This window comes from Pistacia vera, unplaced genomic scaffold (assembly GCF_008641045.1).
Source record: "Pistacia vera cultivar Batoury unplaced genomic scaffold, PisVer_v2 Contig495, whole genome shotgun sequence".
Taxonomy (NCBI): Eukaryota; Viridiplantae; Streptophyta; class Magnoliopsida; order Sapindales; family Anacardiaceae; genus Pistacia; species Pistacia vera.
Genome location: NW_022196329.1, coordinates 843,953 through 916,041, shown reverse-complemented (window position 1 = coordinate 916,041; position 72,089 = coordinate 843,953). Strand labels below are relative to the sequence as shown.

The 72,089-nt window shown below is 36.0% G+C and overlaps 1 protein-coding gene and 1 long non-coding RNA gene across 2 annotated transcripts; one reads left to right on the top strand and one right to left on the bottom strand.

The window, feature by feature from the left end:
• Positions 1-2,247: 2,247 nt before the first annotated feature.
• Positions 2,248-3,386, top strand: LOC116105163. The gene is made up of 3 exons (XR_004124038.1): positions 2,248-2,293; positions 2,376-2,510; positions 3,337-3,386. It is a non-coding gene; the product is annotated as an uncharacterized LOC116105163 (long non-coding RNA).
• A 42,909-nt stretch (positions 3,387-46,295) lies between these two features.
• On the bottom strand, positions 46,296-48,723 carry LOC116105216 (alpha-farnesene synthase-like; the record flags this gene model as incomplete). Its single annotated transcript, XM_031391650.1, has 7 exons — positions 46,296-46,583; positions 46,687-46,935; positions 47,144-47,285; positions 47,390-47,608; positions 47,711-48,086; positions 48,190-48,454; positions 48,562-48,723. Coding segments are annotated over 7 exons (1,701 nt in total), but the record flags the coding sequence as incomplete, so codon positions are not given.
• Between the last annotated feature and the right edge of the window lie 23,366 nt (positions 48,724-72,089).

Genomic DNA, 72,089 nt, shown 5'->3' with positions numbered 1-72,089 from the left:
TATATATTAGGCCTTTAATTAAATTAGTAAACCTAAGCTTTTTCATAAATTTTTAAAGTTTACCTCTAGTACTCCCCTATCCAACAACCCATATTATTCCCAAAATCCTATCCAAAATAATGAACCAATGCACTCATTATTATCCAATGATGTTATATCTTTTCCAGTGTTTTATTACTTCACCAAACAATTGAATTGTAACATGTAAAAACAATTTAGTTCAATATCTAATCATGCGTTATTTTGTACTCAAGATATCTTGATTGGATTAGGAATTCCTTGTGTTGGATCAATCTCTTATTCATTCTGTTTTATTGCATAGATGACCACTATGTAATAGATTTTCTTCTTGAGTTATAGCACAAATAAATATATAATATTATTTTGGTTGTAAGGAAGGTCAAAAGTGTAGCTAATATATGATGTTTCACCTTTAATCATCTTAGAATCTAGGGCCCAAAGGCCACACCAAAGAGAATTTTGTTCAGTTTAAATGGGTTTCAGATTTATGGGTTTAGTAGTATCATATCTTCCTGATAGCATATTAGTCAGTTTGGATGTCTGGTTGTTACAATTTGAATTCTAATATTGATGTAATACTAAATTGTATCTCTCTCATGACCCTTTCTGTTTTTATTTTTAAAATTCTTTTTTACGGCTTCCTTTTTGGAGTAACTATTGTAGAACTATAATGAACTGAGAAGTGAAACTCTCTTCTGCTTTCTTCACCCTTCTGTATTTTCAGTTCTACACATATTCTTTATGTTACCATTCTATTACAATTGATGCTTGCATCTTTGTTGTCACTTTCTGGAATTCTTTTCATCTTTTCTTTCTTTTTTTTCTTTTTCAGTTAAGAAATCAGTAATTGGTCAAGATTTGCAGGCTCATGCTCAGGCACTGTGGCGACTTCTACCTGCCTTCTGTCAGTATCCAACTGACACTCGCCAATGTTTGGACCTTTGGCCAAACTTTAATTACCTTTCTTGAGGACTCATCTATGCATGAAATATATGCTGTTGCCTTACAGGTAATCTTTCTTAGTCTTCATAGTGATTCCACTCATCAGTTTCTTTTTTTTTTTTTTTTTTTGTTTTTTTTTTTTTTTCATTATTATCATGTTTCTGCTTATTTAGCCTGTTTACCTTTTCATTTCTCTCATAGGTTCTAGTAAATCAAAACCGAAGCGTTCTTAACTCAAAAAATGATATTGGTGAGTCAAGCATCATGAAGATCAGAAGGATACCTTCATTCGAGCAAAGGTTCTATATTAGAGATCAGAAGATACCTTCATATACTAAAAACTGCAACAAAAAATATTAAGGCTTTGGCATCATGTTCTACACGACTTGCTCCAGGCTTTGGTCAACTTATTTATTGACTCCAGCAGGAGAAGTGCTCGTATTTAAAGGTTTCCATCTTTTATTCTTAATACACATTTTAGGGTCTGAATATATCTCAAGAGTTAGAACTTTTTTCATATCAGATCATTGCCTTCAGCTTTTCTTGAATATGCTTCGCATTGATTATTAAAAAACTGATCTTTTAAATTTGTGAATTTGTTGTATTATTCATCACTATTTTTCTGGTCTCTTTTGTAGGATGCCATTGGTTGCTTGCTTCTATAACATTCTTCCACAGTAAAAGATATTTTTATGACATTGCTGAAGAGGTTTCTTTGGTAAATGGCAAAGGTGATTTGGGGGATGGAAAGTCATATCAATAATGCCCTTGATAAAGAGCAAGGCGATCTTAGTGCTTCAGAGAAAGATCTACAGAGGTAACTGAATGGAATTTTAAGTTCTGTTTTATTGGAATAAACAAAAAAGATATAAAATGAATGGATTAGTGTGAAGTTTGTTTTTTTTGCATTTCTGTATGCTGATCTTTTTTTTTTTCATTCTTAAATATTTATATAACCTTTGTTTCTTTAATTAATCATATCCGTACTTGATTTTTTTTTTTTCAACTTATATTTTTTTTGTAATAGATTAGATTGATGAAATTTGTGTCATGCATCTTTTTGACTTTCTTAACAGGTCTGTGATAATGGAGCTAGCAGCTTCTTTTGTCGAAGGAGGCAATAGAGATCTTGTGGATTTAATTTACAACTTCATTAGGCATACTTTTCAGGTATCTTAAAATAAAACCTGCCCTGTAAAGAAATCTTTTTTTTTTTTTTTTTTTTTTTTGTGTGTTGAGTTTATTCTAATTTCATTTATGGCCCTGTGGTATTTAGGCTATGATGACAGGTCATCTTGAAGCCTATCACACTTTGGGCAAAGTTTTAAAGGTTGTGTTAACTCTTTGTACTTTTGAATTGTTGTTAGTAATGCTTGTTGGTTTATGGACTTCATTGTTAGTGTATGGTACAGGAACATGCTTGGTTTTGTACATCCAGATATGAAGAGCTGATTGATTTATTACTTGGCCTGAAATCTCCAGCTGATGTTGCAACTCTTATGCGCCGTTTAGCATGTTTTCATATTCTTCTGGTTCATACATTGAAGGTCATATATTTTGTTTTAGTATATTTATTTTTAGTATTTATTTACTTGGAGTTAATATATTTTTTATTAGAGTAGGTTTTCTTTAAATTATTTGAGGTATATGGTATTTGCTTATGTGAGTTTGATGTACTCTCTAGTTAGGATTTTGCCAGTTGAAGAAATATTAGCTTCGATTCGACTTAGTATTGAAGAAGATAATGGAAATTTAGCTTCTCCTCAACTCTCTCTGTTTCCTCCCTTTTCTTTTGGTTCTCCTACGTTCTTCTTCTCTTTATCTTCTACCTGCCTGTCCTTCATGACATGCAGACTGAGATGAGGATTCATAGTGCTCTTGTTCAGCTCCCCTTCATCTTTCCTTCCTCTACATTTTTTGGCCTCAAGGCCTTTTGCGTGGCTAGGTTGGCAAATTTTCTCTAGGAAGAGTGTAGGTTGACTTGACAGAAACCAGCTAAGGAAAAATTCTGTGAAGTTGGGATTGTATCAGGATCACCATTCTTATGTCCCTTGTTTTAAAAAACCATGCACTGGATAATAATCCTTTTGTAAGGTTTACTGTGATGCATCTGGCAATCACTTTGCGCTATACATGACAGAAATCTATGATCTTGTTATGCTCCCCTCTCCACCCAAAAAAAAAAAAAAAAAAAAAAAAGAAGAAGAAGAAAATTTAAGCCTCTGTAATTTTGCTGTGTTGGCACATAAATTGCATTTCCATTTATATATCATATTGATTGCCTCCTTGATGTAGATTTGAAAGTTACAACTTAGTTTGCAGACTTAGATGGTGATTGATTACCTATTTAATTCTTTCATGTTCTTTTTGCAGGAAAGCTTGGAAGAAGAGAATACGAAAGCTTTTCTTATCCTCAATGAGATATACTCACACTAAAAGATGTAAGAGTGGCTTAAAGAAGTTTGATATATTAAAATGCTTTATATCTAATTTTCGTGTAGAAGCCTGTGGATTTGTTCTGTGTTTGCCCCTCCCCTCCTTTCTTTATAGTATGATGAAGTAAATGTTCAATAGGATGACCAAAAGTTGCTTTCTTTGTATCAAGGGTGAGGTTGAATTTGACTATTTATGGTTTTTAAATGCCACAGTTTAGAAGTTTTCAGAGTTTTAGTAACGTTTTATTGTGCATTTAATTAATTTATGTTTTCCCAGGTAGTGTGAAGGATGGTTCTCATTGTATATGGTTACGGAAATAGGTTTTAGTTGAGAAAGATTGGAAATTATATGACTGCTGTTTGAATATTATTAAAAATAGAAGACCAAGTGAAATCTCAGATCACTTCTTTAAAACCTCAAAAAAAGTCATAAAGAAGTGCAGGAGGGACATGTAATGAGAACTAGCCATGCAATTTTAGTGTATTGGAGATGTTTTCCTGATACTTACCCCAAAAAAAAAAAAAAAAAGATGTTTTCCTGATGATAGAAATTAAAAGATAATAATAAATTGAAAAGGGATTTAGAAGACAGCAAAAATAAGCGGGGACAGGAAGTTTTAAGAATAGGAGGAAGACTTACCATGCTTGTGGAAAAAATCTGCAACTGCATGCTCCACGGTTCTACTGGATGAAATCCATTACCGGATTATTCTTCCAGGATTCTTATGTCCTGTTTGCTTGGTGCAAGGCATTAGATTCACGATATACACCTTTCCTGTGCCGTATTTAGTAGATCCAGTGCTTTGGCTATAGCAAGGTAGCATCCTAGGAAGCCTCTTGTGGTACCCCTCCTTCACACAACTGAGAAAAAGGGGGCAATTTAGGAGTTGTTTGCTCCTTTTCTGTTGTTGCGGCTTTGTGATTCAGCCTCTTGAAGATCTTGTTAATTGGCATACATATGATCATTATTAGTGATGTGAATCATCTGTTAATCATTAGGTTTGATATCGCACGTTAATTGTCACCTTAATGATAAGTGATTGATTTGTTAATGATATGAATTTCTTTTTCAGGTAGCCTAACGCAGTTCTTTTCAGAGCTGTCAATACGGTGGTGATTGGCTGCATCAAGGAGTGTATCAAGACTATGGTGGATTGACAGAGGATTTATCACTCCCGGGTACGGGAGAAAGTTATCTCACGGCGCAATTCAGTATATGGCAATGACACTAAAACTGTGGCCACAGTGGGATTGAGTTGTTGCTCTATCCAGTTTATAATACGGGTCATTGGTCCAGAAACTGAATAAATAATATCGAGAGTAACCGAAGGTTGACACTATTTCTATGCCTTCGTCTCGTCGAGATAACGTATGATGAAAGGATCGAATTGCACGGTAACCATATCGTTGACAGGTAGCTACTTTGCTGAATCCGAATCTATCGGGTGGCCATGATGCCTTGCTAGGGGCCAATCTTGGTCTGTGTATTAGTGAGACGATTAATTGGTGTTAATCGCAATACTATACACTGCCGATATGATGAGGAGCTTAAGGGTCACACACATAGAAGACAATTTAAGATGCAAGAAGAAAGAAGGGCGTTTTCGTCTTTTAAGGCGAAAGGGTATTTTGGTAATTTCACAGTGCAATTAAATTTGCTGAGGTCGTAGCCTTTATTTAATTTGTTAGAAAAATTAAATAAGTAAAATTACGTTTAAATGTGTGTTCGCATATATTTAAATATATTATCATTATTGTTAAATGTTTATATATATATTTAAATATATATATTAATTGATTTTAATTGAGATAATGATGGAAAATAAAATAAATCAAATTGGGAGTGTTTGGCAACATGGGGCGTTTGGGTTGGAGCTCAAGCCTATTCCGTATGGGATTAGGGCAAATTGTTTTTACTATAAAAAGAAAAATGTGTGATTTTTCATTAAGAGATTTTTCTTAGAAAAACAAAAACACACAGCCCCCATTTGACACTCCCACAGCAGAATCCCATTTTTGCCCAAAATCAATTCATGTGATTTGTCTTCTTGATTCTTAAGGCTAAGGAGGATCTAGCAAATCTCTCCTTAGTTCTTTTGAGATTGTCTTCGTGTGGACTACGTGGGTTCGATCCTACACTTGGATCGGTAGCAAAACATTCGTCGACAAATTTGGAAGAGCCTCCAACGTGTGTTTGTTTTCTCTTAACTCATGATTAATATTTCTGCAGATTCTTATTATGATAGAATTGTAAAATTATACCCTTGATCTTGGCTCATGTAAACGATCCTTGAGTTATATTATTTTTGTTCCGCTACGTAGAAGGGACCGTTTACTAACACAGTCATCTCTCTCTTGATTGTTTCGGCATCATTTGGTATCAGAGCACAAGCTTGTTATCGAGGGCTAAATAGACTTGTGATCAAGGTTGGCAAATTCACGGCAAGGGTCGTAGGGTGGCTCCTAGGGGAGACGCTATTGATCAACGAGATGTAGAGATCGACGATCTGAGGAGACAAGTTCAAGAACTCCAACGGTGACTTGAGCAAATCAAGGTCCCAATGGAAGAACACGAGGAAGAAGAGTTTGAAGATACTTATGGTGATGACATTGAGGTTAGCCCTTGTGACCACTTTGATTATTTTGATGATCATGGTGAGCTGTTGAAATTTGATGAAGAAATTATTGAAGAATCAATGCTTGAAGAAGAAGATTCCTTTGAAGTACGCATGGATGGCTATGAAAGAAATTCTTTTGTCATCAATTTTTGTGAAGACATGCATGATCATACCAACAAGAAATGGTTGAAGGAAATTTTGCTTTGTGACTTTATTTTAAACAATAGGAGTGATTGGATGGATGTTATTACACAGATTGGGAAATTTAAAGTTCTTTGTGCATATTACCGAGAGATGAACTTAAAGAAGTTTCCATTAATGCAAGTTGAAGATTAAGATATTTGTGCTAGAAATTTGAGGGCGAATTTCCAACTAGTGGGGGAGAATGATGCAGGGAATATATTATTAAAATTCTTTAGGAAAGAAATTTTATTATTTCCTTATATTTACGTTTTCTTATTTTATTATAATAGTCCTAATTAAATTCAATTTCTTGTTTTAGGTATTTTCCATATTAGAATAAGGTTTGTTTCCAATTTAGGTTTATTCCTTTCTTAGTTAGTTAAGGATAATTATAGTATAAATAAGAGTCTTTGTAACCTTGGAAAGGGAGTTGAATATATTTTTGAATGAATGATTGAGAACCTTTTGTGGTTATCTTAAACAATCCAACCTTTTGTGGTTGTTTTATCCAATCCAGTATCCGAACTTGATGCATTCGCTGGTGGTTTAGTGTATCCTTGTTTGCTTACGTTCAGTCATCTCTCTCATTATTATTTTGGCATCATATATCTTGCTAACAAATTTACTGAAAATGCTATATCTGGTCATGTATTGTTAACAAGATACATTAATGCACCTATTGCACTTAGGTATGACACTTCAGGACCAAGTACCTCTCTTCTTTATCTTCTACTGGCCGAAAATGATCTTTGTTCACATAAAGTGATCTTACAACCATTGGGGTACTCAATGGATGTGATTTATCCATAAAAAAATGTTTTAAGATTTTCTCGGTATAATTTGATTGGTGCACAAAAATTTCACTCATTAAGTGCTCAATTTGCAAACTAAGACAAAATTTTGTTTTTCCAAGGTCTTTCATCTCAAGTTCCATTTTTAGATAATCTATTGCCCTTCAAATCTCTTTAGGAGTTCCAATAATATTCAAGTCATCAACATATATAGCAATTATAACAAATTCAGATCCAAATTTTTTTATGAAAACACATGGGCAAATAGGGTTATTTTTTATAACCTTCTTTGAACAAATATTCACTAAGACAATTATACCACATACGACCTTATTGCTTTAATCCATAAAATGATTTATGCAATTTAATTGAATAAAATTCTCGAGAATTTGAGTTACATGCTTCAGGCACTTTAAATCCTTCAGGGATTTTCATATATATGTTGTTATCAAGTGATCTATATAAATAGGCTATAATTACATCCATTAGACGCATATCAAGGGTTTTATTTATTGCCAAACTAATAAGAAATCGAAATGTTATTGCATCCATCACAGGAGAATATGTTTCTTCATAATCAATGCTAGGTCTTTGCGAAAACCTTTTTGCTACAAGTCGTGCTTTTTATCTTACGACTGCATTTTTCTCATTTCGTTTTCACACAAATACCCATTTGTACCCCATTGGCATTACATCTTTAGGTGTTTGGACTACAAGTCCAAAAACACTATGTTTTTCTAATGAATTCAATTCTACCTTGATTGCGTCTTTCCATTTTGGCCAATCTTCTCTCTATCGACATTCCTCAACAAATTATGTCTCTATAAGAAAAATATGGAATTGAAAAGAAATAATTGTCGATAATATTTTTCATACAATATAGCACTTGATATTGTAAATAATAATGAGGATCTTTCTTTTTCCCTTGACAAGTTGATATGGTTAGAGACTCGTGCTGATAACGTATTATAAAATAAACTAAAAGAAGAGAGAAGATAATTGAGGGGAAATAAAACCATGTTGAGTGTTGGACATGCGATTTTATTGAGTGATTTTGGGGTGAAACTATAAGGAATTTAAGGTTTAATGTATGATTTATGATGTGATTTCTTGCATGTTTCATTATCTTCCATAATCACGGGTGTTATATGTGTTTTCAGGTATTCAGGTGCAAAAGAATGGATTATTTGTGCTTGTCCTAGTGTTCCGACGTCCTGAACTCGTTTGAGTGCGGATGAATCAAGGCAAGAAGAAGAGAGTGAAATTCTGACTTTGCGCCGTAGCACAATTTTCTGAGCCGCAACACAATGTCGACGAACTGTGTCATGGCTCAATTAAACTGAGTCGCAGTGTAAACAAGTCGAAGTGCAATTAAAACAAGCCAGGGCACAATTCAAATGAGTCGCAGTGCAAATTGTGCAGAATGTAAAAATGTCGCATTTCCAACCCTAATTTCAACGACCAGTATTTACAAGTTTGCCATTTTGTCTAAAAACTATATAAAGGCAGCTTTAGTCCATTTTTAAAGAGTTTTAGGTTTTACATACAAATTTTAGGGAGAAAATACATTTAGGGCTTCTTGGAAAGGTGGAGCTTGGAGAGGAGATAAGGTTATCTTCCTCTCCTCCTCTTTTGTTCTTCATGATTATAGTTACAGGTGTTGTTGTATCTTTTCCTTTATGTTGTATTTTGTTTTCTAGGGATTTGATGTAATCTAATTGAACGCTTGTGTTTTATTGTTATTCTATTTGTTTGATCAATTCTATTATGTTCTAGATTCATTCATTGCATTTAATTCAATCTTTAGTTGATGTTAGGGCCTGATCAACTTTGATGTTAGTTAATTGATTGTATGAGACAAGATTGGGTATGGAATGATTGATTTGTAGCCCTGTCCGGGTATAGATTGGTTATTGTCTTTAAGATCATCTTGCGCTTAATGGGTTTTTGTTACTAGACTAAGCTATACGCCACTAGTTAGTTTAGTTGATGGAAACACTAGGTTATTCCGAATGGCCGCGATAACACCTTAGAAACTAGAGATGATGAACAATTTTACTTCCTTGCAAGTGCACGAATCGCTATCGCAGTATAGTGTGCAAAAGCAAGGGTTGATCCCACAAAGATTTGTAAGTTATCAAGTAATCCCAATAACTATGCATTAATTAAACAAATAAATTCAAGCAAATTAAAGAACTAGTGATTAAAACTAAATGTAAAATGAAAATAAAAATTAACTACTACTAACTGAGCCAAAATAACACCAATAAAAACAAAGTTAAGAACCAATGAACTAACACCTAAGTATCCAATTTCACCAAAATGATCCAGTTTTATGCCAACTATTAAACTATTGTTATCACAATCCAATTTCTAGAGTTCGCGCTCACATAATTAAGGTATTACTGCAAGGCGTTCGTGTAACACCCCAACCCACTACTAGCCCAACACAGTCAAGATATTGTCCGCTTTAGCAATCTAGGTATTTCGACTCCGAAGCCCAACCCCTCACGGTTTTTTTTCAGGCCTAAGAACTTTTGCTCAAGCCCAAAGTGCGTCTTGACTATTGGGAGGTTCCCTTGGTATTTAACTAGCTTAGGCCCCTCATTCCCAAGCGATGTGGGATATCTCAATCTCCCCACCCCCCCCCCCCCCCCCCCCCCCCCCCCCCCCCCCCCCCCCCCCCCCCCCCCCCCCCCCCCCCCCCCCCCTCTCCCGGGATCAAGCGTCCTTGCTGCGATCTCTCTTAGGCTAGGTGAAATCTCTTGACTATCCACACACTTCCGGTTGGGATTGGCTCTGATACCAATTGTAACACCCCGGCCCACTATCGGCCGAACACAGTTAAGATATTGTCCGCTTTGGCAGCCTGGGTGGTCCGACTCCGAAGCCCAGCCCCTCACGGTTTTGTTTTTAGGCTCAAGAACCATTGTTCAAGCCCAAAACGTGTCTTGACTATTGGGGGGTTCCCCTGGTATTTAACTAGCTCAGACCCCTCTTTCCCAAGCAATGTGGGATATCTCAGTTCGGGATTAACCTAGTATCTTTAACACGAGACTAACTAGGGCATATAGTCTAGCCTAATGATTAAAAACCCATTAAACACAAGAGCACTCGAAATCATGAATAAAGGCGCATCTGTCAAGGCGTATGCACAAATACTAATCATTTAAGAAATCATGAACCAATTAGCATTTTATCAGGGCATATGTACAAAATACTAATCATTCATTCACACGAGCTATTCAAGATTAGCTAGGGTGTGTAGTCTAACCTTGTCTCACGCGATCAATTAATTAACATTAAAGGTGATCAAGCAATAACATCAATTAAAGATTGAATAAAAGATAATCAATAAAACTAGAATTGCAATTGATTGATAAGACATATAGAATTAATAAAGACATAAAACCTTCTTATTAGGCTACGTTGGATCCCTGGAAAATTATTTAGTTACACATGATCATAAGGAAATCAAACCTCAAAATCTTGAAAACCATGAAGCACAAGAAGAAGAAGATGAAACCCTAGGTAAGATCTCCTCTCCTTGCCTCTTCCTAATTATATTTGATATTATAAAACCTAGCCCCCTAAAATATTGCTGAGGACATCTATTTATAATATTAAAGTCGTGAGGGTATTATGGTAAAAAGTTGTACTTCAATTAAAAACGCATAATAACAAATCTGCACATCTCCAAGCACTAATGTAACTTTTGTCTCCATTTTCAACCATCTTCCAGGTTGAACTGGGCCATTATCAAAACATAAAAGTTGTAGCTCTGTCTCTTAGGTTTAAAACACCACCAGAACCAGGTCAACGGAGTTGTGTAGCTCAAGTTATGATCATTTTCGTGTAGCATGTTTTAGCAGAAAAATTTTCGAACATAAATTTCCCACATTGCGCCGCGACATGATTTTGTGGCGCCACAGCATGAAGTTTCTGTCCATTTTGCAATTTTATGTTTTGGCGTGGGAATAGTTCTGTTGCGACATGGGAATAGTTCTGCTACGGCAAACAATTTTAAAAAATCCATAACTTCTTCGTTTGAGCTCCGATTCTCGAACCGTTTGTTCCTACATGCTTATGATTCTTTCATCTTCAATGTCCATGCTTGAAATCCTCATTTTTCAGCAGCTAAACACCTAAAAATTCACAAAACATACATGTGATTCTAGCAAACAAAAGAGATACAAAAATTAAGTTAAATTAACCAATTAAACCTAATTCCGTCACAAAATACCCTTAAAATCACTAAGTATGAGTGCACTTCCAAGCACTCATCAAGAGACGTCGTGCCTGTCTTGATTACCTCTGTGAATTGATGATTTGTGTCTATGCAAATTGGTTCTTTCGTTGTTTAGACTAGGTTATACGCTACTAGCTAGTTTGAATGATGAAAGTACTAGGTTGAACCCGATGATATACGAACCCTAGAATGGAGTGGGGAGAATGATAGTTTGATGATGAACACATAGCCTGATGATTATGATGGAGTTAGAGCCCTAAGATCCTTTGTAGATAGTTAGATTTAGATTTATTTTAATGTTGTTTATGTGTTTTTCTTTATTTCAATTCTTGCTGTTTTCATCAAGGCATAGTTACTACAATCGTGAGAGTAGCTCTAGTCTTTGTGGGATTGACCCTTACTCATACACTATGCTGCGATTGCGACTCATGCACTTGCAAAGGATTAAACTTTGTATATCTGTCAAACCAACGGTTTTCTATTCCAAAGTTGAGTGTACATCATCTTTCACAATAAATCTATTTTTAGTCTCAAGATTATGAAATATCATAAATGAAATTAAAAGCTAATAAAATGCTTTGAAGTTGTAGAACTTGAAAGGTTTAAGAGTTAGAGAAGATGAAAGATTGAGAAGTTATAGAATTGCAAGGGACATCCACATTTATTCATAACAATAAAAACTAGTAGTTCAAAATTGTTTCAAATCTACCAAAGTAGAGTTTGAATAAGAAATATGAAAAATTAAGGTTTATATACAAATAACTGGGGTGTTAAAAGTGTTTATAAAGAGAATAAATTAAATGTAAATTTAGTAATTACTTTAAAGATAAATTTGTAACTATAAAAAATTTAAAAGTTGGGTTTCTTTAATTCATCAGTGGGATCAATAGATCCACTTCTCATAAAGAGTGGTTCTATTAGCCCCCCATTAATAGACTAAAGAAGCTTCATTCTTAAAGCGTCCAATTTATAAGTTTCAAATTTTTTTTTTTTTCTTATGGCATCCCATAAATTCCATCAATGCCATTCATTTCATTTTTATTTTTTTTTTATATGAGAGCAAACACATTTCATTCCCTTCATTTATGCTACATACCCTTTACCATATTATTTCTAGAACAAAATCTTAGGTATTCAAACTGATAGTTCAAAAAATAAATAAAGTTTAAAAAATAAAAAATCCTTAAAATTAATTAAATCAAGCACATAATACATCTATATAAATGATTAACGAATTTGGTAACATTATATATGCATAAGATACAATAAGAAGAAAAAAACAATTCTTACCATCATTATGTTAATAGAAAGATAATAAACAATTCTATTACAAAATTTATTAACATAAAACTATATTCAACATAACAAGAAATCTTCTTCAAAATGGAACGCTCGTTCAGTCCAGCCCGTTCCTACCTTGTTTAATTTCTTAGAAGGCCATTCAATATGGAACGACATCGTTCCTCATGCCCATTCACGGTTTTGCCAAGTTTTTGCCAAAGATGTTCAAGTAGTTCCAAATGGAACAACCAAATAGAGCGCTCGTTCCAAGCATACTTGAAGACTTAAGCAAAAAGGCTAAAGCACACATCTAGAGATAAAACAATAAGAGTGAATGATCATCCATCGATCAAGTCCATTCCATATGAACGACATCATTCCATTCATTGTTCACACTTTTGGAATCTTGACACAAATTTGTGATTAAAGAATCAACGCCCATTCCATATTTTGGAATGTCCGTTCTAGTCAAAGTCAAAATTTAGGTTTAGAAGTTTCAAGCTCAAATCAAGTTTTGAATTTCAAGTGTTAGAGTCAAACGACCTCGACGAACGCCCGTTCCAAAACTCATTGAATATCATTCCATAAAGGAACAACATCATTCTAGGAAGTTGTTCATGCTTCTGGAAATTTCTCGACTTTGAAGACCCAAAGTCGAACGATCGTTCCAAATGAAGAACGCCCATTTGCAATAAGGGAATGTCACATTCCATAAAGGGAGTGACCATTCCAAGACCTCAAAGTCAACGAGAAGTGTCTATTGGTGTCAAGAATGACCGTTCGCGATGATGGAAAGCTTGTTCCTCTGAATTCTACAGCTTTGCAGAATTGCATTAAATGCAATAACGACTCTATTTTTCAAAGGGGTTGGTGAGATATAAATTCAGGGATTTATTGCTCAAATCAAACGAGACAAGAGAGATAGAAGTGAAAAAACATCAAGAGCATTCTCACATAATACCTAGAGCTCAAAAATCCAAATCATAACTCTCATTTGTACTCATTCTTGAAAATCTTTGGAGAGTATCTTGAAACTGATATTGTGTGTATAAGCCTAGCTTGGAGGCAATCGTTCACAAACACTTTATTATTATTCTCTTTGGTGAAGTCTTGTAAATCTAAAGCATAAATCCTGTCAAATTATTATGGAGGTGAAATCTTGTAAAAACTAGTGTAAAGGTGAAATATGATTCTAGTGGGACTTCAAAGAGGTTGCCTTAAAGGAGTAGATGTAGGAGGTTTGTGGATATAGCTTTGAACCACTATAAATTTTTGAGTATTTCTCTTCCTCATCTCTCATATTTATTGCTTATTGAATGCTTATACTTGTCTCATGCATATAAGACATATTTATTGATTATAGTATATTGCTCATTAAGGGACTTCATTTATTGCTCTTCTATTGTTATCTCTTGTGTTGATTAAGTGTCCATAGCATTTGGGTAGTTGGAGATTTAACTATTCCGCATTATTTTTTTAATCTCCTATTCACCCCATTCTAGGAGCATTTGCCATATTAGGGTTTTACATATTTCACCAGTTGTCATTGGTGTCGAGACCAAAGACGGTGCTTCACTTGTTGAGCATCGAAATAGGGGAACGTAGACCATAGTAAGGGATTAGATATGAACGAAAATTCTATAATTATAAAAATATATCAAGGGCAATTAGGTAATTTATTGGATCTGGGGCTATTTTGTAATTATTAAAATATATGTAGGACAAAAAGGTCTTTAATCACAAGTTATTTAAATAAAGTTTTTGTTCTTTTTCTAATTACCATAATCTATTATTAATTAAGTCGAATGACTTAGAATATATATATATTAACAATTACAAGTTATTTGAATCAAAATTATGTTACTATCTATCAATAATCTAACATATATATTAACATTTACATATATATCAGGTACATATATATATATATATATATCAAAATAACATAGTATCATTTCTTTAAAAAAAAAAAATTAAATATAAGTTATTTTGTATGCAAATTTATCAATAATCACCACAAAATTAGAAAAAAAGAAGCAATTTATTTCTCATTTTAATTAGACGTCACTATAATAGCCCTACTTAAATATTTTAGTCAGGTTAAATCTTGTTTATCTTATATTTAATTGAATAGTTAAAAACCATTATGAAGCAAACTAAACAAATTAATTAGAATAAAGAAGAGAAACTTTATACAAGAACAAATTAATTACTTACAGCAACATTTAAAATCGTTGTAAATTAAAATTACCAGTTAATTAGAAGAAGGAAGAGTAACTTTATGTGATATTCAAAGGATTCATACATTGTATAATAAAGATGGAGAGACAAAATAAATTGTATCACATAACAATATACAAATATGTACCAATTAAAAATGAAAAATGAAAAAAAAATTCTTATCATTATATTTTTATTTTTAAATTAATGATTTTAGCTTTTACTATATTTACTAATTTTAAAATCTTTACCCAAACAATAATCTTCTCTAATATCTAATTTTATACAACACACATGGACATAAGTACCGTTCATTAATCATGGATTATATATAATAAGTTTTATTACATAATATAATTAATTTGTGAATTTTCATTTAAATAATAATCTGAAATTAAGAGTTGCTCGTACAATTGGTGTTTTCCGTAATTTTAGAAAATGGGTTCACATCTTTTAATGAGAAATTAAATTAACATAATAATAAATACATTAAAAGTGACACCTTTTTTAAGCATTTCTATTTTCAAATAAATATCCATATAATATAATTTCATTGAATGAGAAAATGGGTTCAGTACTCATAAATGTATTTTTTAAATATTAATTTATCAATAAAAACTTGTCTAGTAATTTTGCTTGAAATTCTCTTATACATTTTATTTTCTTAAAACACACACACACATTTGTGAAGAAATTACCACTTTAATAATTATTATTTTCACACTATTAATTGATCAGAGTAATAAGACCCTTCTCAACATCAAGTGTGATTATAATTATGAGAACATTAATTGAAATCATATACAAATGCGTAATAATAGTGAAATTGTTAACATTAAATATAAGCTAGAAGTTAATGTCTATGTAGTCTAATAATTGACAAATTAATACTAGCCCTTTGAAGAAGAGCAATAAATTAAAATAAATCAATTACTAATATAACTTGCGAGCCTTATATATAATATATGTTCAGTCATTGTAATTTATTTTGTAGTCAATAAGGGACACCATTTTTAAGCGTTTACATTCTTTTTCAAGTTCAAGAGTATCTCAAAACTAAAAAAATAAAAAGCTATTATGTCTGGCGGGGCGGGCCTACCCCCGTCCCTCCTTGGCCTCATCCCCGGGGTCCAAGAATTTCCTTGGCCCTGTCCTCGACCCCCTCCTCAACTGTTTCGAGGAATCCCTGCCTCGTCTAGGGTGGGGCGGGGCGAGTCGCCAATGGGGCGGGTCAAAGTCCCATCCCTATGTAAGAATTATGATTTATAATAGGGTATCAAAAGTATTTATATATAATAAGGAAATACAAATAAATTTAATAAATCAATATAGACTAAATCTGTAATTATAGAATTATTAAAAAAAAAAAAAGAGGTTTCTTTAGTCCAATAATGAGGTCAACAGACCCACTATTTGATTAATAGCGATTTTTAAAGACGCCCGTATCTCCTTCAAATGGACTCATGTTCTACTATGAAACAATTTAGCAAGCTTTTAGGTCTATGACACCTCAATCCAAGATTTTATGTCATGAATAATGAATATACAAAAACAATGTTCTCCCTTTCAAATGTAACAAATTATGTTGATAGACTCTCTTTAATAGGTTTACAAATCCACTCTCTTTTCTAGGTTTGCCATATCTTATAACTATAATGGTGCATAAGTTCAATTATTATTAGAATGAACGTGGGAGTAAGGATGAACCTAGTATTGCCAATCAAAGGGAGCAAGTGTAAGTATGTAGTTTAAATTTTTTTGCCAAAAATATAAAAGACAAAAGTTTTATATTCATAAATAATATTTATATTCAATTTATTTACCAATATTTAAAAAATTATAGGCTTATACTACTTGTTGATGCCCACTTTTGCTAAGGAAATTCAATTAGGGCCTAATGGGCTCAATTGAAGAAGTAACTCCCCAAAGCTTCAAGTCAAAGCCATTCAACATTTCATCAAGGCCTATTAGGCCCAATTCAAAACTTTGCTTTCTTAAAACACTTCGAGGGCATTTGGTTCCAAGAATGTTTTATTACTAAAAAGATAGGATTATCAGTGAGATAGATTACTTAGAAGATTATTGTGAATGTTATATTGTATACGTTTGGTTAGATTGGTGCGTATAAATAATTAATATGTTTGGTTGGGAGGAATAAAATAAATATGAGAGAAACTTTTACTGAACTGCCCTTCTTTTTTAATATTAAATAATAATAATATTATTATTTTTATTACATTTAACCCCCTATATTTGAGAATCTAGCTAAGACACCCCAGCCACAAAAAAAAATTAAAAGTTAAACAAAATAACCTTAGTCACCCAAGATGCCTGCCGGCCGCCGATCACCATCGCCAACAATTATCGGATGGCACACGACCAGTTAGATATGACCAGCTGTGCACCAATCTGGCCGTAAACAGCTAGATGGTCGTGGAACAGCCATATCCATTCTAGTAAGAAACGATGAGATCTAAGGTGTGTTTGTCTGAGCTTATAAGTTGGTCAAACTAGCTTATAAACTCTAAAAATTAAGTTGACATGTTTGTTTATAACTTTTTTGGGCTTATAAACTGGGTTTATAAGCCAAAAGAAATAAGTTGGAGGGAATGTTTTTTTTTTTTTGGCTTATAAGCTACTTTGATCAAGTATATTATCACATTACCCCTTTTCAATTTTTAATTTCCATCCTATACCCTTATTTTTAATAATGTAGTACCCTTTTTAGTCATTTTAATAATCAAATATATTTATAAGTCACATTTTACCAAACGCTTCAACTACTTATCAGTCAATTATAAGTACTTTAACCAAACATGTAACTGCTTAAATTTTAAATGCTTATAAGCTCAAATTAGTTTATAAGCACTAGTTGTTTATAAGCTAATTTTCATAAGCTCGGCCAAACAGGCTCCTATGCTGACCGTTTCCATGGCTGTTAATGGCTAGATCTTTTGATATGGTCGGAAATGATCAGAATAGATCTGATCATTTTTTACTAGATCCACAGCCATTTGGCCATTTTCGGCAATTGATCTGGCCAGAAACGACTAGATTGGTGCGATCGGCTAGATCCGACGACTGCCCGCGATGGCTATTGACGGTGGCCAACGGTCGGCAGTTGTCTTGAGTGGCTAGGTGTTATGTAAATAGTTTTCAGTATAAGGGCATTATTATCCAAAAAATTTATTACTTATGGGTAAAATTGTAACAAAATTATGATTAATTAAATGTAAAATGAGGGGCATCTCTGTCCCAAAAAATAATTTATGAAGGTATAGAGGCAATTTCAATCAGTTAATCTATTTGTTATTTGGTTGACATACGAGAGCATTTTTGTCAGAAATCTTTAATAATTAATGGTAAAATGGGAGCAAAATTAGGATTACCCCGGTAATAAAAAAATAACACCCTTTCAGTCATTAATTGAATTACCCCCAAGTTCACCTATAGTAACCATAGTTCGTATTTGAAGATTACTGAATTTTTTTTTTTTTTTTTTTTTACTTACAACCAAACATGGTAATTCTCAAATTAAAAGATAGATTACCGGAGCAATCTTTTATGAACCTGAACCAAACCCACCCTTAGTCTTTTTTTGGAGACTTGTGGACCAAAGAAACTTTAATAAGGTAATACTTGTGGGTTATGGTGTGGAAGTATGAGTAAACGATATGTTCCCACTTGAGGTTTAGTGAAATCCCAAGTTGAAACCCTTGGTTGCATTTATTCCAGATTACCACTCTTAAACCAACGACGTCAGCATTTTTTAGGGTGTAGAGGGTGCTATTACCATATTACCCTTGATAAACAAATTAATAAATTATTTTTAACCCCCAGATTAGTAGAATTAGAAAATAACTATTTTGTTTTCAAATTTATTTCAATAACATCCTCTTCTTCAACCCTTCTCTTCCCCCTCGCGATTGCCATTTTCAAGCCAAATTGGCCTGATTTCGGTGTCATTGAAACGCCCTAACACCACCAAACACATCCCCTCACCTCCCTCATCAAAACCCCTATCATCTTCACCTCTCTACACCACCAAATCACCAACGCTGCTCGCTGTGGAATCACGTGCTTCTTGCTGATTTCTGATGACGAAAATCAAATCTAACACCACCCTCTTAACTGCCAGCGTCCCCTCTCTAAAACTTGAGAGGGGACGCTGGCGGTTAAGAAGGTGAAGTGAAAAGCATAAGCCTTTAAACCACCCAAAACCTTAGCTTGACACGTAAAAAGCATACGCCTTTACACCATCATCATTTTGGCGTGAAACCTTAGCCTCCTATTGTAGCATTTTTTCGCTAAGTTTTTCAACCACTCTCTAGCACTACAAATGAGAGTGCACATATGGAAGCTAAGATACCTGTTCTAGTAGTGCACCTTAACCTGGGGGGTGGGGGAGTAGGTTCTAACAAGACCTGCTCCTATTACTTACTTATCTCGACACCTTAATTAATCTTTTTCTTTTTGTATTCTTGATTAACTGAAGTTACACTTATGTTCAATCATTAATTAACTATGAACTTACAACTCCACATATCAAGTTCATTTAGCAATTCTGATATTCAATTCAACATTTAATTAACAATAGAAAGCATACCACGTTTAGTTATTAATTAAGCATTTCCAGATTTGTTCAGCTAATTAGGATATAAGCAATCATACACATCAGCCATGCATTCATCCATAATGCACATGATATTTTTTATGTGGAAACCTAAATCAAGGAAAAACCACGGGGACCTTAGTCACCAAAAAGAAAAGCACAAATCCATTATAAAGTTAACCATACAACACTGACATGATGTCTTAATACTTCACTCGCTACTGATGCGACCACTCATAGTTGTAGGCGTTAGCTACACACAACATTTTCAAATCTGCCTCGTCCCTTCCAAACTCTCAATTCACGACTCTCCCCCAAAGTTTGAGTTTTCACGAACCAAGGCACTTCAATCAAGACCTTCGAAATTCATTACTTATGCAAAAGTTAAGCACTCCACAGACACGCACACTAAAAATACTCACTATTTAAATGCTTTAAGAAGTCTTCTTCCACTTGAAAGTCTTACCCTAAGAACCTCTCAGGTTTAGTATTGAAAAGTCTATTGCTGCACATATAAGACTTAGATAGCTAACATTTTCTAACTAGCCTAACCTAGCTTTATTTACTGAAGTGTATGCATCAATTGTGGGATAATTGTAGTTTATGTCTTCATTCAATAAAACACTCATTTATATAGGGCTTAGAAAAACTCTTCCACTTGTTCCTTTGCAATGTGGGATTCTTGAACTCAGTATCTCTTAGAATTCTTTCATATCTCTCTTTGATTCATTTCCTTGTTCATTATTGAGATCAAAATAGGCAATCGCATTTTTTGCAGATTCGCAACGATGAACTTTTTCTCGACACGGCATATATGACTTTCCACTAAATTCGCTACTGCGAATAATTCTCCCTACAACGAAGTCCATTCTTGCTACATGATGCGTGCCGAGTGCAACCAAAAATTAATGGTTCGTTTGTTTTATTATTTTGGATAGGATTTTGGGAATAATATTGGGTAGTTGAATAGGGGAGTATTACAAGGTAAAATTTAAAAATTTATAAAAAAAAACCCCTAGGTTTAAAAATTTAACTAAACACCCCAATATATAAAAATTTTGTAAAATGACAAAAATATCCCCACCACCTGCAATGCCGGATTTCGGCCACCACCGCTCGAATCTGGCTGGAAAATTGCGTAACGACACATACCAGTCGGATCTGGTGGGTATGGTGTCGATATAGCCTTTTCTGGCCTTGGTGGATCTGGCCAGAAAAGGCCAAATCAATGGCCAGATGTGGTCGTCGACGACTGCAAAAGTCCATCTTTGGCCGTCAGCGATGGCCAAAGATATGGCCGTTGTTGTCGGTCAACGATGGCCATTTCTTTGGCTGTCATTGACGGCCATATCGGTGAATTACCGGCCAGTTTCGGTCGTGGTGTAGGCCATTGTGAAAGATTCTGGCTACCACCAATGGTGGTTGCCGGAATTTGGCAAGTATGGGTCGGTGGGGGTTTTTTTGTTAATTTTTAAACTTTTTTATGGGGGTATTTAATGAAATTAATAAACTTAAGGGGACTAAAAGTAATTGAAAAAATATAGTAATATTTCTCAAATAATGTGCCAAACAATATTTGGGGAATAGGATTGGGAATATGGGGAGAAATATGGAACCAAACACACCCTAAATTACTTTACTCATAACGTATATTCGCAACAAGTACAGGTCAATCCACAGAGACTAGTTAATCAAATTACCTAATTGAATATAACAGTAAATTAATGAAAAAAAGGGGAAAATTTTACTTTGAAAATTAATTGACACAAGAATAATTACTAATAACAGGAGTTAAGTAAAGAAAATTAATCAAAGACGATCTCGATTCAAGGAAAATTACCTACAGTCACATACTGATCACTGACTTTTAATATATATTATTTTTTAATTGAATACTTAACCAAAGATTATCAAGAAGCCATACAATCTTTACCTTCCCAAGTTCATTAATCTGAGCCTAGATCACAATTTAATTATTATCAATAAACCAATTGGTATTAAACAATCCTTATGAATTTACTAATAGCATTACAAATTAGGAAGGAATTAAAGATGAATAACAATCGAACAACTATCAAATTATTTAATTCATTCCACGTTTCTTCTAAGCAATCAACAAAAGCTTGAATCACAATTGTTTTGCTTAATTACTACTCTAACTGAATATTATAACAGTTACTGATTACAAATTCAGTTTAGCAATCAATCACACAATCGATCAATTAACATGCCTCTTTAATCAATTAAATCATGCAACCCTTGATAAATAAAACAAAGAAACACATATATACGAATAGAAGAATAACTAAGATTAAGAACAAAGTCACACAATTATGCTAACCAGATTGGAGTTTCCTTGAATCGAACTAAAGAATTTAGCCAAACATGATGGGGTGAAAAGCACAAAGAAAAAGAAAATAAAATTACTTTATGTTCCAAAAATCTCCTTACCCTAGCAGCCTAAAAGTTATATTTATATACCAAAGAAACGTACAAGGGCTGCCCCCTTAAAAACCAACTCCTAAAATTAAGGCAATCAACTAAACCCATTTAGGAAAACACGTCTTTCTCTCCCTTCAAGTATGCCATTCATTCGTGCAAGCGAACTTCCAGCTAAGACACACGAATTTCCAGCCCTCTGGACTTGTATTGAACTCCCTTTTGAAGTTGGACCAAGTCTTTATATGAGCCATACAAAAATAATTGTAATCAACTAAGGATTAAAGCCTTTGTACTGAAGCAGTAATTTCCAGGCTAGTTTTGGATAGGACAACGAGCTTTTTAGACTTCGGCCCCTTCATAAGAACTATAGTTTAGGATGTGTACTTCAGTTTGGGCTTTTGAATCACCTCATTTGAATTTTGGAAGCTTCAGTGGTCATACAGAAATCTTACTCCAATTAGGATCCGATTTCAGTTTTCAGGTCTGACTTTACACCAGAATTCGGAGGCCCAAATGAATTCATCCCTAGACCTACCATCCCAACTTGGAAAGCTTAAGATGTCTAATTTAACTTCATAGAAGGTCCAAAAACCAAAATATAACTCTAAATTGATCAAAAACCTGCAAAAGTCCCAAAACATCCAAAAGTAAAAATGCTGGAAACTTCTGATTTTAAGTACATTTTGCTAACACTTCCCCACAAATGCCTTACACATAAAAATCATCACAAATAGGCCCCATAAGACATTAAACATGCTAAATAAACTAAATGCAAGGATAATAAAAAATATAAAGTTATAAGTCCATCAAATTCCCCCAAACTTAGTTTTCTTTTGCCCGTCCTTGGGCAAAACAACACAACACTAGGAAGACACTATACTATACTCAAGCCACACCAAGAACACCCTCATGATGCACTAGCAATTATGTTTAATCCTTAATTATGCATACTCATACCTAATTTAGAATGTAGCAATCATAGAATAAACCAGAGCTAAATACATTTATCTCTCTTTTCATCTATATTCGCAATTACTCTCAATCAGTCAATGCGACCCAGGCAACTAATCACAATCAACTCATGCATAACTCACCCCTCAACCATTTCTCTTTACTACTGCAAATTGCGTAGCAAACTAGGGATTTATTTATTTATTTATAGATATAATTATTCCTTCAATCGTAGCTCATAACTTAATCAACAAGAAACAAACAATAAGTGCTTTGCATACGCATGTCTTAAGTCATAGATTGAAATGAGGGTTAACACTTTTAGTCAAGACCTCAGTTATTCAACAACTTAGACAGCAGAGTAGAAATTTTAATTTTTTTAATTTTTTAATACCCTGTTTACTTAAACTCGAATTTAGGACTAGCTTAAGAAAAACGGTTTCGAGACTTGCTATACACTCCTCACACTACAACATTATAGACATATAGCTATGAAAATTAGCTAAAGAAATGAAAACTGTAGCAAATACATATTTACAACTACAAAAGTCAATATTTATAGCTAATTGAAATAATTTTAGTGATAAGACTTCCTCCCTCGAAGCTAATATTCATCTCTTACTTTAACTTATTAAAATCGTGACAATAACTAGTCATTAAGCTACAACGTATTAGCTATGGTAAAACATTGTAGCTAATTAATGTATTTAGCTATAAACGTTTTATTTACATGGCATATAGTATCATTACTAGCTATGAGTTTAACTATATAGCTATTATTTGTGCATTAGCTATAAAATATTGAAATTTGTAGATAATTAAGGTATTTAGCTATACAAATTTTATTTTTGATAAGAGCTTGAAAATACATATTTACTTGGTGGTTTATGGGGATTATCTGTGAGAAATTAGGCTTAAATTGGTAAACTTTCTTAATATTTTCATAATTGTCTTTTATGGGATCACATGTGTGTTTGAGTGTTTTCAGGTTATCAATGCTAAATGTTACCCTCGGATGAAGAATCATGTCAGCAAAGCAGTGAGTGATGAGTAGAAACAAATGGATCAAGAATCGGAGTTGAATTGAAGAAGTTATGGAATTTTGAAGTTAAAGAGAAGATTCTAGATTATGCTCCAATTTGAACAAGCTTTAGTATTTTGATTATAACTCAAGCTGTATACCTTGGATTAAAATGATTCTTAGACTATTGGAAAGATGATTTGATGGCTACATTTTATATGTTTACCACTTGGCCGGATTCGAACGTTATCATGCTAAAAATCACCATTTCTGGAATGCTAAAGAATGATGCAAGGTCTAAATGAAGAAGAGGATTTGGACACCATGCCGCAGCATAACAAATTCCAGAATTTACCATGTCAGAGCATAGTGTTGGGGCACACTCACAATTTCTGGAAATTTAGTTTCCATGTTTTACCATGTAATTAGGATTTTAGGAGTCCTAAACTAATTAGGAAAGGGGGAAATGAAACCTTAACCCTTTGGGGATATAAATAGGAGTCTTTAGCTTTGTTTTAAGGGATTTTCTTGGAGAGAATTAGAGGAGGACCAATGGCTAGAGAAGAAAAATCAACATATTTTTTGAAGCTTTTGGAGTTATATCAAAGAGAAGTTCTTCTTATTTCTTTCTTGAACTCATGTTTCTTATTTTAATAAAGGTGATTGTTTCTTTCATAATTGCTATGAACTAATTTAATTTTCTAGGACTATGATGTAGCCCAATCTCTTGATTATGTGTTGATTTATTTATGTTGATTTTATTAAGATTTCTTCCTAAGTTTTATTATTATGCCTAATGTAACCAAGAATTTAATGAATTAATGAACTAGGTTGAGATCGAGAGATAATATTTAGTTGGTTTATGGTATTAAAACCATAGGTTGAGTGAACACTAGAGATAGGTCACTGCAATTTGTGAGGTTTTGGTAAACTCTATAGAGCGCAATAATCTCCAATTGCTTAAATCTGATTAGAGATAATTCAGGACAGTAATTGGGAGTTAATTTGATAATTGTTCGAGAGAAAATTATTGAAAAATTAGGGAGTTTGACCTGTAGGAAGAGCTTAATGAAATTAGCATAAGTTATCAATGCATATGAATACGAGTTGGTGTAAAATCTATGCCTTAGGTCTAGTCATCTTGCATTAAAACCCAAGATTTATTTAGTTGTTTTCATTTCAATTTTTTTTATTTAATTTCAATTTTTTATTTTTTATTTAGATTTTTCTTGATAAAATTTGGATTAATCAAATAGTAATAGGATAGTTTATTTTGGTAATTGATAGTAGTAATTACCTTGGGTTTGACATCCATATACTTACACTTTGTTGCTTTTACAAATTCATACACTTGTGAAAATCACAACCAATTTTTGGCGCCGTTGCTAGGGAATTGTTTTTATATTATCAATATCAATACAAATTGTCTAGTTGCTAATTTGGTTTGTATTAATTTTTTTATTATTATTCTTTTTTTAGTGCTTTAATTTTTAGTTCTATATTTTTAGTGTTGGGCTATACAGAGGAGTTAGGTTCAATGGCAAATACAGGAGGAGAAGAAGTTCAAAGGGCACTTAAGGGTTACTCAAGACCTACAATTGAGGGATGTACTTCTAATATTAAGAGACCACCGATTCAAGCAAATACCTTTGAGAACAAGCCTGTCGTTATTCAGATGATACAAGTGTTGGTACAATTCACAGGGTTGTCTAGTGATGATCCTAACTTTCATATCGCCAATTTTCTAGAGCTATGCAACACATTCAGACAAAATGGGGCATTCGATGATGCAATTAGGCTAAGGCTTTTCCCATTCTCTCTTCGGGATAAAGCTAAGGTCTGGTTAATTTCTTTACCACCTGGAAGTATCAGGACTTGGAATGAGTTAGTTCAGACATTCCTTATGAAATATTTTCTACCTATCAAGTCTGCCAAGATGAGAAGTGACATTAGAAATTTTTACTAGCAAGATATGGAGTCGCTTTATGAAGCTTGGGAAAGGTACAAAGATCTCTTATGAAAGTTTCCTCACCATGGGTTGCCAATATGGTCGCAAGTGCAGACATTTTACAATTGGGTGCTACCAAATACACAAGCTATGATAGATGCTGCAAGTAGGGGAGCTTTAAATAACAAAACACCAGAAAAAGCCTATAATTTGATTGAGGTGACAATGAGTGATGCGTTGATTTTACAACATGCAATGTATAGCAAGTGCACTAGTCGCAAAAAGTAATAAAGTGATAAGTAGAGTATCGTTCCCACGAGGATAGTGTTACTAAGTACCGATTTCTCTGGTTTAAGTCCTAATTGAAGCAACAATAAATTGGATTGATGGAAAATTAACAAATAAAATCAAATTAACAAAATATAAATTAATGATAATGAAATTAAAGCAAAACCCAACAACTTAACTAATTAAACAATGCTAAAAAATGCTAAGGTGTTGATTTCACCTAGATACGCTAACCCAAATCATAGAATCTATTACCCAAGTTCTAATTCCTTGATTGAAAATCGAATTCCCTAAGTTGTAAAACATACCTTCTCAGGCTATATTTTCCTACTTATCCCCATTAAGCTTCCGCACCCAACAAAATGAAGATTAATAGTTCAAAGTCTTTTAAGCTTTATGGAATTCTATCTAGATTTCATAGATCGCGTTTATCTATCTCTAGCTTTCGCTCAATCTATGGTATTTATCCCAAGAGGCATAATCACAAATCACTTCTCAGTCTCATTGTGAACAATATACATTTGAATGGTGATCAAGTGTCCAAAAGTCATTAAGCAAAGAGATAAACACTCAATCATGAAATTGAAACTCAAAGTAATTCAAAACATACAAATTTGAATCATTGTATCAAAGTTACATCAAACCCTAGCTAAACAACTCAGTTCATACTCAAAAACAAAATAAAATAACAAAAACAAACTAAATCAATGTTCATCATTGAAAAACAAGCAAAAGATGGAGAAATTTTCTCTAATTTGAAGCCCAAATCTTCAATAATCTTCTCCTTCCATGAGCTGCCTCCCAAATGACGAACCAAGCCCCCCTTTTCTTTCATTTTCGTGCTAATTTATACCTCTTTCACTTAAGGACCAAGCCCTAGCAAGCCAAAATGCGTCGTTTTATTTTTCACATCTGATATAGTTTCGCCACAGCGAAGGTTTTTCCTTGCCATGGCGAGAATCTTTCGGGCCAAATTTGAGCATGAAAGAGTCTGAATCCGGAAAAGTGTTAAACATATGAATTGTAGCCCTTTAAATTATCTTTCTATTAGTTTAAGAATAAGCACAATCAGCGGTCTACAGCTCAATTTATGGCAGAAATACTGAAGCACATCCAAAGATGTTTTTCTTCAGTTTCCAATGTACTATTCACGACTTCAAGCCAAGTTTTCACCCTTGTCCAGTCAGAATTAGGAAAAACCCAAAACATGCAAGTTGTATCTCTGCTTCTTATCTTTCCAAAACTTCTAAAATCAGGTCATTCTGAGTTTCCAAGCTCAAGTTACACAATTTACGCTCAAAACTGTCATTTATGCTCAAAATCATCGTTTAGGCCTGCAAAGACAAATTAATAAAATTAGGTAGCAATTATGACCCAAATTGTATGAGAAGTATCCTAAATCCTATCGAAATTCAATGCAAAATCATAGGGAAAAATAGGATTATCAGTGAGCAATGACTACATGAGGCCTTTAAAAAGAAATATAACAAGGAAAGCAGTGGGAGCGCATGAAGTTGTTAGCTACACCACATTGGCTGCCCAACTTTCAGCCATACAAAAGTAATTGAGAGTTTCCCTAAAGGTAAATTCTGTTGAATCTTCTTCTCTAACTTGTGAACTTTGTGCAGGGAATCACTTGTCAAAGGATTTTCAAGAAAGGAATCCATTTGCTTAACCAGAGCAAGCTAACTATGTCAACAATTTTCAACAAGGGCAAGGGAATTCGTACTCTAGCACATACACTACAGCATGGTGTAATCATCCAAACTTTTCATGGAGCAACAACAATGAGCACAAACCACCACCGGGCTTCCAACCTCATGAAAAGAATCCAACATGGAGAATGTGCTTACAAAATTTATGGAGGAATCAGGTAAATTTTTGAAAAGAATGAAGCTCAACTTCAAAAATATGAAGTCTTTTTGCAAAATCAATCCGCTTCCATAAGGAACCATGAGACTCAAATGGAACAAATACATAGTATCTTAGCAGGAAGAGTTCAACGAAGGTTTCCGAGTGATACTAAGAAGAATCCAAAGGAGCAACTTAATGTTATCATGCTGAGAAGTGGTAATGAGTTGAAGGAATCAATCAAAGAAGGAGAAAAAGGTCAAAACCTCGAAGTCGAAAAAGTGGACCAAAGTGACCATGCCGTAGCATAGTGCCACGGCACAAAAGAAACTAGAACTAAGAGTGTCGCGGCATAAAAGAGGACAATAGCAAGACTACTATGGCACAGTTCCACAGCACAAGGGCAGAATCCGACAAAACTCCCCATGTTGCGACGGATGATGAAATGACCCTTCCATACCCTTACAAAGTGCAAAAACAGAGATTGGACAACCAATTTGGTAAGTTTATGGATATGTTTCGAATCTTACACATAAATATTCTTTTTGTAGATACGTTGGAGTAAATGTCGAAGTATGCCAAGTTCTTAAAGGGGATCCTTACACACAAAAGGAGGTTTGAAGAACATGAGACGGTTATGCTTACCGAAGAGTGTAGTGTGCTACTTTTGAAGAAACTATCATGTAGTGTGCTACTTTTGAAGAAACTATCATGTAGTGTGCTACTTTTGAAGAAACTATCATGTAGTGTGCTACTTTTGAAGAAACTATCACCAAAACGCAGAGATCTGGGGATTTTTATGATTCCATGCATTATTGGTGGTTTACATTTTGATAAGGTATTATGCGATCTAAGAGCTAGTGTGAATTTGATGCCTTTTTCTATTTATAAGAAACTTAGCTTAAGAGAAGTGAATTCAACCATGGTTCACCTTCAATTAGCAGATAGGTCCATAAAATATCCTAAGGGACTGGTAAGAGATGTCTTAATAAAAGTAGAGAAACTAATTTTTCTGGTAGATTTTATTATATTAGATATGGAAGAAGATTAGGAGGTGCCTCTAATTTTAGGAAGACTTTTTTCTAGCTACAAGTAGAACGTTGATAGATGTTCATCAAAGAAAAATAATCCTGAGGGTAGAGGATGAACGAGTAGAATTTAATGCATTTGATGCTATGAAATACCCATTCAAGGCAGAGTCTTGTTCTAAGATTAGCATTGTTGATGAGACAGTGGGTGAACCATTAGAAGAAAACTACCCAAGTCCACCCCTAGAAAATTCTTTACCCGACTCTAGGATTATGGAGGCAGAAATTGAGAACAAAAGGGTGCATGGTCAAGATTAAAACCTTGTGAAGATGGTGGATTTGAAGATGAATGGGTTGCAAGATCTCCTTGACGATCCGGATTGAAGAGAAAGAAGAGTCAAGCTTACGACTTTAACCAAGTGCTTTTGGGAGGCAACTCCAGTTGTTTTTTTTTTTAATTTTTTATTTTGAATTCTTGTTCTTTTTCTTTTATTCATTAATTTGTTATTTTTGCAGATGTTAGATTTTAGGTTTGTTTAAGTTATTTTTCGTTTAGTTACATAATAGTGATTTTGTGTTTGTTACTCTGAATTCATAAATTTAATGAGTGATGTGTGTGGCCAGTCTGGTGCACCATAAGTTTCTTTGTTTTTACAGGATTAAATAGCAACAATGGAATGAAACGAGTTGGTGATCAAATTGTCAAGCATATTCACTCTTCACTATTGCAAAAGGGGGGTAAAATTTCTTTTTCTCTTTTTCCTTTTGTTTACATTTGTACATTGGGGACATTGTATATTTTTAGGTTGGGGGTAAGGGAAGTTTCTTCCCAAAATTTTTGAATTTATGGATTTATGAGGAAATTTTTTGTGTTTTGTTTTGAATTTTGTTTAGTTCTTGGATTAATTTGTATGTTGATGATAGTACTAATACAATTTCAATAATATGTAACATTTAGAAGACGTTAAATTTTATCTTTACTTACGGATGATTGTGAATGTTAATGACATTTATTTGAGACCCTAAAGCTTTGTGGGTATGAAGGTTGGTTAGTCTAAATGCTTAGAGAAGTTTTATGTGTGAATTTTTCATAAGACATTTTTGCGATCTCAACAAACTTTAGAACTTACTTGAGAATCAATTGAGGCAAAATCCTAGGATTCACATTACTTAGGAAATGATTTGGGCTACTTTTAGACAAATTGAGCCCTTCAAGCCAACCATTTATTGAATTGTCACTAGTTAACCCTTTGAGCTTTTTTTCAAAACACATTTAAAGCCTTGTTTTTCTTCCTTTAAACTTATTAAAACCTACCTTGATTATGAGCCTAAAACACATCCTTACCCATCTATTTCAAGAGACTTAATCCGAGTATAAACTTAGGTAGAGAATGTAGACAAATGAGGGTAGGCAGTGGTGAAAATTTGTAACAACCTAAAATTATTAAAAGAAATATGTTGGGGGTTGTGGGGAGTTAGATGTTAAGGTGGAGTTGTTTGTGCTTTCTTCCTATTATGAAAAAAATGAAAAAAATGAAAAAAAACGAAAAAAAATTGAAAAAAAAATTGAAAGAAAAAGGAAGAAGCAAATTGATATATAAAAAAAATCAGCATTGAAAAGCATTGTGAAGGTGTGAGATTGTGAAGAAAAAGAGGGTTTGTTTTAGTGTGGCAAAGAGAAGCTCAAAGAAGGTTAGGTAGATGTCGAGTGGAAAAGGGGAGGTGTATGCATGTTTGTTTGATTGAGATGTGAAGGAATGAAGATTTAAGTCTCTTAATTTTTGTTTATTTTCCTTGCCTTTCTTTCATGAACCCATACCCTGACCTATGTTAGTGATTGATCTCCAATAGGCAGTGGAAAAATTAAAATAAATCGGAAATCAATCACCTTTTATGCCAAGAATCCGGGTATTGATTAAATTGCTTACATCTTAAAAACAAAAATTATGTACAATATAAAATTAATCCATTCAAAGGATCGGGAATACGTTACCAACGTTTGGAGGCTCCTTCAATATCTTTGATTTGATCTCACTCCTGATTCAAAGTAGAATCGTACTCACGTCGTCCACACAAAAATAATCCGTAGAACCCACTGTTGTTTTGCTAGAACAACAAGGAGGCTTCAAGAATCAAAAGAAGAGAAAAAGAATTTTCTCTCCACTAATGTCAAAAACGTGAGAGGGAGAAAAGAGGACTGCTAGGGTTTTATTTTTATTCAATGAATGAAAAATTGGGTTTTATGTTTTAATTAAGTTTCACTTAATTAAAACCCTAATCCCAATAGGAATAGCCATGGATTCTCAAGTTAATCCATCCTTGCAACCAAACACACCATTTATGGTATTTTAATTTTAATTAATTATTATTATAATTAAAATCAATTAATATATATATATATATATTATTAACATTTAATTAATAATAATAATACCTTTAAATATATGCACACATATATTTAAATATAATCTCACTGATTTTAATTTTAACATTAAAATTAAATATAAGCAACAACCTCAGCAAATTTAATTGCACTGTGAGATTACCAAAATACTTTTTCGTCCTAAAAGACGAAAATATGTCTTTCACAAATTGATTCTTAAATTATCTTCTAAGTGTGTGACCCCATAGGCTTCTTATCATATCGGCAGTGAGTAGTACCGTGATTAATACCAATTAATCATTTCATTACACACAGACTAAGATTGGCCCCCAACAAGACATCATGGCCACAAGCTATATTCGTATTTAGCGAAATAGCTACCTATCAACGATATATTTACCATGCAATCAAATCATTTCATCATGTTATCTCATTGAGGCCAAGGTACAAAAATAGTGTCAACCTCAGTTATCCTCGATATCTTTGTATTCAGTTACGGGACTAATGGCCAAATAAAAAATTGGATTGAGCAACAACTCAATCCCACTATGGCCACGGATTTAGTGTCATTGTCATTTACTGAATTGCGCAGTGAGATAACTTCTCCTGTACCTGGGAGTGATGAATCCTTTGTCGATCCACCATAGTCTTGATACACTCCTCGATGCAGCCAATCACTACCGTATTGATAGCTCTGAATAGAACTATGTTGGGCTACTGTCAAACTACACCAATCGAAGCATAAGGCGCTCTGGTGATCTCAAGTCTAAGGATCACATGAACCACCATTCGTTAGAGGATTTATTCCATAGACACTAGTGTTACCATCCATATGGAATCCTCTAGTGGGTCTGTCTAGTGAACTTGCCTAGAGCAAGCACCCATGTGTTGCATTGGGTTGTCGGCAAACAACCTTGACAAGTGAGATCAGTCATTGTCTTTCGACAGAGTCGTTCTACACTATGATAGCCTTACCATATTATCTGTGTCCTTAGTCAGAATAATATTGGGGCTACAGACATTTCTAGAATAGCCACCATATGTGATCATAGGGTTCTGACTATCAAGATTTTAAACACTTGATACACTCGTCACGGTTCTACCATCCTAAGGACATCTATCATTACATATAACTATTATTTACACGATATATAATAATATGCCTTTTATTGATAAATAAACATTATTACAAAGAGTCTATTTTGCAATAATTGATTGGCTCTAAAGCAGCTACTCTAACAGTCTCTCACTTACACTATAGCCAATCATTCATGTATTTAATACCGAATGACCTTAAGTGTTTTTCATACTTCTGCTGTGACATAGGCTTCCTCAGTGGATCGGCGAGATTGTCATCAGTATGCACTTTACTAATCTGCACATCTTTCCTCTTAACCATTTCTCTGATGAGATGAAACCGTCTGAGTATGTGTCTTCTATTTTGCAATAATTGATTGGCTCTAAAGCAGCTACTCTAACAGTCTCCCACTTGCACTATAGCCAATCATTCATGTATTTAATACCGAATGACCTTAAGTGTTTTTCATGCTTCTGCTGTGATATAGGCTTCGTCAGTGGATCGGCGAGATTGTCATCAGTATGCACTTTACTAATCTGCACATCTTTCCTCTCAAACATTTCTTTGATGAGATGAAACCGTCAGAGTATGTGTCTGGACCTCTGGTGGACTGTCCATTGCTGTCGTAATAGACTTCTATTAGATCAACAATCGTGGAGACTACACCAAGTTCGGTGATGAACTTCTTAATCCAAACTACCTCATTGGTTGTATTGGATAATGCGATATACTCAGCCTCTATTATAGAGTCTGTTACAGTGCTTTGCTTGGAGCTCTTCCATCTTACTGCACCCCCATTGAGACAAAATACAAACTCGGATTGCGAACGATAATCATCTTTATCCGTTTGGAAACTAGCATCACTGTATCCTCTTACAGTGATCTCATTTTCCCCTCCATAAACCAAGAACATGTCCTTAGTCCTTTTCAGGTACTTAAGGATGTACTTGACAACTATCTAATAATGCTCACCTGGATTCGATTGATATCTACGACAAGTACTTAACGCTGAGACATCAATCCGAGTACATAACATGACATACAAGATGGACCCAATTGTTGACGCATATGGGATCCTCTTCATTCTATCTCTCTTATCGTATGTTTTAGGACACATATCCTTAGAAAGATAGACATCATGTGACATCGGAAGAAATCCCTTCTTGGATTCCTCCATACTGAATCTTTTCAATACCTTGTCAATGTATGTACTCTGACTTAGGCCAAGCAATCTATGCGATCTATCCCGGTAGATCTTTATTCCGAGGATGTAGGCTACTTCTCCTAAGTCCTTCATGGAGAAGCACTTGGATAACCAAGTCTTTACCGACTGCAAGTTTGGTATATCATTCCCTATCAGAAGCATGTCGTCGACTTACAACTCCAGGAATGTCACTGCGCTCCCACTTACTTTTTTGTCAACATATGGCTCATCTTTGTTCTTGATAAAACTGAATTCTTTTACTACTTCATCAAAACGAATGTTCCAGCTCCTTGAAGTTTGCTTGAGTCCATAAATGGACCTCTACAACTTTCATACCTTATCAGCTTGTCCATCAAGAATGAAACTATCGGGTTGTGTCATATACACGTCCTCTTCAAGGTTTTTATTCAGGAAAGCTGTTTTGACATCCATTTACCAAATTTCATAGTCATGATATGCAGCAATCGTAAGCATAATCTGGATGGACGTAATCATGCCAACCGGCAAAAAGGTTTCTTCATAGTCAATACCATGAATTTGTTTAAAACCTTTGGCAACCAGTCATGCCTTATAAGTATGCACCTTACAATCCATGTCAGTCTTCTTCTTGAAGACCCATTTACACCTGATGGGTTTTACCCCTTCAGGTAGATACACCAGAAACCATATTTGGTTCTGGTATATAGAGTCCATATCAGATTTCATGGCTTCAAGCCATTTAACAAAATCTAGATCCGATATAGCGTCTTCGTAGGTTTTGGGTTCATTGTCTTGGTAGACTAATACGTCACCATGTTGAGTCACGAGAAAATCATATCTCTTGGGCTCATGACGTACTCTCCCAAACCTACGTAGCTCTTGTGCTACTTGAGGTGGTTCACTTTGATCCACAGATTGTGGAGTGACCTCCTCATAATGTTCAACTACTTCTTGTAGCATATCCTCCCGTCCTTCGTCTAATGCATTTGTGGTTCTAGAACTTCATCGAGTTTTACTTTTCTCCCACTAGTACTTCTTAGGAAAAATTCATTTTCTAAGAAGACACCAGTACGAGCGACAAAAATTTTGAACTCTTAAGGATGGTAGAAATAGTACCCTTTGGTTTCCCTAGGATACCCACAAAAATACATTTGTCAGATTTTAGGCCCAATTTGTTCGAAGTCAATTTCTTGACATAAGCTTCACAACCTTAAATCTTTAGATAAGACAAGTTACGTTTTTGCCCACTCTATAGTTCATATAGAGTCTTAGCTACAGAGTTTGACGGTACACGGTTCAGTACGTGAGTTGTAGTCTTTAGGGCATAACCCTAGAATGATGGAGGTAGATCACTAAAACTCATCATGGACCTAACCATGTCAAGTAAGGTCCTATTCCTCGTCTCAGACACCCCATTGTATTGGGGTGTATATGGAGGGGTGAGTTGTGATACTATCCCACATTCCTTTAGGTATTCAGAAAACCCTGAGCTCAAGTATTCACCTCTTCGATCCGACCGAAGAGTCTTAATACTTTTGCCTAACATATTTTATACTTCATTCTTGAATTCTTTGAATTTATCAAAGGCTTCATATTTATGTCTCATAAGGTAGACATATCCATATCTACTAAAATCATCATTAAATGAGATGAAGTATGAATATCCACGTCTGGCTTCAACTGTTAGTAGACTGCATACAACACTATGGATGATGCATAACAGTTTAGCAGCTCCTTCACTTTGTCCTGTGAAAGGCGACTTAGTCATCTTGCCTAAAAGGCTTAACTCGCATACCTCAAATGACTGGAAGTCAAAAAGGTCCAAAACTCCATCCCTTTGAAGTTTTACAATGCGGGTCTGATTAACATGACCAAATCTACAATGCTAGTTGTATGTTTGGTTTTGATCGCTATGTTTAGCTTTCTTAGTTTCAACATTGAGAATATCCTTATTGTTTAAATCAAGAACATATAATATATTATATAATCATGCAATTCCAAATAGAATATCATTGAAACTAAAGGACAACAATCCATTAGAAATCTCAAAATGATATCCTATATTATCCAAAGCAAATACTGAAATAATGTTTCTAGAAATCGCAGGTACAAGATAACAATTTTTGAGTTCTAATATTAAGCCCGTAGGCAAAGATAAACAATAAGTCCCTACAGCTAATGCAGCCACATGTGCTCTATTTCCAACTCGTATGTCCACTTCTCCCTTGGCGAGCAATCTACTATAACTTAATCCCTGCACATCAGTACAAATGTGAGTACCACACTCTGTGTCAATAACCTAAGATGTTGAAGGAGAGAAGTTAATCTCAATCATGTACATACCTAAAGTCGAAGCGTCTGACTTCTTCTTGTTCACGAGGAAAACCTTGCAGTGTTTCCTCTAGTGGCCAAGCTTGCCACAATAGAAGCAAACTACCTTCCTACCTTTCCCAATGCCACCCTCAGGCTTGAGAGCATCCTGTCCTTTGGGCTTGGGCTTAAGATTGGCCTTAGCCTCTTCCTTGCCCCTACTCTTTCCTTTACTACCAGCAACCAGTAAAACAGGCTTAGACTTTTTCATATCCTGTTCCACAGTCCTCAGCATGTTCAGAAGCTCTAACAGTGATTTCACCATCGTGTTCATATTGAACTTCACTATGAATGATAAAAAATAATCAGGTAGTGATTGCAGAATTAAATCCACTTGTAAGTCTGCATCCACACCAAACCCCAAAGCCTCAAGCCTCTCTATGTACCTAATCATCTTGAGCACATAAGGACCAACTTGGGCTCCCTCAGCCATATGACTCCTAAACAATGCACTCGATACCTTGTACCTCTCATGTCGAGCATTTACTTCGAAAAGCTCCTTGCGGTGCAGAATTATAGGAGGAGCGTCCATATTCTCATGCTGCTTTTGTAGCTCAGGTGTCATTGACGCTAGCATAATGCATTGAACATTATCAGCATCATCAAGGAACTTTTGGTAAGTATTCTTTACTTTCTAAATGGCATCGGGATCTAGCTTAGCCATATAAGGCTTGTTAAGGATAGACAATTTCTTTTCGAACTTCAATACAATCCGAAGATTTCAATACTAGTCTGAGAAATTGGATCCATCTAGCCTGTTTTCCTTTTTTATTATTGATCGCAAGTTGGTATTGCTCATTTTAGTGAATCTACAAATGCAGAAAAGTAGAAGTCATTATAATGTTTATTATTATTTAATAATGTCTTTTATTTAAAAAAAAAAATACTTCCACTATTTTCCTCAAGCCAATAGCCCTCACTATTAACTCGGGAAAGCCTGTTGGCTTTCCTAGTGGATTGAGATCCCATCCAGCCCATTTCAAACCTTTGCTTTGGCGAACAAGCCAAAATGGGTTGATTAAGTAAGCTAACAAACTTAATCCACACCAATTGATAGCTCTCACTACCAACCTCAAATGCAAAGTAAGCCAAGAAGCCAATCACACAATACGATGATCAAAGCCATTGTCTTCAAGTGTGATTCTCAGTATCAGTAGAGTGGACACTACATGTCGCCACGTACACACAACAAGTGTACTTCTCTATTATGCCTATGACATACTTATCAACCTTCACTTTGGCAAACAAGCAAAATAGATCATTTTAAGTTGACCCATCACCATTAAGGAAAACTTCAATGAGCTTTACCTCCCGCTGCTAGAAGTGTATCCTTTACATTGGCGAACAAGGTTCCAATGAACAGTGGTTTGATTAAAGTCATGATGATGGAAGGCATTTCATGTGACTTAATATACTTTTTTTTAGGGTTATTATTTTACGCCTCACCAATTTATTATCTTTGTTAGAATGTCATTTGATCGGCATGTTATTAAACATTCAACCTTAGTATGAATTCTAAACAAAAATTAAGCATGCCGGTACATAGCCCATAAAATCGATTTCCTCGAGCCTAGAGGAATTGCTAGGTCAACCTAGGGTTTAAAAGATAAAACTTGGGTCTTCAAGTTATTCCTCTTCATTGCTCCTTCGTTTCTTCATCACGATCATTACAAAGATTTTCATAAAAATCCTATTCTAATTTACATCAATAAAATAGAAACCTTGCATTACATACGAGGGGAGTGAGATGAGAGGAAGAAATACATGGAGATATAAGAGAGAGGTACGACCGCAGGTCCTATTTGTTTATAAAATTACAAACAAACCCAAAATAAAAATAAACAATAAATCTAAGGCTCATGTACCAGGCACCATGCAATTACCAAACAAGAACATTGCATACATTCAAAACATCAATTTTCAATTGGGTGGGTGAAATTATTAAATTACCCTCTTGGATATGCAGAATAATTATTAGTTAAGGTTTTAGAATACTGTAGTTTGGTCCCATCACATAAAAACATGGTCTACTATAGCAGCACGCTCATTGTGATGCCAAATATCATTGCCACAACAAACGTCAAAATCATCATGGTCGCCACAGCAAAGGTTTTTTTCGCCACGGTGATCGTGAATAGTCAACGAGCTTCAATAGCTCGCTTGCCATGGCGAAATAAAATTTCACCACGATGGTTGTTCACAATCTTGATATCGCCGCGGTGATGAAAAAGAGGCGACAATTTTTTGTCATCGCGGCGAGTGCTGATTTTCAACGCTGCTCTTTGCAATGGAGCTGGTCGGTGTGACAAAGATTTATTTCGCCGCAGCGATCGATGTAGACCAGTGAGCATGTAGCACAAATTTTTCGGTTTTTCGCGTAACGACGCGAATCCAAATCGAATCAAATGCAATAACATTCGATCAGGACAAACACCAACCAACAAAATTCATCAACATATCATTTAATCAGTTGATCATTGAAAACATGCCATTAACACAGAATTTTCCAGATTTAAAAACATTCAAATCATGCAATATAACATGTTATCAAACAAATACACATGTCATCAAATATCATAAACAATATAATTTAATACCCGAGGCTCTGATACCACTGTTAGTGATTGATTTCCAGTAGGCAGCGGAAAAATTAAAATAAATCGGAAATCAATGACCTTTTACGCCAAGATCCGAGTATTGATTAAATTGCTTACATGTTAAAAACAAAAATTATGTACAATATAAAATTAATTCACTCAAAGGATCAGGAATACGTTACCAACGTTTGGAGGCTCCTTCAATATCTTTGATTTGATCTCACTCCCGATTCAAAGTAGAATCGTACTCATGTCGTCCAAACAAAGATAATTCGTAAAACCCACTGTTGTTTTGCTAGAACAACAAGGAGGCTTCAAGAATCAAAAGAAGAGAAAAAGAATTTTCTCTCCACTAATGTCAAAAATGTGAGAGGGAGAAAAGAGGGTGGCTAGGGTTTTAGTTTTATTCAATGAATGAAAAATTGTGTATTATGTTTTAATTAAGTTTCACTTAATTAAAACCCTAATCCCAATAGGAATAGCCATGGATTCTCAAGTTAATCCATCCTTGCAACCAAACACACCCTTTATGATATTTTAATTTTAATTAATTATTATTATAATTAAAATCAATTAATATATATATGTATATATGTAATTTATTAACATTAAATTAACAATAATAATCTATTTAAATATATGAGCACATATATTTAAATATAATCTCACTGATTTTAATTTTAATATTAAAATTAAATATAGGCAACAACATCAGCAAATTTAATTGCACTGTGAGATTACCAAAATACCTTTTTATCCTAAAAGACGAAAATACCCCTTTCACAAATTGATTCTTAAATTATCTTCTAAATGTGTGACCCTTAGACTCATTATCATATCGGCAATGAGTAGTATCGTGATTAATATCAATTAATCGTCTCACTACACACAAACTAAGATTGGCCCTCAGCAAGGCATCATGGCCACTCGATATATTCGGATTTAGCGAAATAGCTACCTATCAACGATATAGTTACCGTGCACTCAAATCATTTCATCATGTTATCTCATTGAGGCCAAGGTGCAGAAATAGTGTCAACCTCAATTATTCTCGATATCTTTGTATTTAGTTACTGGACTAATGACCGGAATAATAAATTGGATTGAGCAACAACTCAATCCCACTATGGCCACAGATTTAGTGTCATTGTCATTTACTGAATTGTGCAGTGAGATAACTTCTCCCGTACTTGGGAGTGATGAATCCTTTGTCGATCCACCATAGTCTTGATACACTCCTCGATGCAGCCAATCACTATCGTATTGATAGCTCTTAATAGAACTACGTTGAGCTAGTGTCAAACTACACTAATCGGTGCACAAGGCGCTTCGGTGATCTCAAGTCGAAGGATCACATGCACCACTATTTGTTAGAGAATTTATTCCATAGACACTAGGGTTACCATCCATATGGAATCCTCTGGTGGGACTGTCCAGTGAACTTGCCTATAGCAAGCACCCATGTGTTACACCAGGTTGTCAGCAAACAACCTTGACAGTGAGATCAGTCACTATCTTTCGACAAGGTCGTTCAATACTATGATAGCCTTACCATATTATATGTGTCCTTGGTTAGAATAATACTAGGGCTACAGACATTTCTAGAGTGGCCACCATATGTGATCATAGGGTTCTCATTATTAAGATTTTAAAAACTTGATACCCTCGTCACAGTTTAACCATCCTAAGGACATATATCATTACATATAATTATGATTTACACGATATAGAAGAATATGTCTTTTATTGATAAATAAACATTATTACAAAGAGTTAATTTTACAATAATTGATTGGCTTTAGGGTACCTACTCTAATAACATAATGTTACAACCTTTGCAAAGACCTATTGATCTGAGGTAGTGTGCAATTCTACATTAGTGGAGAGTGGTTTGACAAGTGAGCCTATGGAGTTTGATTCCATGGTTCATATTTGAGTCATGACCTGAACACTGGAGATCAAAATTTTGTCTATGAATGTTATGCATGAAATCATCCGAGGCTTTACACTAATGGTTTGAGGTTGTATGGATGTTCTCTAGTCGATAACGAAAATGGAATTGATGTTTGCATAGTCTGTGGGTTTAGGTGATTTTTTAATTATTTTATTTTGTTATGTGTATATGTGATTTTTTAGACAACTTTATGAATTGATCCAAGAAATTTTTGTTAGTCTTTGCTTTTATTTTTAGAGTCTAGATTAGGTTTAGTGTGGTTGTTTGTGGGTATCATTACTAGAAACCCTCATGAGACTACAACTTGTCCACTAGGGTCGTCTAGGGGTTTGAAGGCTTGCTGCATATGCTAAATGCTACTAGGGCTGTAATCGAGCCAAGTTGAGCCGAGCCGAGTTTTCGACTAATCGAGCTCGGCTCAATTACAAATGGTTCGAGCTCGAGTTCAAGTCGACCCTCTTGAGCTTTGGATTTCAGGGCTCGGCTCAAAGTTGAATTGTATAACAAGTTCGAGTCGAGTTGACTCGGCTCGTCTCGTCTGGAATCGAGTTCTTTTTAGCCCTGCATGAGCTGAGTCGAGCCAGTAATATAATATTCAATTAATAAATTGTAGTTATCATGCCTAGGGTAGTGCTAAGATTATAGGATTTAGCAGGGCAAATCCTTCACTTATTTAGGGAATATTCTAAGCATATCCCTTATTTAATAAATATTTGCTTAATAAAATAATATATTATTACAATTTCCAAGATTTTTTGAAAGTCAAACTTGCAATTCTTCATTATCTCTCTTGAGTTGAGTTGAAACGCCCATGGGGGCATCTTCTCTTCCTTTTCTTAGTCCATTTTTCGTGTTTGAGATTGAAGACAGAGAAAAACTTCCATAGCCCTCATTTTCCTCTGATCTTCCTTTTTCTTACTTTCAAATTTTTTTTGCTAACTTCTTCAACCTTATCTTTACTAAGAAACAAACAACTTCCTTTTTCTTATTCTCTCAACTTCTGCTAATTTCTTCTCTTCTTTATCTAGGTACACCATTATTATTCCCTTGATTTTTCTTTTCCCTTATCTTTATATCCTCTTGGATTGGACTCACTTTAGATTCATTCACCACAGACGCTAAAACTATATTTTTGCCAATTAAATCATGGAGTTTGGGTCAAACAAAGAACGTTTTTTTTGAAGAAGATCATATTCAGATGGTTCAAGCTGCTAAACTTCATTTCTCATACTGAAATTACTAAAATTTGGGGCTGATAGTGATACCTTTGCACAACTCCGTGGCAAAATGATTCTAGGGATTTCAAGGTTTAGACTTTAGACTTTATTTTCAATATGGGAAATTTGGTTTGGGGGGTTTATTTCATGTTTACTATTAATTGCATTGGGGTGAAATGTCATTTTCACAAATTTTTAAGATTGAAGATGGCGTTTTACTCCCCATAGTTTGTAAAAGTCACTAAAGTAATCCTGCATATGCGAGCCATCTTAGGCTCATGAGCCTATCTAGCAGAGCCACCTATTGATCGAACTCGGCTCGGTGTATATAACGAGTTCAAGCCGAGTTGACTCGGCTAATTTCGAGCCAAGTCTTTAATGAGCTTTAGACGAGTCGAGCCGAGCTGGCTCGCGAGCTGTTCGACTTGTCTAACAACCCTAAATGCAACCGTGACAATCTATGGAAGTGATTTAGCATAGTTAGATATTAGATATAGGTTTTACTTTATTTTGATTTTGTTTTTGTTTTTCAAGCTATAAGACTTTTTTTTTTTTTTTTGCGCTTAGCTTGCTAGGGACTAGCAAGAAGCTGGTTGGGGTTGTAATAAGAGCTTGAAAATACACTTTACTTAGCGGTTTATGGGAATTATTTGTGAAAAATTTGCTTAAATTGGTAAATTTGCTTAATAATTTCATAATTATCATTTATGGGATCACGAGTGTGTCTGAGTGTTTTCAGGTTATTAATGCTAAATGTTACCCTCAGATGAAGAATCATGTCAGTAACAAAATGAGTGACGAGTAGAAATAAACGGATCAAGAATCAGAGTTGAATTGAAGAAGTTATGAAATTTTGAAGTTAAAGAGAAGATTTTAGATTATGCTCCAGTTTGAACAAGCTTTAGTATTTCGATGATAATGCAAGCTGTATACCTCAGATTGAGATGATTCTTAGACTATTGGAAAGATGATTCAAAGGGCTACATTTTATGTGTTTACCACTTGGCCAGATTCAAACATTATCATGCTAAAAAAATCACCATCTCTGGTGCTGAAGAATGATGCAAGGTCTGAACTGAAGAAGAGGATTTGGACACCATGTTGCAGTACTATGCTGTAGCATAACAAATTCCAGAATTTATGATGCCACAACATAGTGCCAGGGCACACTCACGATTTCTGGAAATTTAATTTTCGCGTTTTACCATGTAATTAGGGTTTTAGGAGTCCTAAACTAATTAGAAATGGGGGAAACGAAACCCTAACCCTTTGGGGATAAAAATAGGAGTCTTTAGCTTTGTTTCAAGGGATTTTCTTGGAGAGAATTAGAGGAGGACCAACGGCTAGAGAAGAAAAAGCAACATATTTTTTGAAGCTTTTGGAGTCACATCAAAGAGAAGTTCTTATTTCTTTCTTGAACTCATGTTTCTTACTTTAATAAAGATGGTTGTTCCTTTCATAATTACTATAAACTAATTTTATTTTCTAGGGCTAAGATGTAGCTCAATCTCTTGATTATGTGTTGATTTATTATGTTGATTTTTATTAAGATTTCTTCCTAAGTTTTATTATTTTGCCTAATACTTTTGATTCTTCAGGATCCAAGAATTAAATGAATTAATGGACTAGGTTGGGATCGAGAGATGATACTTAGTTGGTCTACGGTAGTAAAACCATAGGTTGAGGAAATGCTAGAGATAGGTTACCGCGATTTTTGAGGTTTTGGTAAACTCCATAGAGCGTAATGATCTCCAATTGCTTAAATCTAATTAGAGATAATTCAAGTTAGTAATTAGGAGCTAATTTGATAATTGTTCGAGAGAAAATTATGGAAATTTAGGGAGTTTGACCTGTAGGAAGAGCTTAATGAAATTAGCAAAAGTTATCAATACATATGAATACGAGTTGACGTAAAATCTATATCCTAGGTCTAGTCATCTTGCATTAAAACCAAAGATTTATTTAGTTATTTTCTTTTCAGTTTTTTTTATTTAATTTCAATTGTTTATTTTTAATTTAGATTTCTCTTGATAAAATTAATCAAATAGTAATAGAATAGTTTATTTTGGTAATTGATAGTAGTAATTCCCTTGTGTTCAACATTCGTATACTTACACTTTATTACTTGCACGATTTCGTACACTTGCGAAAATCACAACAATTTTCATGGTAGTAACAATATTATAGTATCATTATTAGCTACTAGTTTAAATATATAGCTAGTATGTGTGTATTAGCTATAAATTATTTGAATTTGTAGCAAATAAAAAATGTGAAAATTAATTTGTTACAATCCTTATAGTATGCAATTACAGATATTCTAATCTATCCCATGAGTAATTATATTTTTATTACTTATAAATTAAATAGTTATAGTCAAACATAATGTTAATCACACCACTAAAGTGAATAGTAAATTGGAACCTTCAATCAATAATTTACTTAAAGGAATTCTTAGCGAGCTAAGAGTGTGGGCTTTTATAAATAAAATTTTATTTTAAAGGATCTATGAGATTTTTGTTTTTTCTATGATGATTTAAAGCTAACACATTATGAAATATAGATGATTTTAGGTATGTGATATGAGATATTATAAAAATTGGTAATGTTACATATTTGTATACATGATATGCAATGATTACATTAATCTATATGATTAATCTTTTTTTTTTTTTTTTTCAAATTTGATATTACATATTAGTGGAAATTCTTAAATAGTCAGGAAATATTGATATGACATTGAAGCATTCATATTTTGTAAACAAATTAGTTGTTAACATTTTAAATTATTAGGATGAAGGATTTTACGAGTAGACAATTATTTGATTGAAAATGACTTTATTAATTTTTTATTTTTTATATTAGAATTTTTCTTATGACGTCATATTATCTATTTAATATAAAATATTGCTATAAATTTGTAATTATTATTAAATTTGTTAATTATAGCAATATTTGTTACAATTAATTTTAATCAAAGCAATAAATTATAAATTCTTGATATAAATTATTTATTCCATTGCAAATAATTATAATATTTACCTACAAATTAAAAGTATTCATGGCAAGTATTTTCAATAATTAGCTATTAACACACTATGTCCATAGCAAATAAATTTCATATATAGATATGACTTCAATATGTCCATAGCAAATAACAAATCAAAAGTATTCATTGCAAGTAATTTCAATATTTAACTATTAACACATTATGTCCATAGCAATATCTTTTTATATATAGATATGACTTCTATATGTCCGTAGCAAATAATTTAAAATTTAGTTACGAATTTACTATATGTGTGGCAAATAAGCTTTTTATTTAGTTACGAATTTAGTGGTCACGTAACTAAAATGTTAATATATTTGCCATGGATATTATTTTTGTAGCAGGAATGTTCAAGTTTTAGTGATATTTGTGTAGCTAAAATGCAAACATAGACATACAGATTATTCTTCATGGCTATAAAGGCAAAGCTTTTACTACAAGCTTATTATTATTATGGCAAAAACATTTAAGTTTTTAGTTATATATTAATCTCATCCATAGCAAAAAAATATAAACTGTTAGTTATATAAGCAAAAAGTTACATGTCTAACTTTTAGTTGTACCACTTCTAGCTACGATAAGCTAGAAAAAATTGCATTTGTAGCTAAACTATTGAGCTACCCAAATTCATATTTTTGGATACAATGAACACCATTGTTAGAAATGCATAATGTTGTAGTGATTGCTCAGTTAAATACAGTAAGCGGACAACTTTGTGGTTTGTTTGTTGATTTCCGATCGCCGGCACTCCCCAATGCTCGCGGCAATGGAAGAGGCTAAGAAGAGAAGAGGAGCAAAAGAGAGAAGGGTAATTTCGTCTTCACAATAAAAATTATTGTATTTAACAGAAATTGTTAATGGAATATAAGGTTTGGATAGTAAAATGGTATTTTAAAAGTCTATGAATGGGAAAATGTCATTACTATCATTTGAGTGGGAAAAAGTCGTTTACTCATTTGTAAACAAGGATAAGGAAACTATTCTGGTCAATTAAACATGCAGAACAAAATGAAAGCACTTTCAATTGAAGAAAACGATTAAAGCATAGCGTTTTTGGATTTTTTTTTATTATTTATTTATTGGATTATGGAATCAAATGAAAATTGAAGAACATTCTCTGTTCTCCTGAGATTTGTCATAGTTTTTCCCTTTTGCAGGGGGTAAATATTGGTGGATTAATAAGTTGTACTCTGAAGGTGAAGGATGTTATAGTGAAAATGTTACAAGGCTGGAAAGATAGTTAGTCGGGGCTATTTAGCACCACTCATTTATTACTCATTTATGCATTTGGGAGGCCACTTTTTTCTGCAACTCATGAAACCTTCCTTGCAGTCTCAGGGTTGCAAAATTATTGCACTTAATTTCTGAGTCCGATTATTACATTAAATAAAGTAACAGATTAAATTAGACAGCATATATAATTCGAATTTGGAAGCAGGAAAGGATTACATGACTATTGTAATTTCTTCAACAGTACATTATTATGTACTGGAATCTCAACGTACATAACTTACATTATCATACATACTTATTAATTGAAAGCTTGGAAACCTTATAATTAAACTTGAAACTCATGTTTAGTTTTAAATAGGTTTGATGAGTAAAGAGAGGATTTGCTTCTTAGTATCACGGTCTTGAACTCCAAAACCATCTCCATTCTCGTAAAGACAGTGCGCCACACGTGCAAAGTTTGTGGTAATATTCACAAATGGTTTCAGCAAAGACGATTGGGTGAAACAGTGTCCATTAATACTTGTCCAACTTTTATTTATCATCTCTTTAATATGACTCCGAGCTATCTCCTCTGATACATCCAATTCTCTCATATAACACAAGATTGATGAAGCTACATCACCTCTCTCCAGTTCCACCTGTCATAAATTAAATACGTACACTTAATTAGTTATGTTTATTATTACACAAGAAATTAACAGACTTTTAATTGATTTGTATGAAAGGAATATTTAATTATACCGCTGAAGTGCCTAGATCATTGCATAGCCGGATTACTAGAGATGAATTGTACACGAGTTCCTGATTTTTCCTGAGAAATTCTATCATTTCCACTGTGGCCTCATTCATTATTGAGAAAAATGAATGGACAGAAAGCACTGTACCGGATGATGAAATCCATGCATTACTCAAATACTCTTGTAGGGATGGGGTATGTCCATCGTGGTACCACTTCGCTTCCACAAATAATGATTTACAAAATTCTGCCCACTAAATAACATAAACACAACATTTTTATTAATTGCTTCATAAATAAATATAGTGATATTGACAGGCCAGTGACCAGAAAATTAATTAATTATATAATAATTTTTGTTGGGATCATTTAATGTTGTCTATATCATGTGTGTCATACCAGAAAATTAATTAAGAATAAAATTAATAGAATTTTCCCAAATTCATGGACGAGATTTAATACCACTTTCTTCAGTTGAGGTAAGACAGAATCGTTCCAACCCTTCTTCTGAATTTCATAAGCGATTTCGTTAGTAGTGTCATACAGTGCTTGAAAAGATATCTTCATACACTCTGGCAGATGTTCAATTTCCTTGGAATCCCATCTGAATTTTGAGTAATAAATTATATTTTGAAAGAATTAAAGATCCATTTCAAATTGTATGGCCGGTTATTCGAGTATTTCCTGATTAAAAAAAAAGATACTAACATATCAACAGCATTGGTGAAGTGTTGTAGTTGTTGCAATGAACCATAAATGTCATAAATATCATCGATCACTAGTATGAAGATAACGACTTTAGTGAGCCATATTCTAAAACAGCTGAACTCAGCCTCATAAACAAGTCCCACTGCACACATGAAGCTTTCAACCAGTCGATCTCTGGTAAATTTTAATTTCTCAATTAGGCCAAGATTCCTCCACCACCTAATGTCACAAAACAACAAAACATTACTTTCCAATATATATATATATATATATATATTGTAAGGATTATGCTTAAATTTATATAAGATATGTACAACGTACCTGGAAACCTCCCTAAGATCATTTTGGAGTGTGGCTTGAACCCTATTAAAGTTGAGTTTTGCTAACTCCAATAAACTTGCGTTCATTTGTTTTTCCTTCTCGTAAGCGTTCATGTGCCATCTGACTTCAAACCACGGCACTCTTCTGTGCAAAGGAAGTTCCAAAGCATGGGCAACTTTCTCCGCAAGTTCACTATCCAAATTACAACAATGGATATCTTTCAGGGTTCCAATTGAGAAAACTTTAGCCTTGTCCAAAATGTTTTCACCCTCTAAAGCCAGATTTGAGGCTTCAAATAGTTCGATCAATCCTTTCGCATCTCTACATTTTGTCGTTGAGAATGAACCATCTTCATCCATGAAGCCACTAAAGATATCTGAATTACAAACCATCCATGCATTTTAAAGTGAGATTATATGCCACTTAAAAAAAAAACAAAAAAAATCTGTCTAAATTTACAATGTGTAAGAAATTTATACCTTGTGAAATTTCATAGCCATGCTGCCTGAAGAGCCTAAACCATAAAGCAGTGGCATAAAGGTCCTCTTCTACACAAGATTTATCATTCTGAATTGAAGCTATGTCATCTAAATCTTCCTGAATTTCGTTTTCAAAGAAGGTGGACAGACCTAATTTCCTGATGTTGTCAATTAGTTCTAGCTTGGCTAAAACGTCTATGACTTCAACAAACATACGTTTCACGTCCTCTTTCAATGTATCAGCCCGGAGTCTATATCCCTCTTCCTGCTAAAACACACCACACAGTTAACCCCGACGTCTAAAAATTGCACATATCTAATTTAGTTAATAAGTTTTCAAATAAAAAATAAGGTCCTGGGGATAAATCAGACCTCATATTTGGTATGAAGGGACTGTATGAAATCATATTTCCAAATGCTTGGCTTATAAGTGGCAGAGTTATGTCTTGGTGGTATAATATCAGAGGCTTCGGACTTCATCTGGCAATACAGATATTGTTGTTGAGATTGAAGCTGCTTCGTTTGATCCAGGATGATAGTTCAAGAAAGTAATATGGAAATTGGATATGTTCAGAGAGTAATATGGAAATCGGAAAGCTGTTGGTTGTTCTTTGGTTTGCATGCTTCGCTATGTTATATACAGATATAGGCAATTGGACAGAAGTTTCGGAAAATTAATTGCGGTAAAGAATGAACATTGACTTGCAAATTACAGTCACATGAAACACGAGGGGGTAAAACTTAATGGTTAATTTTTCTTTTCGCTGGACAGAATGAACAGAACAGATAAAATTTCAATTATGGCTCTTGTCCTACCAGCAAGCTGAAACATTCAAGATGAAAAAAATGGCAATATCGAGTTTTTCTGGGTTGGCAGATTATGAAATTAATGAAGGGAGGAAGACAGGTAACCAATATGGAAGCGTATTGTCCGTATTGTGAGTTCCTGGTTTATAAACGTGGAGTCCCTCCACATGCTAGCATTTTGAGTGTGATACTCTCAATCCATGATAAGTGGTATTAGAGCACCGTTAAACATCTATGCAAGAGCGTCCACATGTGATTATAGGTCCATATGAAAGTGAGGTAGAAAGGAAAGCAAGAGGCCCCAACTGTGACGAGGGTATCACAGGATTAGATGGGAGAGAATGTAACGAATCTCATATCGGAAGTATATTGAGGAGGTCATGAGCTTATAAATAAGAAGTCTCTCTATCTAATAGATTAACTTTTTAAGTGTGAAACTCCCAACCGGTGACACAAGAGGTAGTTAAATATGTGGAGATTATTTAAATATGTGGGGAGTATTTTCTCTTCCCTGTTTCCATCGTGACTGTTATCACCATGACTATGATACCTCGTGTTTTATGCTAAATTATAACTGTGGTCACGGGGAATCTTAGGTTTACGTATTCAAATTCTCTCCCTTGTGCTCGTACGTTTGACGGGATGTGACGCGTCTTGAAAGTTGAAAGTCATTATCCATTTAACTCATACTTCAACCACAGACAAAATTAAATTGTCATTAGACTGGAAATACCGTATACCAATTAAAAAAAAATGTCCTAAATTCAAGTTTGTATTTTACTATTTGTATTCTAAGTGACATTATTGAATTAGATAATGTATACGGAAAATGTTATACTTACAACCTCTTCTCACAAACTTTCTCTCACAACCTCAATGTGGTAACTCGTAATTGGTCAACTCATAATTGGTCAGCTCGTAATAGAACTTATCTATGTCTCAACTAATAAATTATGACTGACCAATTACAACTATCACCGTCAAGGTTGTGAGAGAAAGTATGAGAGAAGAAGTTGTAGTATAACATTACTCAATGTATAATTATGTAGTTTTCACATGAACCTTTAAAAGAATAAGACTTCACTCTCCCCAACCACAATTGAATATGTACCATATTCATGCTTCCTTATTGTTTTTTTTATTTTTTTTATTTTTTTTTTTGGAATATTGAAAAAGAAAAAGGAGGATTTTTCTTAGAAGAATTCCCCTTTTTTTTAAATTGTTAAGTGTTTTTTTTTTTTTTTCTTTTTTGGTAGTGTTTCATTTCCTTATGAATTTTTTATTTATGGGAAGTTTTATTATAAGAATGAAAATAAATTGTGTTGTGCGGGAAATGCGGAGCAGATAAATCCCCAGTTAACATGTAAATATCTTGCAATATGAATCTCATAATCAAAGTTGATGATTGCACAACTTGCATGCTTAAAGGAATTTGAGTTTATCTCTAATTTAATCTTGTAACAGGCACTATATAAATCCAATTATAATTTGTTTTGCGGGGATTCGAAAGAGAGAACTAAGAAAAAAGAAAATCAATAAGATAACTCTTTGTAAATCAGATCATTGATATCAACATGCAATAACATAACAATGGATGTAGGCCTTGCATTACAACCAGTCGAATTACATTAAAAAATCTCTTTTTGTTTTTTAATTTCTAGATTAACCCTTGTGTATTCATTATTATTTCATCACTGATCCACCAAGATCACGCACACATTCCACGTGATTTCAACGATGTCAATCATGCACCTCTGGTTTGTGTAAATATCTGCATCAACATTTTGGCAGTAGAAGGAAGACCCCCGCAAAAGCTCTTTGTGTTTTTCCAGTAGGTCCAGTTCTAATCCCTGAGAATATGGCAATATCAATCATGGCTCGCACAACCAGATCAAAGAGTAGGACTGAAATCAGTCGCGCCGGCAATGTCAACATTGACAATTTAGAAGCCGTCAATGAGAAAGTTCAAATTCAATCTCTAACAAATCCGATAGTTCTACTGAATCCAAACGTGGCGGGGACTTCCACCACTCCCCCAGCCAATCCAAGTGGTGGATATGATTGGAACATTGGCGACAACGGTCTAGGCCTTGCAATAGCAGATAGCCACCTTACAAGAGACAATGTCAGGGCATCAAAACCCTAAACCAGTAGAACATCACTCAGGGGGTGAGAGATGACCTGCCCTGGTCAACTCGCACCGCAACTCTAACTGAGAGTTTTGGCTCGATTAGTGAGCAAAACCCAAGGCGGAAGAAAGAGCAAAATCCTTTAATGTGCCATGGCAAGTTGCCGATTGAAAAGTGATTGGGAGATGCCTATAACCGGCGTGACAATCATACCTCATGCCATGAAAGGGTTAATTCTCAAAGAGACACCAAGACGCCACAACCAGCACAACGGTTGTACCTCGCACCAAGAAAGGGTAAACTCTTCATCCTCGGCCCACACACAACTCGAGCTACCACAATACAATAATCTCACGCAATGATGGCCACGCAAGTGTGTTTGACAAGATCAAAAAAAAGGATCAACATGAACCTAGCGAAGATCTCCTTTCTCGGTTAAATGTATCATGGGGACATCCCAGGTCTGGCATAGGCGCCTAACACAATGTCCTAGTAGCTAATTAGCTAGATCAGTTACAAAAAATCCTAGACGACCTCCAAGCTCACCAAGATGAGCAATATGAGGGGCACTCTTTTACAAGTGGTGCTTTGAGCACCCCTCCCTCCAAACTTCAAGATGTCAAGCATGCCGGCCTTCGATGGGGAGGTGATCCCTTGGATCATCTGGATGCATTCAACGATCTTATGGAGCTACACCAAGTCTCAAGTCTAGCCAAGTGTCATTGCGTGGTAGTCACATTGACTAAAGAAGCGAAAAAATGGTTTGGAGGTCTCTCGACAGGCTCAATAAAATCCTAGAAGCAGGAAGAGCGTAAGGTCTCAATGCCACTAAATTACCTTAGCAATATTCGGTAAGAGAAAGGTGAAATGTTGAGATCCCACCTAGGAAGGTTCAACCAGGAAGAGCGTAAGGTCGTCAATGCCTAGCAGGAGTTGATCCAAACACTCCTCATCACCGAAGTTTGTCCATAGAACCTACATGTGGAAAGAATTGCAAGTTTAGAACAACGTGTCACTACCTCGCTTCTACGAAATGGTAGAGAAGCATTTACAAGTCTAGGACTCACTAGCTGCCATAAAGCATGGTGATGCCAGAATTCGAGCAAAGGCCCTACTCAAGGTGAAGACGAAAGAAATTAGAGAAGAAGGGATGGTCGAGACCAAGGTGACAAGGATAGGTGCCAATCCCCAAAAAGGCAATGCATAGAGTGTAGCGGAGAGCATAAGAGAGAGCCCAGAAAAAATCTTGCATTACTCCCTAGTCATGGTGAATATACTTCCTTGGTTGCACCTCTCGACCATGTCCTAATAGTATCAGAGAGTGCTAAGCTATTCCTAAAGCCCGAGACGATGACTGAACCATGCAAGGCGTGACCCCATGAAATACTACAAATATCATAGAGACATTGGCCACAACACCAACGAGTGTCAAGCTTTGGAAGACGCAGTGGAAAACCTCATTAGAAAGGGTGACTTGAATGATTATATGGATAGATCGTGAGCTTGACAAGAGCAACATGATTGAAGAGAGCAACGAGTAAGGTCTAATGACATGATTAACATTGTCAAGACAATCTTTTGAGAGTGAAGTTGGGGTAGTCAAAGGGTCGTAGCAAAACTCCAAAGAATGTTATAACCGAGGGATCAAAATCGCCTTGAAGGAGAAACGACTCCAGATCATAGTGGTTTAGAGAACAGAGCCATAACTCGGACCAATTAAGCATAATTACGAATAGCCTCATACTAGCAACAAACTAAATTTATTTGTGTAAAAATGGAATTTATGTTAAGCTTAGCAAAGCTTGTAATTTTATATTCAATTCTAGAAATCTTTTTTTTTTTAAGTTACTTTATAATGTTTGCAAATTGAGTGTTGGTCTAGTTTAAGGTTCCATAACTCAGCGATGACACTTTGAGAAAGAATCACGTTGATGCCTCGACAACTCAAAGTCTAATGGTTTGAATAGGCGATCTAGTTGTAACGCGAGGCTCATTCCTTGAGAAAATAACATTTCTATAGCTTGATCGATCTCTGAGGGACAACCTCATAACTTGATGATAGGTAGCACAAATGAGCTCTTAGTGAGCCATAACTCAATCGTAGTTCCTCGAGAAGAGCTCCAAACCTAACTCAGTGACTAAGTCTCAAGAAAGATGTTAGAGTAGATGCCCTAGAGCCAATCAATTATTATAGAATTGACTCTTTGTAATATGTTCATTAATCAATAAAAGGCATTTTATTCTATATCGCATAAATCATTATTATTGCAATATGTATTGATATATATCCTTAGAATGGTAGAACCGTGACGAGGGTATCAAGTGTTTCAAATCTTGATAGTGAGAACCCTATGAGCACATATGGTGGCCATTCTAGAAACGTTCGTAGCCCCAGTATTATTCTGAAGTAAGGGCACAGATAATACGGTAAGGCTATCATAGTGTTGAACGACCTTGTCGAAAGGTAGTGACTGATCTCACTTGTCAAGGTGTTGTTTGGTGACAACCTGGTGCAACATATGGGTATTGCTGTAGGCAATTACACCGCAGCAAGTTCACTGGACTAACCCACCAGAGGATTCCATATGGATGATAACCCCAGTGTCTATGGAACAAATCCACTAACGAATGGTGGTGCAGTGTGATCTTAGACTTGAGATCCACGGAGCGCCTCGTGCACCGATTGGTGTAGTTTGACACTAGCCTAACGCAGTTCTCAGAGCTGTCAATACGGTGGTGATTAGTTGCATCAAGGAGTGTACAAGACTATGGTGGATGACAGAGGATTCATCACTCCCGGGTATAGGAGAAAGTTATTCACGGCGCAATTCAGTATATGACAATGAACCTAAAACTGGGGCCACAGTGGGATTGAGTTGTTGCTCTATCCAGTTTAAAACGGGTCATTGGTCCAATAACTGAATAATAATATCGAGAGAACCGAAGGTTGACACTATTTCTATGCCTTCGTCTCGTCGAGAAAAATATGAGAAAGTATCGATGCACGTTAACCATATCGTTGACAGGTAGCTACTTTGTTGAATCTGAATCTATCGGGTGGAAATGATGCCTTGCTAGGGGTAATCTTGGTCTGTGTATTAGTGAGACGATTAATTGGTGTTAATCGCGATACTATACACTGTCGATATGATGAGGAGCCTATGGGTCAACACATAGAAGATAATTTAAGATCCAAGAAGAAAGAATGGCGTTTCTCATTTTAAGGTGAAAGGGTATTTTGGTAATTTTACAGTGCAATTAAATTTGCTGAGGTCGTAGCCTTTATTTAATTGTTAGAAAAATTAATAAGTGAAATTATGTTAAATGTTGTGTTCGCACATATTTAAATATATTATCATTTTTGTTAAATGTTAATATATATTAAATATATTTAATTGAGATAATGATGGAAAAAAATAAATCAAATTGGGAGTGTTTGGCAACTGGGCATTTGGGTTAGAGCCCAAGCCTATTTCGTATGGGATTAGGGCATATTGTTTTTAATATAAAAAGAGAAGTGTGTGTTTTTTAAGGTGTGGATTTTTCTTTTAAAAAAATAAACACACAGAGCCCTCTTTTTCACTCCTACGGCAGAAACACTCTGGCCCAAAAATCAATTTCAATTGATTTGTTCTTCTTCTTAATCTTGAAGCCAAAGAGGATCTAGCAAATCCCTCTTTGGTTCTTTTGAGATTGTCTTCGTGTGGACTACGCAGGTTCGATCCTACACTTGGATCAGTAGCAAAACATTCGTCGACAAATTTGGAGGAGCCTCCAACGTGCGTTTGTTTCTCTTAACTCATGTTTAATATTTCTGCAGATTCTTATTATGATAAAATTGTAAAATTATACCCTTGATCTTGGCTCATGTAAACGATTCCTGCGTTATATTTTTGTTGTTTCCGCTGCGTATATGGGACCGTTTACTAACAAAAGACACCCCACAGAAACTTGAAGACATCTTAAGGAGAGCTTCAAGCCCTAACTCGAAGTAGGGCTACTTGAGAGACAGACATCATCATAACTCAAGAGCTAGGCAGTTGCAAGAAAGACAACCTAATCGAAACATATTTGGATACGAGAAAGCAACGACCTAAAACTTTTGAGAATGGTGCGTGCAAAAAAATTAGAGAAAATATAACTCAAGATCAACATAACTATGTCATCACCTACACAAGCAACATCAAAAAAATTTACAAAGAAGATAGAAGCAAAATGGAAAGCTACTCATTCATTGCAAATTAAGTCATTCATTCATTACGAAGAGAGCAGAGGCAAAATAAATATTATTTATTCATTGTAAAAGTGAAGTCATTTACGTCATCGAAAAAAAAAATATATATATATATACAAAAAGGGAATCATTGGCAAGTTCAATCAACTCTCAGTGATAGAATTTTCGGTGCTTGAACATTGGTAGGTAGGCTTAACATCGGGTTTCTCAGTGTTCGAGGGTTCGGAAGCAGGATTAGTAGCGGGCTTCTCAATGCTCATAGGATGGGGAGCGGGATCAGCAATGGGCTTCTCATTGCTCGCAAGCTGGGGAGCAAGATTAGTAGTAACCTCAATGGAGATGAACTTCAGAGGGACTAAGATTGGAGGGATGGAGTTGGTAGCAGCTTTTCTCTTCCACTCCTCTATTTCCTCCAAGTAGTCCTTAGAAAGGAAATAGTAGTCAAGATTAGGATACCGAGTCCATAAGGCATTTACAGCATTCAATGTCCTCTTGTAAGTCTCAAGCTCAACGTCATAGGCAGCCTCATCAAGCTTTACCTCTAACTTAGCCTTCTTGAACTTGAGTTTTTTCTTTGTATCCTTGTGCACTGCCCAAGGCTACTCTAGAGAAGCCTCTAACCTTGCCAACTCATCTTCGATAATTTTTAACCTCACCTTAAGCATTTCCACATTTTGTTGTTTGAAAATTCATCTCTCGTTAAGATCTTTTCGTTACTTGTCAGATTTCTACCTCGCTAACTCCTCTTCCCTCCACTTCTTGGTAATGCTAGAGAGCAACCGATGCTTCACCAAGCAAGCCTCCCATGACTTAGTTTCCTCACCAAACTTTGTCTTCAGATTGCGAAGTCTTTCCTTGCCCCATCAAGCTTTTTCTTAAGTTGTGCAATTTGCACTTCATTTTTGTCTGCCTTTAAAAAAACTGGACTTCCATCATAGGAGAGCATGGAAAGACCAGCAAGCAGTGCATTAAAAAGGAAAGAATTGTTAGACTTGTATTATACAACCAATGGGGACAGAGAAATGATGCTTACCTAAGCATGCAAGTTAGTGACTTATTAAAGAAAAAGTCGCACGAGGCATTGACTTGAGTTTCTCCAAATCCTCATTTGAGATGCACTCATTCAGCATTGTCACCCTAGTAGAAACTCTATCAGGGAGCTCCAAGATTTTGTCCTTAAAAGCCTTCTAATATCCCCTTGCCTTGGAGGGGAGCTCTTTGAGGTGACCTCTTTCCTAGTTAGAGAATCCTGCTATTTCTACTTCTTTGAATAAGTCAAGGAAGGCTCCCTTGCAATCCCTAAAGGTCTCTTCATCACCATATGCTATTGGGATGGCTATTCAGGTGGAATGGGAGAGGCAATAGTGGCTGCAACACTCTTGGATGTCGCGACAATAGTCTTCTTAGCCGTCAGAGGCATGACCTTCTTGACCACTGGCCCTAACGACCTCGTGTCCCTGGGAGCCCACCTCGATCTTGTTGGGAAGTTAGACATTCTTGCAAAATTCCACACAGCCTCTTATTAGAAAAAGATAAGCCTACAACGAGCTAAAAACAAAGTGCAAGCAATCTTTACTAGCAGAAGGTGCGAAGAATTTATACTTCTACAAGTTCATGGTTGAAATCAACCCGATTGTGTCATGAAAATGCTCGGGAAGCAAGCTAAAGTCAAATATGCACTCCTATGATGGCAGGGGAACAAAGGGCTGATCTTTATTAATTGTAAAAGGAAAAGCAGCTCGTCAAATGGATTGTTCAAACAACCCAGGCAATACTAAGTAGTTGTAAAGAAAATGAAAAGCAAACCCTATTGGCTTCACAGAAGGAAGCATCTCCTTCGTACTCAAAGAACAAATAGTTGGTTGGCGTGCTGTCGTAGGCACCCAGAATTAAAACCTAAAAATACACGTAGTAGTGTAAGTCAGGGTCGATCCCACGAAGAGTGTCTAGCCGAATTTGATGTTATGTGAATAAAGCTGGGGGGTTTTGTGTAAAACAGAAAACAATCTCTGCAAAAACAAAAAAAACAATTTAATTCGAATTCAATTAATATAACGAAACTTGGTCTCTATCAACATCCACCATCGGAATCTTATAACTGATCATTGATGCAAAGAAAATCAATTCACATATTGAATATTCACCGTTGAAAATAATTTCCTATCTCTCCTTAATTGTAATTAATCAGGAAACAAGCGATCCTAATTAATCTTACCCCTAAACAACCCTAGACAAGCGCTCAAGATTTAATCTAGTGGCAGCCTTAAGAATTAGAGAGATCGACGAAGCTAAACAACACAAACACAAGCGGTTGTATTTAATTTAGTTGAATGTTCTTCGTAAGGTTACTAATTCCTGACGCAGCAAATTACTTACCCTAGTTGCTTCACAAGTTGGAGGGATCAAACAATTACGGATTTGATATCAAACTTAGCAGTAGATTTCAACAAATAATACACTAGTAGGCCTCCTAGTAATTAAATGCATCAATCATGAAAATATGCACAGAATAACATTCAATACTCAAACATGAATTTAACACTAAAAACAGAAAGATCTCACAGTTTATTTGATTCCGAGGTTTCCGTTTCCTTCGACCAAGTTACAAAAGTTCTAGCCGCTCATGGCCATCACAAAAACTCAAGTGAAAGAAAATTTCAGAGAAGAGAAGAGAGAGAGGCGTGGTCCCCCAAAACCTACTCTGATCTCCCTTTTAAAATCTAATTTAAGAATTCAAATCCCACTCAATCTCCTAAAAGAAATATTCTCCTATCCTAAAATAACATTAATCCTAATTTAATTCTAATTGGAAATAAAATAAAATAGAGTCCTAATAAAATAGGAAGGTGGTGTTTCCAGCTGTAATTTTCGTGCAGCATGTATGTCTTCAAAACGTGCAATAATAGACTGACTTGCATAACAAGTCAGAACGCTCCAGGACGTCGGTAATGCAGGTGCGTCAACTTCAAGCTCAATTACAACCTTGATTCAGTCAGTATCTCTAAAAACTCAAAACATGAAAGTTGTAGATCTCTTTCTTAGCGTTCCACAGCACTTTGAATCATCTCAATCGGAGCTTGGATGAGAGAATTATGCCCAGAATACGAAGCAGTGGCGAAACTGTCCGAATTCCCCTAATTAATTCCGTTTTTCAATTAACACCTCCATTTGCTTCCTAAACCAAAATAAATTAATAATGAGTACAATTAGGAAACAAATACATATAAAAGACTAAACATTAAGGGGGTTAAATATGACATTTTGCATTCCCATCATTGGTATCCCACTTGCTAATTTTGTTTGGTACTCCAACTATATTGTTAATCGTCCTTCGTCTCTTGGACAGGTAGTAGGTGAGATCACTGCCTCCCTTCAGGCTATATATGTTGATGAGTTCACTGACTAAGAGCTCACCCAGACCAACTTTTTGGAAGGCTATATACATCCCAATCATATACCTATATGAATTGGGAGTTAGTTGAAAAGGTTCTACATCAAAGCAATGTAGTACTGCCTCGATAAAGGGGTGCAACAGAATGGATACCCTGTACCTCAAAATCAATTTAAAGAGTGTAACCTATCCAGCAGGAGGTCACCGAGGTGAGAGACCGAAATTAGGATGCAACAGGGTGTTGATCCTATATTGCTCAATGATTTGGGCCAAAACTTTTTCAACCGATCCCGTTTAGTACACTATTGTTAAGGGCTCAACCTCCTCACTCATGGGTTCAACCTCAGCTTCATTAGAATGAGCCCTCACTTCTACTGTTTCTAGCTGCTTCGCAAATATCTAAGACATGAAGGACAAGTGTCAAAGGAAACCCTAGAGTTATAAACTACACTAGTGAATCCCTAAACCTACACCGCACTTGCCTTCAGTCTCGGATACCCGAGGTGTTCTTATACAGACTACCCAACGACAAATTTCAACCAACCAAATAACTTTCCTAGCCCTAATGCAACTACCAAGCCTATATCTACCAATGCAAGCAAGCACAACAAAGATAAAGGCAGTAAGAAAGGCACAAAGAAGAATGGTGTACTGAGGAATGCAAAATGTCATATTTACTCCCCTTAATGTCTAGTCTTTTATACTTATTTGCTGCCTAAATATACTCATTATTATTCTATTTTGATTTAGGATGCAAATAGAGGCGTTAATTGCAAAACAGAACTAATTAAGTGAATTCAGACAGTTTCGACGTTGTTTCGTAATCTGGGCATAACTCTCTCATCCGAGCTCCGATTGAGATGATTCAAAATGATGTGTAACGATAAGAAATATATCTACAACTTTCATGTTTTGAGTTTGGATATATACTCACTGCATAAATGTTATAATCGAGCTTGAAGTTGATGCATCTGCACTGGATGTCCTGGAGCATTCTGCCTTGTCATGCAAATCAATTGGGCAGTTTATTATTGGAAGATTTGAGGACATGTGGCACGCAAGTTACAGCTCAGAATCACCACTTTCCTATTTTATTTTAGGACTCTATCTTATTTTAAATTAATTAGAATTAAATTAGGATTAATATCTTTTAGATAGATAATATTCTTGTAGGAGTATTGTGGGATCGAATTCAAACTGGATTTTGCAAAGGGATCAGATTAGGTGTTTTGAGGGGGACCACGTCTCTTCTTCTTCTCTGCTCTGGATTTTTCTTTCTCTTGAGTTTTTGTGATGGCCATGAGCGCTAGAACTTTTGTAACTTGGTCAAAGGAAACAGGCCTCGGAATCATTAAACGTGAGATCTAATATTTTCTGTGTTCAATTTTATGTTTGAGTATTGGATGTTTTTCTATGCCTATTTTATGATTGTTTCGTTAATTACTAGGGAGGCCTACTAGTTTATAATTGTTGCAATCTACGCTCAGTTAGATATCAAATCCGTAATTGTTTGATCCCTCTAACTTGTGAAGCAATTAGGGTTAATAATTCGCTGCTCAGGAATTAGTAATCTTAAGAAGAACATTCACTAATTAAATACAACCGCTTGTGTTGTGTTGTTTAGCTTCATCGATTTCTCTAATCTTAAGGCTGCCACTAGATTAAATCTGAGCGCTTGTCTAGGGTTGTTAGTGGTAAGATTATAAGATCGTTTGTTTCTTGATTAATTACATTAACGAGAGATAGGAAAATAGTTCCAACAGTGAATATCAGTATGGATTGATTTAATTTTGCATCAATGAAGTTGTAAGATTCCGATGGCGATGTTGTCTAAGACCAAGTTTTGTTATATTAATTGATTTCGATTTAAATTGTTTTTGTTTTGATTTTTGCTAAACTATTTCTGTTTCACTCAAACAACCCCCCAAACACCCCCCCCCCCCCCCACCCCCCCCCCGCCCCCACCCCCAAGCCTTGTTACATCATCGAATTCGACTAGCACTCTTCGTGGGTCGATCCTTGCTTACCCTATTTACAGTTTAGTAGTTGGTTAGAAAGTTTATTAATCTTGGTTGCTACAATAGCACCAGATTTTGGCACCGTTGCCGGGAGTGATTCTAGTTGATTATTTTTGTTTTTGTGATTTTTTTATTGCGTTTTTTGTTATATTTTTTTTATTTTGCAAAAAAAAGAAAAGAAAAAAACTATGAACAGTAGTACTGTTCCGGATGAACAGTAGTACTATTCATAAGGAAGATTTTGGTTGAGTTAGGAGGGGTGCGAGTACCCGTTTTGGAGAAAACGATGTTCTGAGCAAAACTAGAAAGATTTCTAGCCCTACCCTCTTGAGGCCAAATTCGAATGTTTGATAGGATTTTGGCGTTTTTGTGTTCTGCCTATTCTTTTTTATTTTTATTTTTTTAATTTTCTAGTTAGTTCTCAATTTTTGTCATTCATTCTAATTCTTTTATAGGTTTTTTGTTGTATGACCAGGTCCTCTAACCTTGGTGATTTAACATTCGATCCAGAAATTGAAAGCACTTTGCGTAGGTTAAGGAAGGAAGTTCAGAGAAATTCTGAGGAAAGCAATTTGGCTTTTGATTCCTAATTTGCTAGCAACTCTGATATAGAAGAGGAGACGTCATGACTAGAAATCGGACTTTGAAAGAGCTTGTTGCCCCTGATTTGAATCAAGCACCTTTATGCATAACGTTTCATGTTTTAGATGCTGCTGCTACTACTTCTGAGTTAAACGGACTAATACATCTCTTGCCCCTTTTCATGGCCTGTGGTGAGATCCTCATAACATTTAAGAGCTTCATTGGGTTTGCACAGTATGAACCTACGGTGACCGAGGAGCAAATTAAATAGAGCTTTCCCATTTTCTTTGAAGGATTCAGCTAAGGATTGGCTTTATTATCTACCTTCCGAAACTATACCACATGGAACGAGATGAAGAGATTGTTTTTGGAGAAATATTTCCCAGCTTCGAGGGCGGCCAACATCAGAAAGAAATTTGTGGTGTAAGGCAGCACAACAGAGAGTCCCTACATGAAACTAGGAACACTTTAAGAAATTGTGTGCAAGCTCCCCCATCATCAGATTAGTGAGCAGTTACTGATCTACTACTTCTATGAGGGCCCCACATACACTGATAGGAGCATGACTGCTGCTGCAAGTGGAGGAGCTTTGGTGGATAAGACCCCTGAGGCCGCGAGGAACTTGATTGCAAATATGGCGGCCAATTCTCAACAGTTTGGTAGTAGGCTTGACCTTCCACTCAGACGTGATAATGAGGTAAATATTTCTTCCCTAGAACAACAAATCTCTAGTCTAACTTCTCTTGTTCGTCAAATGGTTAGGTAACATGCAAACAGTGAAGGCTTGCGGGATTTGTTCGGTAGTAGGGCATCCAACTGACATGTGCCCAACTCTTTAAAAGGAGCTTTTGAGCAAGTGAATGCAGCAGGTGGTTTCCCTGGACACCCCGCAAAGGAAGTATGATCCTTATTCGAGCACGTATACCCTGGATGGAGGGGTCACCCTAATCTTGGCTATGGGAATCAACAAATGAGTCAGCCCTACCCTCAAAACCGCCCAATTACTAGCAGTACAAGTAGCCATACCCTCCAAGACAACAACCAGACCAACTGCTAATTCTGGTATGTCTTTAGAAGATATGTTAAGTCTCTTGCTACTAACACTTTGCAATTTCAATAAAGACGAGAGCGTGTTCAAGTTTAGAGAATCAAATGGGGCAGATGGCAACCGTAATCAGTAAGCTGGAGGCACAAAGTTCGGGAATTACCTTCTCAAACGGTGGTCAATCCAAGAGAAATGCAAGGGCGATCGTCTTCAGAAGTGGTAAAGAGGTTGAGATTCCAACAAAGGCAGCCCCTGCATCATCGAAGGAAGAAAGGAGAACGATGTAGTTGTAGACAGCAACATTCCTAACGATATGGTGTTCATAAGCGTAAGTTTCCGCCTCTGTCCAACTATAAACCAATACCACTTTTCCTCAAGCTTTGGCAGAATCTAGAAAAGATGAGTAGAACAGAGATATAATTGAGACTTTTCGTAGATGCGAGGTAAATATTCCACTCTTAGATGCTATTAAACAAGTACCTCGCTATGCTAAATTCTTGAAAGAATTGTGCACACTTAAGAGGAAGCAGAAACTTAAGGGGTGTGAAAAGGTGAGAGTGGGAGAAAATGTTTCTGCGGTGATTCAGAGAAAACTTCCATGAAGTGTAAGGATCCAGGTAGTTTACTATCCCATGTACGATAGGTAACACTAGGTTTGAGAAGGCCATGATAGACTTAGGAGCTTCTATAAATGTCATGCCATATTCTATATATGCTTCTTTGAAAATTGGACCTTTGAATAAAACTGGTGTTGTGATTCAATTGGCTGATAGATCTAATGCCTATCCTAAGGGTGTAGTTGAGGACATTCTGGTACAAGTTAATGACTTAGTTTTCCCCACTGATTTTTATGTGCTTGATAGGAAAATGGTGATCAAACTGCTCCTATTTTGTTAGGAAGACCTTTCTTAAAAACATCCAACACTAAAATAGATGTTCATAGTGGCATACTTACCATGGAATTTGATGGTCACTGTCAAGTTTAATATCTATGATGCCATGAAATACCTGATGATGATGATGATAATCATGTTTATTATATAGATGTGATTGATACTTTGCACATGAGGTTTTTGAACTTGATGGAAAAGATGAATTGGAAGTTCCTAGTATCATCTTGAGAAAGAGATTAGGAGTTTGCCTTGAGTGCTGAATGCAGGAGACTGTGGCAGCATTGAATGATTTTCCAAACTTATAGCAATCAGGTAATGTTTCCTATATGGCTTACCAATTTCTAACGAGAGGCTTTTACCTTCTATTTTCAGGCTCCCTTCCAGATTTGAAGCCTCTCCCTAGTGTACCTCAATACGTGTTCCTTAGAGAAAAAGAAACATTGCCAGTGATAATCTCTAGCAAACTAGTGCATCTCAAGAAGAGAAGCTTGTGTAGGTCCTTAAAGAGCATAAGAGCGCTATTGTTGGAAAATTGCAGATATTAAAGGAATTAGTCCGTCTACATGCAGTATCGCATCTTGCTTGAAGAAGGAGCAAACCTTTCCGCAACCGCAAAGAAGATTGAACCCGCCCATGATGGATGTTGTGAAGCAGGAGATTCTAAAACTTCTGAAGTTGGAGTAATTTATCCTATTTCAGATAGCAATTGGGTTAGCCCTGTTCAAGTGGTTCCAAAGAAGACCGGAATAACTATTGTAAAAAATCAGAATGATGAGTTAGTTCCCACCCGTGTTTAGAATGGGTGGCGGGTTTGTATAGATTACAGAAATTAAATGTTGTAACCCGCAAGGACCACTTTCCTTTACCTTTTATTGATCAAATCTTAAAGGTTAGCTGGTCATTCTTACTATTGTTTCCTTGATGGTTATTCAGGTTACTTTCAGATTGCGATTCTCCGGAGGATCAAGAGAAGACGACGTTTACATGCCCATTTGGAACTTTTGCGTATCGCGCATGCCCTTTGGTCTTTGCAATGCTCCAGCCACTTTCCAAAGGTGTATGTTAGCATATTTTCAGATTATGTTGAGCATATCATAGAAGTTTTTATGGATGTTTCACAGTTTGGAAACTCTTTTGATAATTGTTTGCATAACTTACACTTGTTCTTCAAAGATGCATAGAAACTAACCTTGTGTTGAATTCTGAAAAATGTCATTTTATGGTTGATCAAGGTCTGGTTTTGGGTTATGTTGTTTCATCTAGGGAATCGAGGTAGATAAGGCCAAAGTTGACATTATTCAATCTTTACCTTACCCCACTAGTGTGCGGGAAGTTTGTTCTTTTCTTGGACATGCGGTTTTTATCGAAGATTCTCAAAGACTTCTCCAAAATACATTACCCCTATGTAAGTTGTTGGAAAAGGATGGGGTTTTGAGCTCAATGAGGCATGTAAGAGGCGTTTGATAAGCTGAAGGAACTGCTAACTTCCACCCCAATTATCCAGCCCCCTGACTGGAACATTCCTTTCGAGATAATGTGCGACGCAAGTGATTATGCAGTAGGCGCTGTTTTGGGCCAAGAATTGGAAAAGCATCTCATGCCATTTATTATGCTTCCAGGATTTTAATGATCCCAGAGAAATTATTCCACCACTGAGAAGAACTTTTAGTTGTTGTTTTTGCTTTAGAAAATTTTCGATCTTATTTGCTTGGTACTAAAATTATTGTTTTTTCTGATCATGCGCTTTGCGTTATTTGACGAAGAAAGAGCAAAACCGAGATTATAGATGGATACTTCTCTTTGAGATTCGATTTGGAAATCAAAGACAAAAAAGGGATAGAAAACCGTTGCAGATCATTTGAGTCATCTAGTTCACGTGGAGGATGAACTTCATTTGCAAGAAACGTTCCCTGCGACACTTGTTTCCACGAGTGTGACATTACCTTGGTATGCAAATCTTGTAATATTTGGTTACTAACATCTTTCCTCCTGGTTTGTCTGTGCTCAAAGAGATAAGATGAAAGTGATGCCAAATTTTATGTGTGGGATGACCCCTACTATGGAAGCATTGTGCAGATCAAGTAATAAGAAGGTGCGTTCAAGAAACTGAAATTTTTTCCATTCTCACCTTTTGTCATTCTTATGCATGTGGAGGTCACTTTGGAGCTAAGAGGACAGCGAGAAAAGTGCTAGAATGTGGTTTCTTTTGGCATCTTTATTTCGAGATTCATACTCTTTTGTAAGTCATCGATAATTGTCAATGGACAGGTAATATATCCCAAAAAGAGATGCCACAAACCCCCATTCTATTTTGCGAAATTTTTGATGTTTGGGGCATCGACTTCATGGGACCGTTTCCTTTATCTTTTGGTTATTTTTATATTTTCTTGCTGTTGATTATGTCCCGAAATGGGTGGAAGCTAAAGCCACTAGGACTGATGATTCTAAAGTTGTTGCAAATTTTATCAAGTCTAACATTTTCTAAGTTTGGAATTCCAAGAGCTCTAATAAGTGATCGAGGCACTCACTTTTGCAATCGAACTATGGAGGCTTTGTGCTCAAGTATCATGTAACCCACAAAGTGTCTACTGCCTATCATCCACAAACTAGTGGACAAGCGGAAGTGTCAAATCGAGAGATCAAGTCCTCATTGAGAAGACGTCATCCAAGTAGAAAAGACTGGAGTTTGCGTTTGGATGATGCCTTGTGGGCATATAGACTGCTTAAGACGCCCATTGGTATGCACCTTTTCGTTTGGTGTTTGGAAAGCATGCCATCTTCCAGTGAGTTAGAACACAAGGCTTATTGGGCGATCAAGAGTTTTAACATGAAATGGATGAAAGTGGAGAACATAGGAATTGCAAGTGCAAGAGTTAGAGGAAATTCGCAATGATGCCTACGAATGCAAGGATTTAAAGGAAAAAACGAAAGCTTTTCATGATAGGATGCTATCAGGAAGGAATTTAAAGTTGTCAAAAATCCTTTTATACAATTCACGACTTCGTTTGTTTCTGGGTAAGTTACGTTCTCGTTGGATTGGGCCTTTTGTTGTTACTAATGTTTTTCCTCATGGTGCAGTTGAAATTCAAAGTTTAGCAACTTCCAAAGTGTTCAAGGTGAATGGCCATAGACTTAAGACTTTCTATGAAGGGCTCCAAGAAGAAATGTGGCAGGATTGGACCTTGAGGATCCGACTTATTCAGATTGAAGACGACAGCCTTGAGTCGAGCCAACGACAATAACAAAGGCGCTGCTTAGGAGGCAACCCAAGGGGAGTTCGTTTTCTTTTCTTGCATTTTAATTTTGTTATTTTTGCCCTTTTCTTTGCATTTCATATTCCATTGGGGACAATGTCAGTTAAGTGTGGGGAGGGGATTTAGGTTTTGTTTAGGTTGTGTTATAAAAAAAAAAAAAAAAAAAAAAAAAAAAATCTGCCTAGTTTTAAGGGTATACGGTTGGAAACCAGAACCCGCCTTAAAAACTGTCTACAGTACTTGGCAACCTCGGGTATAACAATGCCACGTACACCTTAAACGAAATTCCCCGCATTTGTTTTAGGAAGTTTATGCTTTAAGTCATGTCTTTGAACGTCTAATGATGCATGAAATAGTAACTTGACTTTGTTGTTAGCATATTCCTTGACTTAGGATGTTAGCAATCTTTCATAAAATAGAGTTAATCATATTGAATCTTTGTAGTTTGAAATAATATGTCTTGAGAATTTGTTAGACTTGGTGACAAAGCATGATTGAGGAGTGTATAACAACCCTTAAAAAAAAAAAAAAAAAAAAAAAAAAAAAAAAAAAAAAAAAATGTGTTCTCTTAGCCTAGTCCTAAATTTGGGTTTACCAACCACTTTTATTATTGTAGCTTAAAGTTAATTAATTATTTCTTAAGCTACAACAATCTCAAACACACACTAATCCAACTGCTTTATGCCTCCCTTTGAGTTAAGGACTTGTTAATAATATATTAGTTATAACTATTAAAATTTAATTGTTTTTCTTTTCTTTTTTTTTTTAATTAGGCCAAATACGATTAATTCATTTCAAATATGATTTGTTTAATTTATTGGTTCCCAAATTAAATATCAATGATCTCCAAAAGCTATTCTTAAAGGTCAATTAAATTTCTATATTTATAACTTTCCTTTTATTATAAAATATTATTACTTGTTATGTTTGAAAAAGTAGGGCTGACGCAAGACCCATTCAGCATAAAAAGTCAAAGCTTAGATATGTCCGCAGCCAGTCAGAGGCAGTCACGTCACACAATGACAGGGGTGGCATGCTCCTGTCAGGGCAGTGGGTGCGCGTCAGACCAGCCAGGAGCTAAAGTGATTCCACGTGTATAATTACTGCACCAAATCACGTAAATCAGTCTAGAAGGTCGGCAATAAGACATAAAGAAGGATTTGCCCGGATAATCCCACCAACCCATAGATTTAGTAATCATAACCTTAATCCATCCCACTATAAATTGAGAGCTATTCTCTCATTTAAGGGATTAGCTAATCTCTCCAAAGAAAAAATAGCATTCTTTCTCTTGTATAATCATTTGTAAGTCAGTCCACTTAACACGACCTGACCACTATGATTAATACAAAATCAATGGACGTAAGATTTGCTTCCTTAGCATCCGAACCATTTTAAACGTTGTTCTCCATTGTTTTTACTCTCATTCTTTCATCCACGTGTGTCTTCTGGGACAGCTCAGCATTTCACATGTGTGTTTGTGTCAAAATCACGCATCAACAGTTTGGCGCCAGAAGGAGGGCCTGATTTAGTATTCGTCCTTCATCAGGACAATCTCTAACTTACTGGTCCTACAACAGCAGATGGCTCACCGACCTGAACCTGAGCGAACCAATTAGGGCGCTGAGGAGATCCGCCAAGTGCAGGAGGACACCTCTCCCGAGGTACCTTCAGTTTCGAAAAATGTCACGGGAGATATCACGTCAAGTTCACAACTTGACCCTGCCATCATGAGCTACCTGGAGAGGTTCAACAATACTCTCCAAACGGTCAAACAAAAGTTGGACTGTTTGGACTAGGGCGTACCACCCGAATCAGCTGGGGCGGTGCAATCGCCAAAAATACTTACAGGTCGCGCGAAAGCGTGGTAGAGGGCGATAGCCCATGCCGCGAGCACTGCAGCGCGCCGAAAGAATGGTAAGCAAGCGGCGAAAAATGGGCCTAAAGGCTCCAAAGGGCTGGTGAACACCAACCACATCCCGAATAGAATACTCATGGTGTTAAGACTCAGTGAAAAGTCACAACCCGAGCCATCCCATGCCGCGTCGCATGAAAACCCCCATAAAAGTGCTAGGCGGGGCGATTCTTATCACCGCCATAGAAACAATCCTGATCATAGTCGTGCAGGAGGTTCCCACACTCTACGGGGCGGTTCGTACCACCGCAGAGGTCATGAAAATTCCCCACACCATTTATCACCATCACACGGCTCTAGCCAGCGTGTGTCGAGAGTGACCGAAAGTGCCAACCGAGGCGAAGTGGAATCCGACCTCCGGACTTTCCTCAATCGCAATTGCAAGGGTCAAACTCGCATGGGTGAAAGCAATCCCCAAATAGCTCTGCTACCCTAGATTGAGGAGCTGCAGCAAGCTTTAGACCAGCTAAGAGCTCAACAAAATGAGCAAGGGCAGGTCGCATCAGTGTCTCCCTTTTCTCTGGCAGTATTAGCTGCCCCTCTCCCATCAAGATTTAGAATGCCTGACATGTGGGCGTTCAATGAAAATTATGATCCACAGGATCACTTGTACGAATTCAACGACCTGATGGAACTTCACCAGGTTTCAGATTTGGCAAAGTGTCGTTGTTTGGCAGTAACTCTAACTTTTTACGCCAAAAGATGGTTCAGGTCGCTCCCAACAAGATCGATCAGATTGTGGCCTCAGATGAGCGCGACGTTCCTGAGGCATTTCTAAGCAAACCGAAAGTTCCCAATGCCTTTGAGCTACCTCAGCAATATAAGGCAAGAAATGGATGAATCCCTCCAGTCTTACATCGACCGATTCCACAGAAAACTTAATAAAGTAGCTCACACTCCCGAAGAGTCTATTCGGACTCTCATCATAGCAGGAGTTCGCCCACAGACCAACTTGTGGAAAGAATTACAAGCTGAGGATGATGTTTCCCTCACCCGCTTCTATAACCTTGCGGAGAAGTACTTCCGTATTGAAAATTTCGTGGCGGTGCTCCACCGCCGTGACCCCGGCACTTCAGGTAGTGCGTCTGGTCGGGGGGAAAGTAGTAGAGTTGATCGCAGGTAGGCTACTGACGATCAACAAAAAGGAAAGAAACCGCGCTATTAGCCCAAAAAGTCTTATGCTCCAGTTCCTAGTCACGATCGCGACAGAAATCAGTATACGCTTTTGAATGCGTCCATATCAGCTATTCTTGACAAGTAGGAAGAGGCCAACCTGCTCGGAGAGCCTAAACCCATGAAAAATCCCCCATCAGCCAGAAATAGTAAAAAATATTGTCGCTTTCATTGGGATAATGGGCATCACATTGATGAATACCAAGCTCTCAAACAGGCAATCGAAGACCTCATCAAGCAGGGGCATTTCAAGGAATATATTGATGACTCCACCCCCGCACAAGAGAAAAACCAAGGGGAACTAGGAAAGAAGCGTCACGATCGCAAAGGTATATGCAGCGTCAATTTGATCTTTGGGGGACTGCACCTCGCAAAGTGCCCAGGAAAGATATGCTCGCGTAGTCCATCACGATCCTATCAGTGTGATGAGCACGGCACGACGACCACAAAAGGTTCATAAGGAGGAGGAAATTACCTTCTCCGAAAAGGATGCAATTCGATTGCATCATCCCTACGATGACGCTCTTGTGATCACACTCCTGATAGGGCGCCATAACGTCCACAGAATGTTGGTAGATAACAGAAGTTCTATGAACATCCTGTTCCAGACAGCTTTCGAAAGAATGAACTTGGACGAGGCTGACCTGAAGCCTGCCTCGATCCCTCTATATGGTTTTACCGGGAACCACCTGATCCCCAAAGGAACGATCTTGCTTCCAGTCACCCTAGGTGACTTTGACGAAGTGACCAAGGTAACTAAATTCTTGGTAGTAGATTGCCCATCCGCTTTTAATGGTATCCTAGGGCGACTTTTACTGAGAAACTTCAAGGCGGTCACTTCGATATACCATCTAAAGATGAAGTTTCCCACCCCGACGAGGATAGGGGAAGTCAACAAATCTCAGCGCGTATCTCGCGACTGTTATGTGAAAGTAGTGCAGATGGCATGCAATGGGAAAGGCATCTCGCGCGACATTCCCCGATGGGCAATGACGATCAGCCGGATCGAGCCACAGCCTGGCCCAGCCGAGGATAATATGGATCCTCATATTCAAGAATGCCCATCCAGTGGGCCAGTTGAGGATCTGTCTGAAGTATCGGTCGACTAGAGCGAGCCTAGCAGAGTGTTAAGGATTGGGAGCAATCTCAACCCCCAACTCGCAACCGAACTGACCAGCTTCCTTAGAGAGATTATCGATGTGTTCGCATGGTCGCATGCGGATACGGTCGAGATCAGCCCGGATATTATTTGTCATGCATTGAACATCGACAGTGAAGCCAAGTCGGTTCACCAAAAAAGAAGAGCGATGGATCCGGAACGATATACGGCCTTGAAACTTGAAGTAGATAATCTTCTTCGAAATGGATCTATCCGAGAAATGCTCTATCCAACTTGGGTTGCCAACCTGGTTCTAGTAAAGAAGCCTAACGGCAAATGGCGAACCTACGTCGACTTCACCGACCTCAACAAGGCATGCCCAAAAGATAGTTTTCCCCTACCTAGAATCGACCAGCTCGTGGATGCCACCTCCGGACACGAGCTATTGAGTTTTATGAACGTATACTCGAGATACAATCAAATTTCAATATACGCACCGGACGAAGAGCATACATCCTTTGTTACAGATCGGGGGTTATACTGCTACAGAGTTATGCCATTCAGCCTCAAGAACACTGGCACAACTTACCAGCGATTGGTTAATCGAATGTTCTCCAAATAGATTGGAAAATCGATGGAGGTCTATGTAGATGACATGCTGGTCAAGTCGCATGTCGCTTCAGATCACATAGTGCATTTCACTGAGATGTTCGACATCCTCCGACAATACAGAATGAAGCTAAACCCCCTCAAGTGCTCATTCGGAGTATCCTCGGGAAAATTCCTAGGATACATGGTTAACCAGCGGGAAATAGAGATCAACCCTGAGAAAATCTAAGCTCTCCTCAATATGAAGAGCCCGACTAACAAAAAGTAGGTCATGAGTCTCAATGGGCGAATAGCAGCACTAAGTCGCTTCATATCGAGGGCAACGAATCGCTGCTTACCATTCTTCAATGTTCTAAGGGCCAATAAAAAGTTCAAGTGGACTCCCGAGTGCAAACAGGCATTCCAGAGTATTATAGAACACCTCGGGAAGCCACCTCTTTTGTCCAAGCCTCTCCCGCAAGAGATCTTCCTCCTATACCTGTCCTACTCTTAGTTCGCGGTCAGTGCAACCTTAATTCGGGAAGAGGATAGAGTCCAATGGCTAGTGTATTACGTGAGCAAGTGTCTGTTAGATGTCAAGATATGGTATCCAGAAATGGAACGATTAGCTTATGCCCTACTGATCGCTTCCAGAAAGTTACAACCTTACTTCTACGCCCATATGATCTATGTAATGACTAATTACCCGCTCAGACAGGTTCTCCAGAAGCCAGAGGCATCGGGTAAATTGCTTAAATGGGCCATGAAATTA